This window comes from Adiantum capillus-veneris, chromosome 7 (genome assembly GCF_014529385.1).
Source record: "Adiantum capillus-veneris isolate H3 chromosome 7, ASM1452938v2, whole genome shotgun sequence".
Lineage (NCBI taxonomy): Eukaryota > Viridiplantae > Streptophyta > Polypodiopsida > Polypodiales > Pteridaceae > Adiantum > Adiantum capillus-veneris.
In genome coordinates, this window is record NC_140937.1 from 168,407,837 (window position 1) to 168,479,925 (window position 72,089).

Sequence of the window (72,089 nt, forward strand, 5' to 3'; positions counted from 1 at the left end):
GGGAAACCAAACTAGATGGGAGAGAACATGAAAAACAAGCAAAAAAATGCACATGCACCTGAATGCAATAGGGTATGAAAAACGAGCAACAAAATGCACATGCACTTGAATGCAATATGGTACCAATTGATGAGGATTCATCCATTATTAATAACCCCTATAATGAATATGCAGCAGGCATACATACAGAAAAATAAGCTAAATGAATAAGTAGAGAGAAAGGGATGGAATGCCAAATTAGTTTATTACCAGATGATCAAGAAATAGAAGAATGGAATAAGGGTCCGGAGTCAAATCTTGACATAATAAAGATCAATAAGCACTTGAAAATAGAGATCAAAGAAAATTCCAGGCAACTATTTCAAAAATATTGGGATGTCTTCGTATGGAACTTATGGATATGATATGTGTTGACCTCCCAAATGTGTGCCAACATTGGATACCACTGAAAATAAGGGCATGACTAGTATGACTCCAAAGGTATAGGATGAATCCAATGCAAGCCTATGAGGCAAGACTGAAAAGTAACCAAACATTAGAACAAATATGGCTGATGTATCCACATCCAAAATTTGAGGCAAAATGATTGGAAATGTGCAGATGGCTCATAGAGGTAACTCAAGCTCTAATTCAGCCAGAGATATTGAATATTCTCAAACAAGTAGTATCGATACCTAAAAAGGAGAATGAAGGCGGGCACACAATGGAAAAAAAATGGATGAAGCAACTAAACCTAGAAAGGAAACACCATTGGATACAAGGGTAGTGGAAAACACAACTGATGAGGCCAAGTCTCAAGAGATGCAACCAATTCCTGAAGTGGACAAGACATGGACACAATCCTTGTGGGAAACAATCAAAAATTGAAAAGATGGTAGTGCCACTTTGCAGTCATCAGTGATCCCAACTTGTCTATTTTCTCTTTGATCTTTTTGGCAAATGTTTCATTGTATGTATAGGGACGTTGTCTCCAAGGTTTGGCATCACGCTTAAGGGGTATCGTATGTTGGCAAATGCTTGGATTAACTCCCTTAAGGACCTTGTATGACCACGCAAACACATCTCTAAACTGCTTGAGAGTAGTTATTAATAGTTGCTCTTCCTCCTTAATGAGGTCTATGGCAATATATGTCGGCTTTGGATATTTTCTTGGTTTAGCTAGGTCATGCATTTAGCACTTTTAGGTCCATCATAAAATATTGTTGGCTCCTTAAGTTCCCTCATTGACTGTTGAACCACAATTTGTCTATCTTGTATCATGTACTTTTTATAGTAAGAGGGTGCGTCATATTTGTTGATGACAGACCCCTCTTCACTTTCCATGTACGTGGTCCAAACCTCTCAAGGTTTTCTTCAACTTTTGGTATTCACATTTTTCCCTTGGTTTTGGACATTTTTAATGATGTTTCAGCTGTGTTTTTGTGTTTCCCTTTGGTTTATTTCTTTGGATTAGTCTTTGTAGAAGATGGCTTCACTGGTTTTTGTGCGATCTTGTCCTTGGCATAGTCATTTGCTCCTACTATGAGCATCAAATACTATGTTTTTCTCAACAATTGAGACATATGTTTACCTTGCATGTTTCTTTGTTTCTGCATTTTTTTTATCTTTGCTATCTTCTCAATTTTTGGTTTGCAAAATCATAAAAGAATGCCTTGTGCGGATTTGGTTTAGTCTCGTTTTCACAGCTTGTGGGATGCATGTCTAACCTCACCATCCTATCTTATTGCAATATTAGCGAGAACCACGATTAATTTGTCAAACCATGGGACGAAGCTGACTCGACTAGTACATAGAGGCTACAAGAGGCTATCAATCTCTTGGAAAACAACTAACAACTCGCATCTAACTCAGGCTACACTCAAGTGACTGAAATCACCAAAAGCCAATCGCTCATCGGCAAGGAAATTACATCCGTTACAGCATCAAATGACATCCAAACGTAACGAAACTTCTAGGACAAGTTTATAAGACCTAAGCACACATGTCTATAGTCTCAAACCCCACTTTAGGTCAAGTTCCAAAATCGCGATTATTAACAGCAGTGGATTTTTGACCTAGTCGTTTTCGATCCAGAATGCATCTAAAGGCTTAGCAATGATGCCCCAATACCCTGCCTATGCTTAGTTTTGGATTCAAAAGTGTAAATTTCTAATTATGATGAAATTAGGCCGCGGGTTGGCGACGCCAAAAGCTACAAAATACTGTGAATGGCTTGCGTCAATGCGTAGAGCTCTTACTTGCGATTGCAATGCAACAACGCATTCGCAATGTGACAACTGGAGAGAGAGTAGGAAGCGCGAGAAGGAGAGAAGTGAGCGCCGTTAGCTCACGATGTGTATTTCTTATCCAAAAACTTATAAAAAACTTACAAAAATTGGCTTTTATATCTTAGCCAAGGTTTTTGGGTGGTCAAAAGTAATAATCTGGAGTTCTACCACAATTGGAAATTGACTGGTTGATACAATCTGGAAGCTTGTAGCCCCGGCTCATTAATTACAAAGTTTACCAAGAAAATAGGAGTTATAATATTCCCAATTTATCAAAAAGTAATAATTGTTTTACACGGAGAACTCCGAAAAATGGTGTCTGCGTTAGCTTGCTGCTAACATTTCCCCCCTCCTTGCGTGTGTTGTCCCTTGACACAGCTTTATGGGCTGAAGTAGTCTTTGGGTTGACGTCAGGCGAGGCGGTCTTTCAGTGCTTCCAGTGCCTTTTGGTATCTGATTTTGCATTCTTTTTCTGGCACTTGCAAAAATTGCATGGTAACTCTGTTCTTCAGTTGCACAGCCGAATATCCTACAAATCTTGATGTGAGGTTACTTATCACCGGCGCAAATATCTTTCTTCGCCAGGTGAAGAAGAAGCCAGTGTAGAATGCCTCCTCAAAAGTGAGCATATTATGCGAGGGCAGGAACATGCAGCGTGCATCAAATCCATAAAGAATTTCCTCTGAGGGTTGCCCACTTAGATCATAGCATAGGCCTTTGTTCCCTTCCAAGAATGAGAGCCAGGGGGCTCCTGTCTGCTCAGGCTCATTGAAAACCTTTATGCACGTGAGCAGCATCCTGCACATCTTATATAGCATTGCACAGGAGAGATCTGGTAGACTCTTGAAGAATTTCATGGCGCCTGTTAGGGTTTTCACCATGTATTCTTCTGATGCGTAACCTTTCTCTGGAGCTGGAAACCTAGGAAAATTAAGCCATGTTGGCCTTTTCTTCTACAGTGCTTCATGTGCTTGCCATGTCCTTACTCAAGGTACATGACAGAATGTTGGATCTTTCTGTAGGGCTGCAGGTGCTCTTGTGAACAGAATCAAGTATCTTCGATTCTTGTTCAGACAGCTTAACCTCCACTTCGGGTGGTCTTTATCTACGCCATTTTCTTGCATATCCTTCTATAATCTTTCCTTTACCTGTAAGAGTTCTACCTTGATGAGAGGGTATGGCAGGGATTGTTGGTGCCATTGAGCATTGATTTGATTGGGAGTGAGTTGAGTGACGTTGATAGAGTGTAAAACTCTCAACTCCTAATCCATTGTGGCCTTCCACTGCTCATCTTCCTCTAAGGTGATCTTCTCTTTCAGTGCGTCCTCTTCAACCTTTGACAGCTGTACCATTGGCATTGTATCTTCGTTTGTAATTTAGACCTGAAAGTCTTTATCACCACTCGGTTTTGTTGTAGACTGCGTCTCAAAGTCAGCAAGTGAGACCGAGGGGATGTCCATTTGGGATGGCTCTGAAGTACCTGCCTCTTCCTGTGTATCGGGCTTTCCATCTCTGAGTAGTTGATTTATTCTTTTAAGTTTTGCAATTTCCTTAAGGAGTTCCTCCTCTCTTTGAACCCGCATCAGTGCCAGGTCTCTACGTTGTGACTGTTCAAGCTTCAACTCCAGTTCTAAATCTCTGTTTTTCTTTTCAAGTGCCTTGTACACTTCATATGTTCCCTTGATCGAGGCCACGGCTGGATTTTCTCTTATTTGCCGCAAGAAAGTGGCCTCATCATTGATTCTTTGTTCGGAATATTGGAGAGAAGCGTTAGCGACATCTAATTGTACTTGAATTTTTTGAGTTGACAGAGAGGTGGTAAGAAGTTCGTTTGTCACTTCTATCAACTGCTCATCTTTCACTTTGCATGCATCAGCTAATTTAGTAAGGAGGTCACCCAACTCCTCCATTTCCTTCTCTTGTTTGTCCCTGGCTATCTGATGTTGTTTTACTTCACTCTTTAGCCCTTGTACTTGCCTTTGGAGATCAGTGATAGTAGCCATCCTGTCGTCGAGCTCTCCTTGAAGAGCATCGATGACCATTTCTAGTTCTTTGGCTTTTGTACTGCGATCGAAGGTTGCTGAGCGGAGTTTCTCCATCATGACTTGCATCTGCCTTGCATACTCATTTACTTGTAAAATCACTTCATCATTGGACTACCACTCCTCCTGTCTTGTGTTGTGATGTGTCGGCAGCCTCCTGTGTTGCTTCTTGCTGTGATGTAGGTGTTGATGGTTCTGTAGAGGTGGATGGTTGTTCTTCTCCTTGCCCATCCTGAGGCTTTGATACCTCGGCAGTTTCTGGTTGAGTGGAAATAACCTGTGTGGTCTCAACCCTTACCATTTCTTCGGTTGTATGCCCATTCTGTCTTCTCAGTCTCGGTTTCTTTCGCAAGTGTAGTGGTTTGCTCTTTTTCTGTATCTTCCTTTTGTTCAGTTTCATCTACCGTCTTGTGAGTTTCCTCGGCTGTCTGCTCGGGTTCTGGTTCAGCTGCCTTTTCCTCATGTTGTCCGGCGTGGTCAAATTGTTGTGTAGCTTCCGTTTGGTGGGTGAATTCCAAATCTTTTTCTTTGTCGGTCTCAGCTTCGTCATTGGTCTCTTGGCCTGGCGGCAATTGTGGTGGACTAGGCATGGGCTGGTCTTGCTGTTTTGGCGGCGGTGAGGTGGGTCGAGGAGATGCCTGGATTTGCTCTTGCATAGCTGCTTCCTCAGCTTTCTTGGCCGCTTCTTCTGCCTCTTTCAACTTTAAGGCTTCTGCCTCTTGGTACATTCTTTCTAAATAATCTTTGGGATCCTCGGCCTCTTTTCTTGAATGATGCTTCGTTCGAAGTCCTTTCAAGCCGGTGGGTACCCACTTTTCTGGGTCTTTTCCTTGTGCTTGCCTAGTGCGCTGATACACTTGTTTTTCTCTTTCAAATCTTGCTTGTTTCTGAGTTGGCTCCTCTTGGTGGGTAACCACAGCTTTCCTCTTCATCTCTTCCCTTCTAGCTCTTTTTTCTTCGTTGTCGGAGCTTTCACTGTTGTGCCACTCTGATGAGCTGTCATCTGATTCATCCCCTGATGTAAATAATCTTTTACATGATCTTGTAGCCCTTGGAGAGGGTTGAGCTGCCAAGATCCATGTATTCTGATCTGGGGCAGGTGGTAGGTTGTCGGCCATGCCGATGGCATGATAGACTATTCTTGTTAATACTTCTGGTGCACCCAAGTATGTTATTTTTCCTTCCTTCTTGGTGGCCTTCAATGTTGTCAAAACATACTACACGTGGTCCACAGGCTACCTTGTTGTTGACTTTAGAACTTGTGTAAAAGTGGTGGCCACGGCATGATTTGGTGTCGTGTACCTTGGTGGCCTTTTTGCTAGGAAATGGAAGTGTTGATGGTATAGACAGGCTAGCTCTTCCACCTGTTTATGGATGAGATCGACGAATGTAGCCGCAGCTGTTTCCTTGGTAAATGTGCCCGATGTCTTCCCGTCTCTTGCCCGCATGGTCATCCCTTTAGTGGGCAGTCTGAGTGGCTCTGCCACAATATCTTTTGTAATTACAACCTCGACCTTGTTTCCCTGGTTATTTGATATTTGGGCAGTTCCATCTTCTTTGATTGTGGACAGAAGCTCGTAAGCTTTCTGAAAGTCCACCCCGCAAGGTTTATGGCTTTGCTGCTACATCATAAACCTCTTTAGGCAAGAGCTGCAACTCTACTTGATGCCTTTCTTCACTCTTAAACCTGCCAGTGAAGACCATGGTGTGTCTTTAGAAAGGTAGGATGCTTTTGTCGCCTTTACTGACTCGGGGTCCAGTTGATACGGGGGCAGTTCTTGCAGTTTCTCCTTTTGGTTTAACTTCTTCTTGGCCTTCTCCGCGGCTTGCATTGCTCTTGTTCAGTGAATAGAGTGCAAAGTTAGCAGAGTTGTTGGATTTTTCTCTGGAACGTCCGTTTAGACTGAATTGTTGATAATCTGGTCCAAATTGCTTCAAATCAATTTTTGAACAAGCAAAGATGCATAAAATCATGCAAGGAACAAAATTGTATGGTCAAAACAAAAATTTGCAACCAAAGTAAATAATCGCGATTATTTACAACTGGGAAAATTTTTAACTTTTTTGCAAACTTGGCTTTATAGGCTTGAAGTTTATGCCAGGTACATGCTCTGAGGGAAATATGGGCTCATTTGGATGCACAGGATGGAAATGATACTAGATTTTGGGTTTAGGTCACTGAAATAGTAGATATAAAGGAAATTTGAGATTTTGAAATCCAAATTGACTCAAAATTGGCTAGTGGGCTTATCTCAACATGCTCTTTGGATGTATGATGACAAAATATCCAAATTCCCCAATTTTGAACAAAAAGTAAACAATCACTATTATTAACTTTTCTTCCAAAATTGACATTTTTTGGCATTCATTGGTTCTAGGCATGGTATAGAGCATTGGGTATGAATTATGAGGTGATTTGGATCAAGAAAAGTTGTTCATAACCCAGATTTTCGCTTACAAAGACTTCTTTGCGTTTTTTTGGCAATTTTGTAAGTATATGGGTGGTCATTTTGGCTCATACTTGATTTTGGGCATGTAATAGGTGTGTACACAAGATAGGTGAGGTGAATTGACAATTTCCAAGCAAAAATGTTGCAAAAGTAAATAATCGTGATTATTTACTACAGTGACAAAAACTTTGCAATTCTCACAAATTTTGACTTAGACATGTTTCATACACCTAATACAAGTCCTAAATTGAATTTGGTCAAGTTTGGTCATGCCAGCATCACTTTGTGCTCTGGCGACTCTGAAATCGCCGTTTTTTGTGATACTCTGTCTGTTGGGTTGGTTGGTCAACTTTGAGGCTTTGGACTTGTCCGTAACATCTTCATGAAGTTACATGTCCAATTTTGGCGCATTTGGAGTCAGTTTGGCCTCGTATGTCGAATTTGGCGCTTTGTAACCTTCGAGCTGTTTTTCGCTTTTCGAGGGCTTTACTTGATGGATTTCTCCAAACCAATCATATAAATTGTATATGAACCTCATTAACAAGCCATCTGTGGAGTCAGGTCGGAGTTCTGGCCTTTCCCAAAAATCCCTAATTTCTCTACTAGGGACCCTTGACCCCAGCCGAATGGTCATTTGGTGGTATGGAAAGGTTCTATTATGTTAGGGCATGCTATGGTTCAAATCCCATCCGATTTGGTCAAGCTGGCAGGTCGCTATGGTCAGTTTTAGGTCGTAAGTCTTCGTGCACTGTTCGGTTTCTAGGGTTTTTTCTAGGGCTTTAGACTAGCTACTACCGGCTGTACAAAATGGATCATTGATGAGTAAAGAACTTACCCCTTATGTCTCGTGTGAGACGGCACTGAAAAAGGTCAACTATGGGCTCCAGAAATGTCGCACGAAAGAGGCCGAAATGCTCTCTTTACAAAGGCTCCAAGTGAAAATGAGGTGGTTTTAGCCTACCCTGGATATCTATACCTAGACTTCCCGAATCAATTTTCCCCAGATTCCCCCATTAGTTCTATTAGGCTGTGAAATCTATGTTAGGCTCAAAAATTTCCAAAATCGGATTCCTGTAGCTCATTTTGCAAGAATTTTGCAGAAGTAGGTCTGGTCGCCCAATTTAGGCTTCCCGTTTCCATCTTCTGATTTTGTTGAAAATTTATGTGCTTGTCTGCCTTGTCTTTTTTATCGCCATCGAGTGTTCCGTTCTTCCATCAGAGCTTCCCTGCTATTTATTATTAGTTTTTGACCTTTTTATTTGAAAAAACCAAAGAAAATAGCAAAATGCTCTAAAAAAGTAAAGTGAAATCCAATAATTAGGAAAATCCTTTGAAAAACACAGCTTAATTGTTTTTTGTTGGATTTTTCCATTTTTAAGCCTCCTTATCAACAAAATGATGAAAAATACCCAAAAAATGACTATTTTTTATGATTTTTTGATAGTATATACACTATTTACACTCATCGAGAAGATATAATCAGTGAATTTTCCCTTGTTGATGAATTATAAGGGCATTATTAGGTAATTTCGCAAAAAATCACACATTAACATGGAACTTTTTCCTCCCTCTTCAAACATTGCCCTTAATTACTTAGTACTTAGTGCCCTTCCACCCCTCCTAGATGGCGTTCTTCGGGACGACTACGTGCATGGGTTGAACAATTGTGTCTATGCATAGCCGTGATTGGCTCTACCATGATATGAAGATCAATGCAATTCAACTCAATATGTTTTGCAAGAGTAGGGTCTTGAGTAAATAACTCAAGGGTTTCCAATGTCGAGGTTTGTTGTTGATATCTTCCAAAGAGCAAATCTTGTGGCCTTCCTGCTCTCTGTTTGATAGTACCATCAGGGTGTTTAAGCACATTGATTGCTTGAGCTGTTGGTAGTACGTTAGATGGTTGTCGAGCTTTTTCTCGCCATTGATAGCTCGGTCTGCTTGGCGCATGGTGTTTTAGAACCTGTTGCGACTTAACTTGCCATTGTTTGATCGATTGCATGGTGTGTGGAGAAGATAAGTGCTCCTTTTTCTTCCAAACCTTTTTCATGTTAGGTCCTTTGTTCACAGATGCTTGAATCCTTGGAACCGTCTTCTATTTCTCTGGTGAAATTTTAGGCACCCAGATCTGATTTGGTTTATCCACAAGTTGTGCTTTTGGTACCCAAATTTGCCTGACTCCTTGCATGCTACTTGTAGCATTTGTTTGTCAAGGGGATGGAGAAGATTTTCTTCATGGATTGATCTTCTGATAGCATCTTTTCCATTCCTCCTTGCTTGGTGCAATAGGAACAATGAGTTGTCCTCCTTTAAGTGATAGTTTTAGCTGATTCGTATCTCAATCTGGCATTGCTTTGTATGTACGCATCCAAGGAATGCCAAGAATCATCATTTCATTCATGTCTTCATCTGGCAAGCATACAAACTGATGCGGACATGAGCATCCATGTACTATCACGTTCAAGTTGACTACTCCCAATGTTGGAGTTGGATTCTTGTTGCATCCTTTGATTGTCGTTATTCCTGCGGTCAATGCTTGACTTGTTGCCTTTCTGTATATGGAATCAAAACCATAAACAAGGTTAAAGGGTGTGGCATTTAGAGCTATTTTGAATGAAACTCGATAAGCCCATAGAGCAGCATGGAGATTCATTTCCCAATCTGTCCTTCCTGAACTAACTACTTGGTCAGTACCGAGCTAAGAATTCATATTATCAGCTTGTCCGTATGCTTGTGGGTGATAGGGAGCTGATTTGTTATGGATAACCATAAACTCATTAAGCAGATACTCTATTACCTCATTGAGGAAATGAGTTCCCCGATCACTGACAATCTCTATTGGCAGTCCATACCTTGTGAATACATACTCATATAAGAATGCAGCAGTGGTTCTGGCATTGTTCTTTTGGGTTGCTTTAGCCTCGGCTCACTTGGTCAGATAGTCCGTAGCTACAATGATATATTGAGCTTGGGTCCTATAAGCAGGTGGTTGTATCAGTCCAATAAAATCTATACCCCATTTTGCGAAGGCTCTGGCCCCCATCATTGGTCTTAAGGGCATGTTGTCTACTCATGCTGGCATTTTTGCTCGTTGACAAGCATCACATCTTCGAACATATTCTTTGGTATCTGCAAAAAGTGTTGGCCACCGTATGCCTGCCATCAAGATTGCTCTTGCGGTGGTCTCACTAGAAAAGTGACCTCCAGCTAATCCAGCATGTGCTTGTTCTATAATCAGAATATACTCGTTCTCATTTGCACAAAGACGCAAATGTTGATCTTTACCTCTCCGATACAATTGGTTCCCAATAAGAGCGTAGTATCTTGCTTTAGTTTCAATTGCTCTTTGACGGCGTTTACTCATATCCTCAGGAAACATTCTGCTCGATAAGTAAGTAACCAGATAGTTACTCCACTTGGGAACATGTGACATTTGAAACAATGTTACATGAGGAATGGGTGGTTTTTTTTGGCACTGAGGGAAATCTTTTACAAAAGATCGAACATCTCTCCTCATAGTCAGCCAAAATATTCCAAGTCTTAAGATTCATTGCATAGTTTGGTCTTCCGCAAAGTGAAGTCCTACTATGGTAACATGTACTTGACTTAGGTATTGTTCCTTTTCTTTAGGGTTAATGCATAAAAGCAATATCCCGCCTCGATTTCTTTTATATAGCCTCCCAGCTAGTAATTGATACATAGCCGATTGCTCTATTAAATCAACTGTGATAGGAAGTGGTGAATCCACTTGAGCTATTGTAATCAATAACACAATTTTTTCCGACCATCTAGGTATCATTTCCACGGAGAACAAATAGGCATCTGGTATATCATCATCTACCCCTTTAGGTGATTTCCCTGAAACAATCCTTGACAAATGATCTGCTCGTTGATGTGTAGTGCCTTTTTTTACAACCATGGTGAAATCAAATTCGAGAAGAATGATGAACCATATCACTATTCTCCCTGTGTTGCATGGTTTGTTGACCAAATATAACAAGTCTTGGTGGTCCACAAAGAACACAAACTTGTTGGCTAATAGGTAATCCCTATACTTTTTAACGACATAGATCATTTCTAGTCCTTCTCTTTCAGTGGTGGTGTAATTCTTTTCTGTCATATTCAATTGTCGGGTAGCTAGGAAATAGGAAAGTCAATTTTCCCATCTCCTGGTTTGGGCTAGTATACAACCAATAGCAAAGTTTGAAGCAACTACATGTACTTTGAATACCTTATCCCAATCGGGTGCTTTCAATATTGGAGTTGAGGTGAGAGCTTGCTTAAGCTTCATGAAGGATTCTTCACATGCCTCGGTCCATTCAAAGTGCGTAATCAAACTATACATGGGTTTTGCAATTATAGCATACATGTAGATGAACCGTCGGTAATATCCACAATGTCCCATGAAGCCCCTTTGACTGTTGTTGGTCTAGGCAAATCAGCAATGACATGAATCTTTTCAATATCGGTAGCTATGACATTTTTAGACACTATATGTCCAAGAATTTTTCCTTGTCTTCCCATGAATGTGCACTTTTCAGGGTTTAAGCAAATCCTGTAAAGTCTACATTTCTCGAATACCTTTTTGAGGTGCTCAAAATGATCAACTCGGATTGACGAATGTACGCATAAATCATCCATGTATACTTTTAAGAATTTCCGAAGATACTCTTTGAAAGCATGGCTCATCAATCTCTGAAATGTGACTGGAGCATTAGTTGACCCAAATGGCATAACCCGATAGGCAAATATACCCCATTCTGTTGCAAAAGCAGTTTTATACTGATCTTTGGGGTCAACCAAAAGTTGATTGTATCCCAAAAATCCATCTAAGAAGCTGTAAGCTTATTTTTTTGCCACTCTTTCAAAAACATGCTCAGTTATCGAAAGAGGAAAGTTGTCTCTAATGGTAGCTGTATTGAGATTAACGCACACTCATAATTTCCCATTCTTCTTAGGTACTACCACAATTGGAGACACCCACTTAGTGTGTTCAATTTTGTAAATGAATTCGGCTTCCTTTAGTTTTTCAATCTCTTCTTTGATCTTTCTGGCAAATTTTTCGTTATAAGTGTATGGTCTCTGTCTACTTGGTTTCACATCATCTCTCATGGGTATAGTATATTGACAGATTTCTGGATCAACACCTTTGAGATCCTTGTAAGACCAAGCAAAGATATCCCGGTATTCCTTTAACAAGCTCAACAAAAGCTTTTCTTCTTCTTCTGTTAGGTCATTTGCAATGTAAGCCGGTCTAGGCTCTTCTCCTGGTTCAGCCAAGTCTACCCTTTTAGCGTTTTCAGGTCCTTCGTAAGACTCGCCTTGTTTTTGTAGTTCCCTAACAGGTTGTTCGATTATGATTTTCCGATCTTGGAGAGTATACTTTTTGTAATGGGATGGAACATGCATTACATCCTTACCATCCTCTTCCGTGGTTTCCATTTCGGTGGTGTATATCTCCTTTAGAGCTTTTTTCAACTCTTGATATTTCTTTTTCCGCTTGACTCTGGTCATGAGTGGTTTTTTATCCTAATGTTCTTCGTGAGTATCCTTCCTTATTTTTCTCGATGTCTGAGACATTTTTGAGTTTCTGTTTGAAGGATATCTGCCAGTTATTTTGTCCTTGACACAATCATTAGCATCTATCTGCATCAGGAATTTTGTTTTACTGGAGACTGGTGGTATAGGTCGTGCTTTCATAATTTTAGTGTCTCTCTTTCTTCTATACCATTTTTGTCTTCTTGATTTCTGGTTTGGAAAGTCAAAAAACATTTCCTCCCCTCCTTTTAAGAGTAGTTGAGCTCTCGTATTCCTTTTTCGGATCCCGAATCTTTTGAGGTAGCTGAGTGTTCATCTAACTCATCAGCTGTATCGTAATAGAGGTCAGAAAAGACTTGTTGAGCTTTCATCAAGTCCTTTGTTTCCTCATCCTTGATTTTAATGTTAAGGACTGACATCATTTGGATGGGAATTAACATTTCCTCCCCTCCCTTTAAGAGTAGTTGAGCTCTCGTATGTTCTTTTTCGGATCCCGAATCTTTTGAGGTAGCTGAGTGTTCATCTAACTCATCAGCTGCATCGTAATAGAGGTCAAAAAGGACTTGTTGAGCTTTCATCAAGTCCTTTGTTTCCTCATCCTTGATTTTAATGTTAAGGACTGACATCATTTGGATGGGAATTAACATTTCCTCCCCTCCCTTTAAGAGTAGTTGAGCTCTCGTATGTTCTTTTTCGGATCCCGAATCTTTTGAGGTAGCTGAGTGTTCATCTAACTCATCAGCTGCATCATAATAGAGGTCAAAAAGGACTTGTTGAGCTTTCATCAAGTCCTTTGTTTCCTCATCCTTGATTTTAATGTTAAGGACTGACATCATTTGGATGGGAATTATGTCGTAGCCATCCTCGTTGCAAAATTGAGTAGGCATAGACGTATTCACACATACATCCATTGTCGCTAAGATTTGAGTCCACTTGAATGGTTCAAATAAATGTTCTAGAAAGGGTTCTGGTATGTAGGCTTCGTCTGTACAGTCCCTTTCTAGGATACATTCCTCTCGTCTCAAGCTTCCATTTTCTGAAGCTCCGCACATCCAAACAGGCGTGTTTTTGTTTAGCCAAGATGGGAGTTTAGTTTTAGCCAAAGAGACTGAATCAAACTCTTGGATGGGTGTTTTCAAGACGTCTCTATAGGTGTGATCTTTTAGATTGACTCTTGTTATAGATCCCACCTGCTTCAAGTATAGATAGTCATTTTCCCAATCTTGGATAAGCTATACCTGTCGCATGAAAAATCTTCCCAGTATGATTTCATAATTGAGTTTTTTCCCAAAGTCTACTATGGCAAAAGTGTGTTGATATTCAATTCCACAGGAGTTGACTATCACTTTTTCTAGTAGCCCTAGTGGTCTTTCAATGTGTCCGTCACCCAACTGTAATTTCATTCGCGTTTGTCTAATGGTTGGTTGTCCCCAGGATTCCCATACTGCTTTAGTGGCTATGGTTATGCCAGCTCCACTATCCAATATTGCCATGGTTTCAATGTCATTAGGAGGGTAGTGTTTCCTTCTTCCCCTTCAAAATATTCTCCGACCTTGTTCATAGGAACTGATCGAATCTCTTTGTTTTCCGTTTTATTTTTCGAGTTTCTCAGATTCTTTGAGATTAACCCCGTTATCTCTAGGGTTTTTTGTAAATCATTCCATAAGTATGGCCTGAGTTTCAACAGTTCTCCCAGAGTAAGAGTGCATTGGATAGGTGTAGACATGATTGAATGAATGTTGTCTACTTCTAGGGTATGTTTGGCTCTTTTTACTTGAGTGATCTTGCAAATGATAGATTCATCTTCGTTATCTCCCAAGTAAGAAGTTAATGTTTTTAATGTCATTGGTTTAGATATCCCTGAAGCCTCCGATCCGCAATCCTCATATAAGGATTGTAAATCCATGTTCATATCAGGTGGTAGGTTATCCAACGAGACTTCCTCTATAGGAGCTGACTTTAAAGTTAGGCTCCCATCATTGATCTCTCTTACCTTTTTCCATAAGTGTCCTGGCCAGTCTTCCTCTACGAATGGAATTCCGTCTAAGGCATCTTCGTTGTCCGGCACTATAAGCTCTGGTTCATTTGTTTCAAGGTGAGGTTCTGCCACCACATCGGATTTTGCTTTCATTTCTTTTACCACAAGCTCTTCCGGTTTTGAAATACTTTTAAGCTTGGGTTTTTGTTTATCCAGCATTTTCTGCGTGATTCTTACCAAATTTTGATAAGCTTCCAGCTTAGCTACTTCCATGTCTGGAGATGGATAGTTTTTCCATTTGTTTTCCATGTTTTGGCCTGCTTTAAGTCCTGCTTGGTAGGCTTCCAAGGCGGCATTGATAGGCTCAAAAATTTTATCAACCAGAATGGATCCTCCAAATTTCACGATTGTTTCCTTGAATTCACTGCCAGTTTCTTTCAGCTTGTCCTGGGTTAACATTTTTGCTTTCTCTTTGTTTTCAACCCGTTGTTTTTGTTTTCTCATCTCATATCTTTTGCTTCTGCTCCTTTTTATTCTTTGAGAAGAAACTTTCGTATTCGCTGAATCATCAGAGGAATTGTGTTTCTTTTTCTTTGCTTGAGCTCGAGTGATTACCTTGATTGGAACAATCGATCCGCTCTCTGATGAGCTACTAGGCATCACTTGGACTACGTTGACTACAGTTTTTTCCTTATTCAAAGGATCCTTAGGACAATATTCCGGAAAGTGTCCTCCCTTTTTGCAACATTGTATGCAATAGGCTTCAATTGGTTTGAGGTTTTTGTCAGTCTCTGGACATTCATTCTTCCAATGGTCATCAGCACCACATTTATGATAGTTTCATGTTCTGGGCTTCATCATGGGTCTTCCCATGGGAGGTCTGACACCTTGATCAGCTACATAGTACATTGGTGCAAGCTCTGGTGGAGCATAAGTTATGGTTTCCTCCATTGGTGTTGGATATGGACTATACCAATCTCACTCTACCATTACTGTAGATGGACTAGGCTCTGCATAGGGTGTAACAGGCACTAATGCTTGTTCATCTATGACTCCTTCTGAGTGCATCTACTTTACAGGCACCGCATTATGTCCTGGATAAGGAGGTTGTTTTCCCAGCACACGTTGAGGTCTCTCCATACCCATTGGTGGTCTTTGAACTTGAGCCATATTAGGCTGATATCTGTACATGGGTTGTCCCTGGGGCCTCATGGGCAGTACTGAACATTCCCATCATACTTTGGTATGAAGTAGCACTCGTGGGTCTCGTGGTTGGTCCATTTACCCTCGATTGCACACCATTTTTGTGGCCTAATTGGTTGTACCTGTGGTGTTATCCCTTGTCCTGGTCCCCTCATAGGTGCTTTTTGCAGAGAGTATATGCTTATAGCACATTGTCGTTCCGATTTCCGAGTGAGTCAAGTAAGAAGACATTTCGGATGTTGAATCTGAAAAAGTATCGAGACTTCTTCAGGAATTGTGTGCAAGGAGTTGCCTTGATTCACGCTTTCTTCATTGAATACTCTACTGGTGTTTTCTCCGAATAGGCCTTGATTTCCTATTACACGACCCGATCTAAGGTTCATATAGACTTATGAAGCTCTGGATTGAGTACTCACCTTGGATTGATTTGTCGTCAATTTCCACTTGATTCAATTGAAACTTTCTGTCAAGCCACTGATTCCTCGTCTGCAACCTGATTTCTGTACAAAATTAATCAAATTAGCTATTTTTCTATTAGGACAGTAGAGCTCTTGAGAACTCCAGTGATTGGTCTCTGTATATCACTTCAATTCGTGCTATGGAAGTCAAAATTTTGACTTTCAGATTCAGCTTAACAAAATCAAAGGTTCAGCTTGACCTTGTGGTATACTCAAATTTGCAAAATCACCAAGTTTTGAAGCAGACATAAATAATCGCAATTATTTACTCCTGACAATTTTTTACAAATTTTTGTCCCAACTTTGACATTGTGAGATCCCCAACCCGCCAATACCAAGATCGGGTTGGGATCCTTGACAAGTCTCTAGGTCTGATAAAAAATCAGAGTCTCTAAACAAGAAAAATCCAAGGAATAGACCTTTACCATTGACAATGGCTTGGGTCTATAGCCTTAGAAGAAGACCTAGTCCTGTATCGCAGCGGAAACGGGACAACGTATTAAAAGTTCAAAAAACTATTTCGGCCCTATAACTGCCACAATAGGGCTAAGGTATCCTCAATCAACGCTTTTTTCCCCCTAACAGATGTGAGGGCACAACCGCTGGTGAACTCCTCTTCCAAGTGAAGAAGTTTTCTAAACGTTTTAGTGCATAGAGATGGATAGTTACCTGACTAATCAGGTCCACCCGTCCATGATTGACAACCATAGTCAATCCCCACTTACCACCAAGCACTCACACATGATTCTTTTGTTATTTAATTAATACCACATTCTTATCATAATTAAAATAATGATTCCTTTTATCCTTCATAACAGGATTTTATTAAAACAGCCCTTGAAAACAGTATTGAAAACAGTCTTTTAGCAAACAGACATCTTTAAACTTAAGGAAGGGTACTGTCAATCAAAGCATTGTCCATAATAACCATGACCAATACTCTTCTTGTCTCAAGATCACCTAAGGGTGAAAAAACAGCACCCACTTCTTATTCACAATCCGAAGTGGATAAACCCCCACCCAAGGTTTCGAGTGCGCATACACCAAACCAGTTGCCCATACAACTGGGCGGCTCCCATAGGAGAAAAAAACGGTATCCTAACTTATGTAGAAACATGAAGACATGACATGGAGTAGAAACTCAACGTTCATGGGGGTAACCGACTTATCCGTGGCTGGAAAGCCAATCATTATCATCAAAATATACCAAGGAGTCGGAGGTGTCTTGAGACAAGCTCTCTTAAGGATGATCAATCATTATCATAAAAATATACCAAGGAGTCGGAGGTGTTTTGAGACAAGCTGTCTTGAGGATGATCAATCATACCTTTCCTAATTCAACCAGTTTTAACCCAAACAGTTCTTTCCTACATTATAAACAAATGCACGTTAGAAGTTACCTTTCATTTTTGGTCAATTATTCCTTTCCTGATTCTTACGTATGCAATGCTAACTTATAAAAAAACTTAAACTATTTAAAAACTTAATTGAATAATGGGAAACCCACTTGAGATTGATCGGCCATCTGCTGTTGCACTGGCGCCTAAAGACTCTCCTCTGTAGGCTTACTACTAGGCCCGGCTTCGTCATCGTGCGACGCTCTAGTTCGCTTTGGAGCTATGTCCTCATCATCAGATGTAGGATTTGCTCGGGTCCTTTTAGGTGCCATAACTTATTATCCTTATAAAAGGACGTTTAATCATTAGGTAAATTATTTGAAATCTAGACTTAACCTTTGTATTCAACCGTAACCCATTCAAGGTTAAATTTATAGTCTTATTTGTCTATATAGGCATGATAACTTTTTCCACCACTTTTGTAAGGGTTTTCTAAGCTCTCCTAATTTTCTTATAATTGTCTATATCTTTTTCCTAATTTTCCCATCGACTTTTAAGCTTGGAATCTACTTATTTTGGGCTTAATATTTATTCTATTTGTTTTATCTTAAAGAATTCATTTTCTCAACTTGATATGATAAGTCTACACTTACTATAGTTTTTCTAAAAACTTTTGACCATAAAATCTATTTATTTTAATTAATCATTTGCTAAAAATAGGACTTTTGATCAATTATAATTTCCTAACCTCATTAAATAACTATGGTATAATTACCACAAGTAGATAAGGATATTTTTGACCTTTGGTAATTATCTTATTATTTTTCAACTTCATTATATAATTTTCATCTTTAAATTTTAGCTAAATTTAGGATAATTTGACTTAAATAAATATTTACACTACTTTTCTAACCTTGAAATAATTATCATGGCCTCTTTATTATGTAAGCTAATTGTGGTAAATAGAATATAATCATATAAGATGATTTACTAATTTCCCCCTTGAAATCTCAACCAGAATTAGTATATTTTGACTTGGATAAATATCTACACTAAGTTTCTAACCTTGACATAATTATCACCACTTTTCCATCATGTAATATAGCTCTAATAAATAGCATGTAATTATATAGCATGATTTACTAATTTCTCTCTTTAATTTTTAACTAGAATTAGTATAATTTCACTTAGATAAACATCTATACTACTTTTCTAACCTTAACATAATTATTATGACCTCTTTATCCTATAATCTAATTCTAATAAATATCATGTGCTCATAACACATAATTTACTAATTTCTTTCTTTAATTTACCCTCAATAATAGTGATTTTCTACTAGGATAATTATCTAAAATACTTATTTGTGGCTAACATAATTATTAGAGATTTTTTAAGATGTAATTAACATCTGATAATTATCCTAAAGCATTCTAAATCAATTTGCTATTTTCCCCTTTTTAATTTGTCATAAGAATAGCGTAATTCTTCTAAGATAATTAGGTAAACTAATTATCTGAGGTTAACATAATTATTACAAGTTCCTCCAATGTAATTAACCTCTCATTTATAGTTCAAAGCAATTTGAATCAATTTACTAATTTCCTCCTTTTAATTTGTCCTAAAAAAAGAGTATTTCTGGTAAAGTAATTAGATAAATTAATTATCTGGGCTTGACATAATTATCGTACGTTTCCTATTATATAATTAACCTTTGATAAATAACTCAAAGCAATTTAAATCAATTTACTAATTTTCTCCTTTTAATTTGTCCTAAAACCAGAGTATTTCTACTAAAGTAATTAGGTAAATTAATTATCTGAGCTTGTCATAATTATCATGGGTTTTCTAATATGTAATTAATCTCTAATAAATAAATCTATGTATTTTTAATCAATTTACTAATTTCCCCTTTTAATTTGTCCTAAAAATAGAGTAATTATGTTTAAGTAATTAGGTAAATTAATTATCTGAGCTTGATATAATTATCACGTGTTTTCTAACATGTAATTCACATCTTAAAAATAACGCAATGGATTTTGAATCAATTTACTAATTTCCCCCTATTTAATTTTTTCTAAAAATAGAATAATTGTGCTAAAGTAATTAAGTAAGTTAATTATCTGAGCTTTAAATAATTATCACGGATTTTCTTACATGTAATTAACCTCTGATAAATAACTCAAAGCAATTTGAATCAATTTATTAATTTTCCCCTTTTTATTTGTCCTAAAAACATAGTAATTCTGCTGAAGTAATTAGGTAAATTAATTTTCTGAGCTTGACATAATTATCACGGGTTTCCTAACATGTAATTAACCTCTTATTAATAACTCAATGTATTTTGAATCAATTTACTAATTTTTTTTTTTAATTTGTTCTAAAAATAGAGTATTTTTTCTAAAGTAATTAGTTAAATTAATTATCTGAGTTTGACGTAATTATCACGGGTTTCCTAACATGTAATTAACCTCTGATAAATAACTCAAGACATTTTGAATCAATTTGATTATTTTTCCCTTTAATTTTCTCTAAAAATTAGTGTAATTCTGCTTAATTAATTATGAAAATTACTCAAAAAATTATAAGATAATTTTTCTAGCTTAATGATTGTCTATGATTAATTTGGATAATTTCAGTCCTAATATGATAATTAATTAGCTTAATATTTCCAAGCTTTAATTACAACAATCAACAGAGAATATTTAATTAAGGGAGGATCTATGAGTATACATAGGCTTAATCTTTAATTTATTAAGAAAATAGATTAATATAGCCTTGCTAATTAAGAAGGATTAGGCTAATTATCGTTTAAGTTAATCAACTAGAGCTTAATCTCTAGTGATTTCTGGGTAGCGGTCTCTCTAGATGAGAGAGAGTGTGTCAAGGCTCCGAGTCTGTCTGAAATTGTGAAGCAAGGGTTATATTTATAGGTTTCTGGGCACTCACATGCTGGAAAATGGCAATAACTTGCATCCCAAGCAGCCCTACAGGTCAAAAAACGCCCCCTGCTGCTAAATCTAGTCTGGGAGAGTTCATCATTATCCCACACAGTCTCCCAGATACACAGAATCGATTTTTTACTCATTTCTCTTATTTTTAATGATGAAAATTAGAAATATTAGTAATTTCTAGAACCTTAGGATAAGAAAGTCTTTAGTGATAATAATTACTAAAACTATCTAATTTTACTTAACTAATTAAATTCCTAGTGTAATCTTTCAAAGCTAGTAACTTTTCTAGATTTTATCGGAATTTTGCTCTGAAAATTTCTAGCCCGGGGTTTGTTGTGCTTAAGATTCCAAAAATACCAATATTTGCCATGGTCGGACAGTTCTACAGTGCTTTTTCAATAATCATATCAGTTTGATTAAGCTTTATACAATCTTTAAGGTTTCAGAAACTGGAAGCCTTACAGACACAGATCTGTTAAGCACCTTAAGTTAAGGTCACTAGCCAATTTTCATCTAGTTTGGACAATTTTTGGTCAAATGGTCATCAATTATCTATCCGGAGACCAACTTTGCAATTTTAATCACAATTTTCAATCCAGTGATCCAAATCTTACCAAATTTGGTTTGTGGGCTTAGTACAACACGGTAAAGCTAGTGGTATGCCAACTTGGTCAAAAAAGTTCAAAAACAGGGCAGTTGTAAGTAATCGCGATTATTTACATTTGACAAAATTTTGCAAGTTTTTGGTCAACTGAGCATGTGCAAATGTTTAACACATCAATATAAGCCTATGAATCAAGTTTGGATAAATTTTTCCTCAATTCACACTCAAGATTCAAAAAGTGAGTACAAACTTTAGTTTTTACTTAGATTCTTGCCAATTTAGTGATCCAAATCTTTTGGGCCTTTACAAAAAGATTCTTGCCAGTTTAGTGATCCAAATCTTTTGGGCCTTTACAAAAATTGTTTGTACACATGCAATGAGTCAATGGTATGAGTCTTGGTCAATTTAGAGCACAAAGTTAATAACCGCGATTATTAACTTGAGACTTGAAATGAGCACTTTCTTGCAATTTTCTCAAAGACAGTCTTTTTATGATGTTTTTAAAGCCTATAAATCAAGTCAAAACTTAATTTGGCCTAAAATGTCAAGAAAAAGTAAATAATCTGAGTTTTGGTCAACTTCTTGAAATTTTTACCTCGAAGTGTCCTTGAGCTTACCCACTGGTTCGGACAACTCTTAGGCTTACTCCCCATTTGGATTGAGTGAATTCGAGTCTTTTCGTGCTATTTCTAGCCGTAGACCTGAAATTCTGCAACTTTACATAACAACTCACACTTGATTCTTTCAAAGAGAGCAATACTATGAAATCCACCTCGGATCCTACTTACCCTACTCCTAGTTTCTCATGCAATGGGGTTATGGAAAGTGTCCACAAACACTCGTTTTCTTGTGTTTTTTATGTTTTTCAGAGTCTTGATCTTAAGACTTGTCTCGTCTACCAATCATTCTCCAAATCCTAACTTAAATCTACAATCCTACAGTCCTAAAGGTACTCAGCAACTACGACTACCTCCAAGCTACCTCTACACAACAAAAGACAACAATCTTAAGCTATGCGGTTTCTAAAAGAGAGTTTTGAACTTTAGGCGAACCTAGAGGGAGTTAAAGAACATTTACACAAGACGTTCGTGTTTTTCCCTAGTTTAGGTCTCTTCGATCCCCGACAACGGCGCCAAATGTGGGACGCATGTCTAACCTCACCATCCTATCTTATTGCAGTATTAGCGAGAACCATGATTAATTTGTCAAACCATGGGACGAAGCTGACTCGACTAGTGCATAGAGGCTACAATAGGTTGTCAATCTCTTGGAAAAAAACTAACAACTCGCATCTAACTCAGGCTACACTCAAGTGACCGAAATCACCAAAAGCCAATCGCTCATTGGCAAGCAAATCACATCCGTTATAGCATCAAATGACATCCAAACGTAACGAAACTTCTAGGACACGTTTATAAGACCTAAGCACACATGCCTATGGTCTCAAATCCCACTTTAGGTCAAGTTTCAAAATCGCGATTATTAATAGCAATGGATTTTTGACCTAGTCGTTTTCGACCCAGAATGCATCTAAAGGCTTAGCAATGATGCCCCAATACCCGGTCTATGCTTAGTTTTTGATTTAAATGTGTAAATTCCTAATGATGATGAAATTAGGCCGGCAATGCCAAAAGCTACGAAATACTATGAATGGCTTACGTCAATGCATAGAGCTCTTACCTGCAGTTGCAATGCAACAAATGCATTTGCAATGTGACAACCGGAGAGAGAGTAGGAAGCGCGAGAAGGAGAGAAGTGAGCGCCGTTAGCTCACGCTGTGTATTTCTTATCCAAAAACTTATAAAAACTTACAAAAATTGGCTTTTATACCTTAGCCAAGGTTTTTGGGTGGTCAAAAGCAATAATCTGGAGTTTTACCATAGATGGGAATTGACTGGTTGATACAATCTGGAAGTTTGTAGCCCCGGCTCATTAATTACAAAGTTACCAAGAAAATAGGAGTTACAATATTTTTGATTTTTCAAAAAATAATAATTGTTTTACAAGGAGAACTCCGAAAAATGGTGTCTGCTACTCGATTATCTCTCGAGTCTTAGGACTCTTTGTCACTTTTATTGCTTACATCTTGGATGTACACATCATCCACTATGTGTCTGCAATCATTCACTCCTAGAGTTTCTGTCTCCTCAGTTTTCAACCCAGATTCCAAGATCACATTTACTATCTGGAAGGGCATTATGTTGAAACCCTCATCATCATAGAATTTTGTTGAGGTTAACTTATTTACACATGCATCTAGAGTAGCCAAAATTTGACCCCATCCACCAAAGGGTTCAAACAATTCTTTAAGAAATGGCTCTCGAACGGAGCTCTTATCCTCTACTAGCCTCTCTAGGATGAAATCTTCTTTTCTCAGGCTTCCACATTCAGATGCTCCGCACATCCAAATATGTGTTTGGTTTGGAAACCATGTAAATATTTTTTTCCATGGACCGTGGTTGAGTCAAAGTCTTCCACAAGGTCTCTATTGACATCTATATAACTATGGTCCTTGATGTTGACCCTTGTGGTAACATCTTTATGCCACAAGTAGAGGTGGTTGTAGCCCCAATCTTGCACCATTTTGAGTTGCTGCATGAATTTTTGCCCCACATGACAGCAAAGTTGCTTCCACTATGGCAAAAGCATGCTCATAGTCTATTCCACATGAGGATATGATTATCGGCTCCAACATACCCAAAGGTCTTTCTACAAATCCGCCTGCAAGTTGTAACTTCATTTGTGTTTTTTGAAGAGCTAGTCTTCCCCACTTTTCCCAAATTTCTTTTTTAGCTATGGCTACTCTAGCCCCGCTCTCAAGTATAGCTATGGTTTTCACTCCTTGGTGCTCTATTGGCAAGGTGGTATTTTCCTCTTCTCCTTTGCAGTAGTTGCCCACCTTGTTTACAAGCAATATGTTTTGCTTATGGTTTCTCTTGCGGAGTTTTACCCATGTTTTTATCTACATAAATATCCTAAGGTGGGATTTTCAGCCCCATCCTTTCCAAAATTTTAACCATCTGGCTCCATAGATGCAGTTTAATTTGCAAAAGTTGAGAGAGTGACGGTACACTATAGAGGAGGTGACATCAATTCATGGAGGCTCTTTGTTCCATCATCTTGGGAACTGGCTTCCATTGAGAGGGAAAAACCTTGACCTTAGATTTTGTTTTGTGTTCTTTGATAAAAGACAGTAAAGTATCTAAAGTTTGAGTGTATTTTTTTAATGAGTTTTTATTTTCGTGCTTTTTAAACAATGCACAATTTTCATGCTTTTTAGAGTCATTTCCTAGAGCAAATATACATGTTCTAAACAATGTCCAAACCACCCGGTAAGTTTATACACAAAAGAACAACGGATTATCAACACAATAAGTGTCACACATAAGTTGTTGCATCATTAAACAAAATAAACATTACCATGCCAACAGTGTGTGATAAAAAACCTGAGAGAGTACTACTTCACTAAATAGAGGGAGGGGCAAAATGGGGTTGCCTATTTTTGATGTAGAAAGTAAAGGGTTCATAGCACGGGGATTGAAATACGTGGTTGACTAAGTATGAAGGCAACATCGACCATCGCAGGCAGTGTGGGTTGATGTATTACCATGTGCTCCTTAGGTTGCAGACCCAAGACATACACATACAAATAATACATGTGCTTACAAGCAATGAATGACTTTTGATGTGTCACCCTTTCTGGGAAATTTGGACATGTACAGCTTAGCTCGCCTTTGATATGAACATCATAACAGCTTTCAGTAAGTATACGAAACACAACATGTTTCTTTTGAATTATAGAGACTTCCTCTAAGAAGGTTCCAGCCATCACTGCAGCTGCTTCAACCCTTTTTTGTGCTTCTTTTGAAATACCATGCCTCCACTTTCGTCGCCTACTACTGGAACCTCCTTCTCCACATAATGAAGAAACCCTATTTTCCTTGTACTTTGGTGTGCTAGTACCATCCACTTGAAAACCTGCCATTGTAAGACTAGCGAGCTCTTCTCCTGAGACTTTTGTCCCCCTTGCAATGGGCTAGATCATAGGGGCTATTGGTACCTCCTTCACCTGATTTTTAACTGACTTTGTGTGCTCCACATCATGATTGCAAAACCATAGCCATTGCTCTATGGTTTTGTCTTTGTAGCATCTTTATGACCAAAAGCATGGCGCGACCAAACCTGTACCATTACTATTAAGAGTGTTACCACAATTTTTCCTACCCACAAAACCAAAACACTTCCTATTACAATAAATGGGCATTATGTGCAAGGCCCATTGTTCACGTGGAACATCATGTTCCTCTACATAGATTGACTGCTCTGTGTTGCATGTCAAATGTTCATTTTCAGGCATGTAGTCTTTTTCAATCTCTTCTTCTTCACTATTGCTTGACTCCATGGTTTCAAATCTGATATGACATGGACGACCACGAACTTTGCGTTGTTTTGACTCCATTGCATATTCTGGACGATGAGAACTAATAGCTTTTCTCGTCTCTCTCTTCTTTCGTTGCACGGTTTCCTTGTCACCATACAGTGTGGGCTCTTCATACATTGAGGTGCCTGCGACAACTCCTTGCACCACCCTTGCAATGACAGCTGGACTTGGAGTTTGTTGTCTCTCGACTCTTGAGAGCATAGATCCAAGTGTGGGACCCGTGCCCATATAATGACCTATCAAGAACCGCAAACGCTTTGCACATTGTATATACGAGTTTAAGACATCGCTAACACACGCATCATATAATGAAATCTTTCTTCTTCCCCCTTCAAAAGTCAACCAGCTAGCATGAATGCTCTCAGACAAGTTTATACTTGGAATTTGTGCCTGCTCCCATGGACTTTTATTAGCCTATCCACAAGATTGTAGTTCAGTAATTAAACATGGTTTTTCTTGGATCACAAAGAAATAAAATATAAACTCACATTCTTGTTGATGTTCCCCCAATGCTCAATTCGTTGTTCCCATCATTTAAACCATCATTGAAGCGCCTCTAAGTTCTCTTTTGTAACATGAATCAACCACCAATCTTTGGTATGCCTTGCGTTAATTGTAGCCTCTTCTACAGTTTCTGAGAGTCTCCATGCTTCACACATTCCTATGTGCTCATTTTTCTTTGGTGCAGGCACATATTTTCTTGTGTACTTTTGCAAGCTCTACTCCCAATGGAAAAGGCAAGAGCGCTCTCTACCTTCCATAATACTATGCGGGCCTCCATTGTACACTGTCCTTATTGCCAACGAGTTTGCCCCTGCCTCATCTGACATGAACCTTGCAAAATCAGGCAGTTCTTGCCCTCATTGAGTCATGGTAGCATTCAAACTTTCCCAAAACAATCCTTGAGACTCCTCATCCTCCTCTTTTGCTTCACAAATTGCAATAACCTACAACGCTTGCATTCTGGACAAATATGATGCAAATGTTAGGACAAACCTTTTGAAGGATAAATATTTCATACTTCCAAATAGAAACAAACTTACCCCAGATCATACACGGAACACGACATTGTTGCCCATCCATCTATCCTATGTGTATGATAAAAGTGAACCCAAGCATTCCTCAAGTCCCCTTGCCCAGTTCGTCTCATTTGGTTTACTAGGTCCACACCTGATGCAAGACCTTTTGTAGACATCTTGAAAAGGTAACATTTTTCTCTTCCATTGCCAAGGTCCTGGGAATCTACTACCATGGAAAAAGGAAAACATGCAATGTCGGTGTAGTTGCAAAATATTGTCATATCCTTCACCCATCTGAACAGATTTCTTCGCCTTTTCTTTGGTTATTAAACCTTTAAATCTACATGCAATATCCATATTAATGTGTTAAGCCTAGGAATTTTTGGATGTTTTACCTTAGTGGAATTTGGAATGTTAACTTTTGTACTTTTGGGATTCCAAGGGGTGTTCTTGGGGAAGGGCGTTGCCCATTAGTATTCTCAAACTATGTAACTGTCGATCAGTGTCTTCTTGGGAATGTGAAAGCGAAAGTTATGGCGGATTTAGTCTGTTGTCAGTTTCTGTGTTCTGTTCCAGCTCCAGCTCCATTCTTATTTCTGTGTTTGTTTATTCTGAATGTCTACGCCTTAAACACTTGGCGATCACGGTGTAAGTGTGATGTAGCATGGATGGATTCAAGTTTCTCTTATAGGAGCGAGTGCTGTGGTAGTGGAAGGTTTAGTTGAATGGAGGGAGGATGTTCAAAATAGTGTGAGTTGGTATGGGTAGTTGGCTGCACTCTGGAGGAAGCAGAAGAGGATACATTCCTGTATTGGACAAGGTCAGTTGCTAGGCGGTTTCGAAAGTTTTATGGGTGAGATGGTCAGCGTTTGGAACTGCAGGAAATTTTGGATTATACTGGGATGCACCGAGTTTCTATAAGGGAAGATTCAGATGATACTGTGGAGGATTTGGATGGCACAGAGGATTATTTAAGTGATCGGTGGGAAGAAGAAGTAGAGAATGAAGAACATGGCAGTTGCAGTTGTTCAGCATGCATTATTGGCGAGAAGGAGATTGATTTTTGATCCATTGGGAGGTACCAGTGCAAAAAATCTTGTACAACCAGGTGGACCTACAAATATGGCGGTGGCTAGGCAAGATATGCGTGTCAAATTCCGGACCTTTTTGGAAAAGTCGAAAGAAGACCCCGATTGCCACATATCTCAATACGAGACAAGATGGTAGGCCAGAGGATTTGCCAGAGTGTACAATGCCCAGGCTAAGGTGCGCCAGTTTGAGGCTACATTGGATAGGAAGGCTATGCAGTGGTTCAGTAATCTTTCAGCAGGTCATTTTGCTGATTATGATGGTTTGAAAGCAGCATTTTTGAATAGGTTCAGAAGGGAAAAGACTCCACATGATGTGTTGACCAAGATTAAGGAAGTGAAACAAAGGAAAATGTTTGTTGAGGATTATGCACAAAAGTTTAACCAATATGTGAGAAGGTTGACTGCTCAAGAAAGGCCAACTGATGAAATGCTTGCTGGATATTTTTTGAATGGATTAAGGAAGGAATTGAAGAATGTTGTTGCTGGAGTTGATGCTGTAGGTGGATTACAAGCATTAGTGGAAAAATCTCAAAGACCAGAGAAAAGGTTTGGGGTCTCTCATGGGAAAGCAGCCAAGAGGTCATCTAATGAAAAGAAGAAAAGTAGGTTGAAGAAAAAGAAGAGGTCAGATAATTCGGATTCGGACAGCGATTTGGATTCGGAAACTGATACTGATTCAAATACGGAAACGGATTCTGATAGTGAAGAAGATTCCAGTGACGATTCGGATTTAGAAGCAGATGAGGATAAGAAGAAGAAAAACAAGAAGAAGTGGAAGAAAAAGTCTAAAGAGAAAGAGGATAGAGTGGAAAAATTGGTGGCAAAGAAATTGAAGAAGTTGGGAGTGCAGAAAGTTGTGGAATCAAAAACCCCTCATTGTGAAATTTGTGTTAAGGATGGGCATTGGACAAAGGAATGTTGGTTTAATCCGAATTTCAGGGGTGTTGTACCAGAAAGGATTCAACAAAAGATACAGCAACAAGGACCTCAAACTCATGGGGTGTTTCCAGAGACAGTAAGAAGGCAGAGGATGTTCAATAATCAAGGTTGGCAAAGGCAACAACCGTATTCTGGGTGGAGACCACAGTTTAATCAAGGGGGACCATCATTTAGAGGAAATTTCAATTCGGGAGGAGGACCGAGATATGGAGGATGGCAAAATTCAAGACCCCCGTGGGGGGGAAATTGGGATCAGCAGCAGCGTTGATAGAATTGGCAGCCACAACCACAAGAATGGAATCAACCGCTTTGGAATTATCAAGGGGGGAATCAGCAATAGCCAAGGGGGCAAGTGCCGCAGTTGCCAGCACCACCAGCACAGTCAGCTGAAGCAAACAAAGAGCCGGGAAGTAGTTTGATAGTAGTAGAATCGTTTCAGGATCAAGGGGTGAATGAAGTCGCTATGGATTGTCAGTCAGAATGTGATTGTTCTAAATATTTGCAAGAGGAAGTAAATGTATTAGTGACAACAAGGTCAAAAGCAAGGTTGAAACCTCCACTGGACTAGGAGGAGCAGAAGGAGATTCGAGATGAGGTAGCTGAAGATTTGATAGAAAAGGATCAACAGTAGAGCAAGCTTAAATCGAAGGAGAAAGGTGTAAAAAAGGAGGAGAAGGAAAGAGAAAGGACGGATGCCTTATTTGAAGAGTTAACTAATTCCTCTATACATTTTACTTTGGATCAGTTGTTGTCATTAGTTCCAATTTTCAGAGATAAATTATATACAGTGATGCGAAGGTCAAAGACTGTTCTGAGTATGAAGGAGGTGCAGCAGATAGTTCAGAGTTGCCAGATTAGCCCGGAGGATGTGGATTTTTCAGTACCAACAGTCGTTGGAATTTAATAAGCGCAAATTTTTTGATGTTCTATTGGATGGTGGATCAGGGGTCAACATACTTTTGGAATTGGAATTTCTAAGGATGCAAGATGTCAGGTTGGAACCAGCTCCATTTCAAGTGCGTATGGCTGATCAGAGCAGAGTTCAACCAGTGGAGATGTTAAGGAGGCAAGGAATTATCATTCATGGATTGCAGTTTATGGTAAACTTTGTAGTCATCAGGATGAAGGATTCAAAAAATACATATTCTATGTTAATGGGGAGGCCATGGTTTTGCACAGCTAAGCTAAAAAAGAGTGGGGAAAAAACAAAGTGACGGTTAAGAAAGGAAGGAGAGAAGTTACATTACCAATGGGGCCGAAGAAGGAATTGTCAGAAGAGACAAAGCCAATGTTGGCACAAGCAATTAACATGTCTGAAGGATTGGAGGATAATGAAGAAGCATATTTCCTAGCAACAAATCCAACAATTATTCCGGTATTTGAGGTAGATGTGGAGCGGATCATTGACAAATATGCAAAAAAAGAGAACAGTTTGGGAATTAATCAATTACAGAGGAATACAGATGGTGTGGAACAGGAAAATTTAGAAGAGAAGAGAATCCAGGAGGAAACTGTGGTGGAGGATTCGGAATTGGAACCAAAGGAGGCCATTCAGAGAGCGGAGGCTCTGTATGATAAGATGATAAAGAAAGTTTCTTGAGTTAAGGAGGATGATTTACAGGATCTGAATTTGAGAATGGAGGATCATCCAAAGATGGTAAGAGTTAGTGTTCATTTGGAAGATGGCTTCAAGAAGGACTTGAAGGAATTCCTGTTGGAGTATATTGATGTCTTTGCATGGGATTATTCTGATTTGAAAGGCATGGATCCTCAAGTGTACAAGCATCATATAAATTTGAAAATGGATGTTGTTCCAGTGATTCAACAAAGATATAGGATGAATCCAAATTATGCCAAGCAGGTGAAAGAGGAATTGGACAAATTGCTGAATGCAGGATTCATAGTACCAATGGATCAGGCGGAATGGTTGTCACCAATTGTAGTGGTACCCAAGAAGTCGGGGAAGTTAAGGGTTTGTGTGGATTATAGAAAATTGAATGCAGCAACAGTTGCAGATCCATTTCCATTGCCTTTTATTGATTTAGTTCTAGATGATGTAGCGGGACATGAGATGTACACTTTTCTTGATGGATTTTCAGGGTACAATCAAATACCAATGGCTAAGGAGGATATTGAAAAAACTTCTTTTACAATAGAGTGGGGAGCTTTTTCATATACAGTGATGAGCTTTGGATTGAAGAATGGACCACCATCGTTTTCGAAGGCAGCTTTTAAAACCTTTGAGCCACATTTGACAGATTTTATGAGGATTTTTATGGATGATTTTTCAGTTTTTGGGAAAAAAGTCAGGCATCTAGAATATTTGAGGAAGTGTTTTGAAAGATGTAGGATGTTTCGGATGTCACTTAATCCCCAGAAGTGTGCAATAGCAGTATAGAAGGGAAAATTGTTGGGACATATCATCTCTCAAGAAGGAATGTCGATTGATGGGGACAAGATTAGTGCAATTCAGAAAGCTGTAGCTCTAGAAAATTTGAAGGCAGTGATGCGGTTTGTTGGACAGATCAAATGGCATGGTAGGTATTTAAGGTATTTGGCGGATGTGAGCGCACCACTTAGTTATTTGACCAAGAAGGAAGTGGAATTTGTTTGGGGAGAAGCTCAAGAAAAGGTTTTTCATATTATCAAAAAGATGTTGGTGGTTTCACCTATACTTCAACCACCAAATTGGGAATTGCCATTTCATGTGTATGTTGATGCTTCTGACATGGCAGTAGGAGCTGTTTTAATGCAGGAGAAGATTAAGGGATGGTTTAGACCGATTTATTATGCTAGTAGAATGTTGAGAGCACCGGAGAAGAATTACACAGTTACGGAAAGAAAAGCTTTGGGAATGATTTTTGCTTTGGAAAAATTCCGACATTATCTGCTAGGGAATAAAGTGGTTTTTCATGTGGATCATCGGGCTTTATTGTTTCTTGTAAAGAAGCCAAAACTGGAAGGTAGATTAGCAAGGTGGATGCTCATGTTGCAAGAATATTATTACATAGTTGTTCATACTCCAGGAACTCAGCATGCAGTGGCGGATTACCTCAGCAGGTTGGAACATAAGGAGGAATTACCAGGAGTATTGGATAAATTGCGTGATGCGGATTTGTTCCATGCCGAAGGACAATTTTTTGATAATTGGTATGATCAGATGGTTTAGTTTCTGACAGATGGCGTTTTACCTTCGACAATGTCTTCGGATCAAAGGAAGAAGTTTGCATTGAGGAGCAGATCATTTCTAATTATAGCTGGAGTATTATATAGAAGAGGAGCAGATCAGATTATACGACGATGTGTTCCGGATGAAGAGCAGAAAGCAGTGTTGCAGGAGGCACATTGGGGATCAGTTGGACATTTCTCAGAGGAAATTACAAGTCGAAAAATGTTACAAGCTGGACTTTGGTGGCCTTTGTTATTGAAGGATGCACATAGTTTTGCCAAGGAATGTGTTCAATGTCAGAAGATGGGGCAGCCTACACAAGGGGATAGGATGCAGGATCATCTAGTCTTGCCATTAGAACCATTTCAGAAGTGGGGAATGGATTTTGTAAGCCCAATAAAACCACGGGCAAAGAGGACAGGTTCCAGATATATTCTTGTTGCAATAGATTATGCTACCAAATGGGTGGAAGCGGTGGCTTTGAGAGATAATAAAGCAGCAAGTGTGGTACGATTTCTATATAAAAACATTATGACAAGATTTGGATGTCCTATTGAGTTAGTGTCGGATCAGGGAACACACTTTTTGAATTCTGTGATTCAGTAGTTGACATCCAAACATATGATTTTGCATAAGAAATCTACTCCATATCATCCGCAAGCAAATGGGCAGGCAGAAAGCTCTAATAAAGTGCTGGTGAGAATTTTGAAGAAGATTGTGTCGGAAAACAAATCGGATTGAGATGACAAGCTGGATTCAGCACTATGGGCTTTTCGGACGGCTTTTAAGGTGGCGACTGGAATGACACCTTTCAAATTGGTATTTGGGATTGAAGTTGTGGTGCCAATGGAATATGTAATTTCAAGATTGAGGTTGTTAGTTCAACATAAATTAAGTCCGGAGGAATCAATTTCTCATAGACAGAAGGAACTGCGTAAATTGGAAGAGGATAGAATTCAAAGTGCCTATTTGGTGGAAGTTGGGCAGAAGAGGAGACAAGCATGGATGTCTAGGCAGGTGAAATTCAAAATTTTTCAGAAAGGGGATTGGGTGATGTTATATAATTCTAAATTGGGACCACATCCGGGTAAGTTGAAGCTAAGATATTTGGGACCTTATCAGATTGAATCAGAACAGGGCCAAGGAACATTTTTGTTGAAAGATGTCTTCGGAACAAAGATTTTGAAACCTGTGAATGGATTCAGATTGAAGAAATTTTATGGAAAGGTGCCTGAGGTTCCCAAGTGGATGGTCAATAAGGCTGAGGATATTGGCAGTAAATTGTTAACAGTTGGTATTTTGGGAGTTGCAGTGGAATATTCAGAGGCAGAACTGGCAATTTGTTCTAGCAATTCAAAACTTGTAAAGGGATCTGGAATTCGGAATTCGGATTGCGGATTGGAAGTCGGAATTCGGACTGTCGGATTTGAAGTCTCGAAAGTGAAAAGTCGGAGAAATGGAATTGGGCAAAAGGGTATAGAGGTACTCATAAGTGGGGGTACTCATTTTAAGGCAAAAAATTCGCTTAGTGCTGATGTGACTCACTTAAGGACGAATATTTTTTGGGCGAATCCTGCATGGCGTGCCCGAATCGAGGAGAAAATTCATCATCATAAGAGTAAGGTGGTGAGAGGAGTTGGGGATCACATCCAAGTGTGTGAATGTCGCAGTCCAGTGACTGTTAAGTCGGGGAAGAAGGGCAAAATGTTTTCTGAGAATATTAAGGGAAAGTTGATGGCGGGTATGCAAGATGATGCGTCAGAAGCGATGCCGAACACGAGGTCGATGAAGATGGCGATGGAGGAGCTGTTCAAGGCGTGGCAACAGGAAGAGCACATCGAGGTGGAGAGTGATGAGGCTGAGTCTCTGAGTGATCAGGGCAGTGTGGAGATGGTGGTGGCAACGTTTGACCCAAATGAGGCAGAAACCCAGGTATGGCTCAAGCGCATAGGCCTTTATGAATTTGCATGTCTACCTTGGGATACATGGGCAAAGAATGAATTCGTTGAGCGGCAGTGGAATATGATTAAGGAGAGTGATGGAATGATTACAGCGGATGTTCTCTTGACAACAAAGTTTGTGTCCAAAGTCTTCAAAGTTCCCTGTCTAACTGTGCCGACTAAGACGAGGAAGCTGACTGATTCCCAGATGAAGGGGGAATTTGGAAATCCGGTAGGGACGAAGGCATACTATATGGTGAAGAATGTGGGTGGAAACAGAGCCTCAAATTTGTTTTGGTATTTGGAAAAGGTGTGCATTCTCCAGAAGACTGCCTACATGTCTAAGGAGGCTTTTTCACCATTGTTTCAGGCTGAGAGAGGCATTAAAGTTGATTGGGCATCAGTTTTGTATGATCGGATGCAGCTAACTGGAAAAAGAAACCGGCGTCCAGACATCAGCAGTGGGCAGAGTAGCACCTGATTTGGCTGCAATTTTTGAGTATGTTCTGAAGGTTCCATCAGTAGCAACAAGTTTGAAGACACTAGTGGCAGATGTGGCAAAAGAGGAGGGAATAGTATGTCGAAGTAAGAGAAGGAAGTTGTTGTTGAGCTCTCCAACAGTTGAAAAAGGTAAATCACCTTTCAAAGTTTCTTGGAAGGGTTTGGAAGAGTCGGAATTAAAACCAAACAGTTTCACAATGGAATCAGAATCAAAGAAGTCGGAGTCCAAAGGCAAGAAGGTAACGCTGTTTATGAAAGGAATGGGTGGAGCTGTAGAAAAGACTGCTTTGGAAAGTTTGAAAGTTAAAGCAGGGAGCAGTGGTAGTTATGAGAATAGGGGGATTTTTTATGTGGAAGAGACAGCTAACAGTTTGACTCAACTGAATGAGTTCCTGCAGAATCAAGATGCAACGCTTAGGGTGATGGAAGCTGAGAAGATGGAACATAAATGTAGTGCTATTCCGGAATGGGAAATGCAGAAAGTTAGGATGCAGTTATTTCAGCAGAGGTCGGATAAAGAAAGATTGCAGGAGGAGGTTAAAAGGATTATAGCTGAGGCTATGGCAAGAACTGCTGAAGTTCTGAGTATAGCTGAGGATTTTACTAGGTGGGCAGACGGACTGAAGACTGCAGTGGATGTGCAATTTAAAGAACTGGGGGACAAGGTGGTTGAGTTGACCACTGAGAATATTTTCCTGATTAATAGGTTAACTCCGTTGCTGGATATGGAGAAGGCCGCATTGCAGAACTAGGGAATGACAGGTATCTTGGTAGTAGATTTGGATGCGGATATCTTGAAGCAGGAAGTACTGGAATATACACAAGAGATGTGGAATAAGGAAACTAGGCTTTGGAGGGAGCACATGGAAGTGTCGACGGACAGATTCAAGAATTGGTTTTAGCTAGCTGGAAAGGAGAGCATTAGGAGGGAGAATGAGGCATTGAAGGTGGAGAATGAGAAATTAGTTGCAGAGATGGAGGAGTTGAAGAACAAAAGCAAGGAGATTGAAGTGAATGCAGGGGGTCTGAGTAAGTGGACGACGGAGCTGAGCAGTGATGTTTTGGGACCAGATCGGATTGTAGCAGGAGGAGTGGAAAAGCAAGTGGAAGCAGAGGTGGAAAAGCAAGAGGATTCGGATGTTGCAGTAGAAAAGGCAGATGCCGAAGGGGATGCTCGGGAGCATATTGTTTGATCAAGGGATTGTGGGTCCAGGTTAGCCTATGGCTCTAGCCACCGGGCTGTGCCAGGTGTTAAGCCTAGGAATTTTTGGATGTTTTACCTTAGTGGAATTTGGAATGTTAAGTTTTGTACTTTTGGGATTCCAAGGGGTGTTCTTGGGAAAGGGCGTTGCCCATTAGTATTCTCGAACTATGTAACTGTCGATCAGTGTCTTCTTGGGAATGTGAAAGCAAAAGTTATGGTGGATTTAGTATGCTGTCAGTTTCTGTGTTCTGTTCCAATTCCAGTTCCATTCTGATTTCTGTGTTTGTTTATTCTGAATGTCTATGCCTTAAACATAATGTGAATGACATAACATACCAAAAAAAGAAACATAAGACACTTGAATCCATGCATACCTGTTGTTTTGCACTAGTGGCATCATCTCCTCTAAAAAACCAAGTAAATCTCGATCAGTTGTGACTTATTCACCCTCTCTTGTTAAAGATTCAAACAACATTTGTCGAGCTACTAGCATTTGTATTTTTTGTGGTCCACCTTTCTCTATTTTAAGAACTGTGCTAACCAAGTTCTGCACTTTTGCTATATTGGCTCTTGATGTGCCTGGTTGAACACTATGCTCATGATTGCCAATATGAAGTACCATTTGAGTCATACTCTCATCCAAAGGTAGAACATAATAGATCATAGCCTTGCATACATCAATGCATGTCACAGTTTTTTGGCAATAGTGACAATAAATTTTTGATTTACCCTCACCGGTAGAATTTGAGCTAGTTATGTAGGGTTTGGAAATGAATTGTTTCATTATTGTTAGACATGATTGTCTTTTTCGGGAGGTGATTTGTGACAAATTACATTCTAAGCATTCAAACACGGATCTCACTTGTCAAAAAGGAATAAAGATTAGAAAATCTTGAATAATCCAACCAAAATAGATAAAGGGCATTTTGGGAATTTCCTCAAATTAGAGGAAACCTGTAGTTCGTGGAAACCTCTGCCCATGGAAACCTCCGTCTACTTCCTTCTCCCACAGAGGCAAGCTTGCTACTCGTCCGCGCGAGCTTGAGCTCGTGGGCAGGTTGTCAAGTCGTCCTTAGGCTCAGGTCGTAAGCAGTGTCAGGCTCAGGTCATTCGCATCCGCAGGCTCAGGTCGTCAAGTTGACTCAGATTCGCAGGTAGACTTCTGTCCATTAAGGCAAATGCCGTCACCTCTTGTTGTAGGCGAAGTTGACAATCTGCACAACTGAACGTATTCTGCACAGATGAACGCATTTATTTTTGAGGCTTTCCAAGCCCAGAGGCTCATCCATGTAATTACGACTCTCAAATTGTTGTTGGTGGCGCGCAATGTTTTACATTTATCCTAATGCTTCATCACAACTTTATTGTTCTGGAAAGTCCACACAGCAGATGGCCGTATACAGTCCATTGTGCACTCAAGAAGCCTTCTTGCTGGGTTATTTCAAAAAATGCAGTGTGGTTTGTAAGATTCCTTTCTTGGGGTAATCAATGATACCTTTATGAGAAAGCTTGAAATTTTCTTGCCTTGGTCTTTCTGCACCAACCTTGGAAGTCCTCGTAAGTTTTGGAGGATTGGGTAGAGAAATGTAGGATATGAAGGTGCAAACCTCCATGGCTAGGATGAACAAATAACAAGATGGGGTAGGAAGTGGGGCTGCATGAGTAGGGAGAGCAGATCGGTGCCAGAAACCAAGTGTGTCAATATGAGCTGCAACGGGCTTTTGGATGCAATAAAAACAACATCAGATCATTACAATTTAACCTTACATTGATGTGGTTGCTCATTTGTTACTAGTGCTAAACCCTGACAAATACACGGTGACCAGTCCACCAAGACAATATTTGTAGACCATTGGTTATGCCCGTTTGTCATCATTGCCAGGGCCAAGACTTTGGAGGTTGCTTGTGTTCACTTCAAATGGTGAGATTAGCAACATTCATGTTGTTGCAAATCTAATGGTTTCAAATTGTTACATAGTCTCCCTTTCTATGGTACATGACGGCATAGCTGATGCCAACTCTAACTACATCTTTGGAATTGTCCTTCCTTTTGAGCCTTCTGAAGCTGAAGCTTCATCTTCTTGTAAATCACCGCATCTGTCTCATGATCTTGTTCAATTCTGGATGGAATCTTAGGGATGATGATATTTTGTGTCGAATAAGCCCCAGTACTTGTATGAATGAGTTATAAGCTGGAAGCCATCGGCCCCGATCTAACCACTTTGTTGGCAGGCAGGAAATCATTTACTATACAGTTTGTTACATTATGCAAGTCGTGACTACATTATATGTAATCAAAGGGCTTCATCTCTGCCCATTGACTCTGAGTAGAATGGATTGGTCATCTACGTGTAGTACATTCATTTTAGTACAACCGATTTGTTTGGGGCACAACATTTACAGGCCCTTCAACATGGGATTATGAGTGCATTTTTTCCTTTTTTCTGAATGAGTGCAGTTTTTCATCGCATCTAGCATCTGTTTTGGTTTTCCCTCTCCATGATAGGTTCTCAATTACCATTGGAGGAATGCACATCAGGACACTCTCATTTCACATACATGCGCATAATTTTGTAAGATCTTTGGTTCTGAACTTTGTGAGATGTGAGATCAGATTTTGGAGTTTTCTTTTGCTCCGTCCTGATCATTGACAGGTTGCATAATGTTGAGATGTTTACCTTGATTGCTTGCATGCCATGGGAAGAAGAATCATCACTGTCTTTGTCATTGTCATCATCGTCGTAAAATTCCTCATTGTGGCTGCACTACTTGGTGCGTCTTTGCTTTGCCTTGCCATGGGCGAAGCAGGGCAATTGCATAGACAGGCCAATAGGGGATCATCTACTTTGTGGTGGTAAGTGAGGTGATATACAATGATGTAAATGAATTGGATATCAAGCAAGCAGTATTATTCGTGTTTCATGTTTTTTCTATCACAGAGTGAGGTAGAGAGGGAGTGTTTTTACTAAGGTTGAACTTCATAATTATTATATAGTTTTTTAAGTGGGTCCCAAAAAGGACATCAAGTTTTCCTCTTTTGATTTAGATATTAGTGGTGTATGAAATGTTCTCTATGCATTGATATCGTGTTTTAGGATAAAGCTCAAGAGTCTAGAAGGTTAAAAGAGGACATCAGGTTAAATTAACTCTCTTGATATCACACGGTTTTTGCAGGTAGTCGCTTAGCTTTTTGCGCGTATCCATCACCCGGTATAAGGAAGGTATGTCTTCTAACTTTAATGACTTTACTTTTAGGTTCTCTTGGATTTGTAATATTAGAGATTTTGAGCTCTTTGATCATCCGCTTGTACGCGGATGATCAAAGAGCTTTTATATGTACATTGAATTATATTTTTGATTTTGATAAAGATCTGAGTCTCGAATATTTTTAAAATATAATTTTTATATTGTATTTATTTGCACCTTCAAAAATAGATTAGTTTTGTTGCTAATTTTTAGTTATTGAATCAAAATTACAAAAAACATATGGCTTGTTAAGCTCTCCAATTATCCGCTTGCAAGCGGATGATTAGAGAGCTGAAACACCTACTACGGTTTTTAGAGAGCTGAAACACCTTCTACGATTTAAAGCGTACTGTTATCTTGAGAAAGAGGTTAGTTTTAATGGCTATTTTAAACTATTGCATCAAAATAACAAAAAATATAGAAGTTGTTGAGTTCTCTGATCATCCGCTTGCACAAGCGGACGTGCAAGCGGATGATCATATAACTCAAACACCTACTACGGTTTAAATACTTATAGGAAATAGTGTCTTGAAATTGTGATTTGAAGTCTATTGTTATCTTGAGAAAGAGGATAGTTTTGGTGTAATTTTGTCCTCAATCTCTCGTGGCGGCCTTTATGATAAAGGTGGAAAGTTTATTTTGAAATTTGATGAAAAAATAAAGGAGACTGTCAAATTTTTTTTGTTTCTTATACTTAGAATAATTTTTTGCTTTTGATAAATCTTTAAAGTTTTGAATATTTTATTACTTTGAGTGTAGTTATTGAGTCAAAATTACAAAAAACATAGGGCTTGTTAAGCTCTCCAATCATCCGCTTGCAAGTGGATGATTAGAGAGCTCAAACACTTACTACGGTTTAAGTAGTGATAAGAAATCGTGATTTAAAGCGTACTATTATCTTGAGAAAGAGGTTAGTTTTAACGGCTGTTTCAAAATATTACATCAAAATTACAAAAAATATAGGAGTTGTTGAGCTCTCTGATCATCCGCTTGCAAGCGAATGATTAGAGAGCTCAAACACTTACTACGGTTTAACTACTTATAGAAAATAGTGTTTTGAAATTGTGATTTGAAGTCTATTGTTATCTTGAGAAAGAGGTTAGTTTTGGTATGATGTTGTCCTTAATCTCTTGTGAAGGTCTTTATAATAAAGGTGGAGAATTTTATTTTAAAATTTTATGAAAAACCAAAGGAGATTTTGTCAAAAAAATTTGTTTCTTAAAACTTACAATAATTTTTTGCTTTTGATAAATCTTTAAGTTTTAAATAATTTAACTTTGAATGTAGTTATTGAGTCAAAATCATATAAAACATAGGACTTGTTAAGCTCTCCAATCATCCGCTTACAAGCGGATGATTAGAGAGCTGAAACACCTACTATGTTTAAGTACTTATAGAAAATAGTGCCTTGAAATTAGATAAATCATAAAAGTTTTTGAGCTCTCTGATTATTCGCTTGCAAGCGAATGATATGAGAGCTGAAACACTTACTCTACACTAAGCTTTCAATTTCATTGTTGTGTAGAAATTTTGTGTAGAAACAAAATAGACTCTTTTTAAATTTTTAGTTTTTTATATTTCAAATATTTTTTTTGGTTTTGCCAAACATCTAACTTTTCAATATTGTATGATTTTTATAGTGTATTTAATGACGCTAATAAGTATGGAGCCTGATTTATCCCTTGTAAATTTCTGTGGTAAAAACGTACATTTGTAATGTCCCCATTATGAGAAGAAGCCATCGTGCGTGAAAGAAAATCGCTCGTCGGAAACCAAAATTTTCTCGACCAAAATTCAGGGGCAACTTTAGGGGCCTCGGGGCAACTTTTTTTTCCCTTCGTCGAAATATTCCTTTTTGTCGGAATATTATGGCCGGCCGACTGCTGGAAAGTGATCGAAAAACGATCGGTCGGTTGGTCGGTAGTCAATGGTTGGTGGCCGGTGGTCGAAGTCAATGGCCGGTGGTCGAATTCAAAAGCGGACTTGTCTTCTTAAGGGCGGTCACACATAGGCGGATTGGAGAGTCCGATTTGGACGTATCTACACAAGGGCGGCTACTCATGGCTACCTCTCATGAGAGAGGGCAGCCCTTTTGGCCTATAAAAGGAGACCATTTTTACACACATTTCATAGTGTGAAATTGATGTAATAAGGTGGATGTGAGGTGGTGAGAGTGAAGCAAGGTGGGAGCTCTATTAAGGGTATAATCCCTTTGTAAACTACTTCTTGTTTTGAAGTACTAAAGCCATTGAGTGACTGCTTTCCCGTGGACGTAGCCCACATTGGGTGAACCACGTATATCGTGTGTACTCTCTCTCTTTACTCTATAATATCTTGTGTGTGAAATCTATCTCTCTCCATTAAGTAATCTACTCAAATATCTATTTAGCTACGTCATATTTCTTAACAACTTGTATCAGAGCAAGGTTTGTTCGTAGCTAAATTATCTCAAGGAAAGGATTCCTTGAAGTGAGTTGGAGTTACGGTGGAGGAAGGGAAGCTCAAGATTGAGAAGTTCAACGGTAAAAACTACCAACATTGGAAGATGCAGATTGAAGACTATCTCTACCAGAAGGATCTCTATTTGCCACTAGGCGGTCTTGCAAAGAAGCCCGTAACGATGGCAGATGAAGCATGGATTGTCCTTGATCGAAAGACACTGGGAACAATCCGGTTAAGCTTGGCGTCAACGGTGGCCTTCAACGTTTTGGAGATGAAGACCACAAAGGACTTGATGAAATCACTTGATGACTTCTACGAGATATCATCGGCATCCAATAAGGTATTTCTCATGAAGCACTTATTCAATCTAAAGATGACAGAGAATGGTTCAGTTGCAGAACATCTACATGACTTTAACACAAACATAAGTCAACTTCAATCGGTGAAAATCAATTTCGATGACGAAGTGCGAGCTCTTCTTATACTATCATTTCTACCGGATAGTTGGGACAACCTTGTGATGATTGTAAGTAATTCTATCTCTGGCACAAATACTCTTAAGTTTGATGATGTTGTGGGTGTTCCGAAGAAGAAGCATAGGAGAATCATCAAGTGCTGCACTATCAGTGGAAACAAGAGGAAGGTCTAAAGAGAGGTTCAAAGCCCAAAAGCTTCGTGATCGCTCAAGGCGGAGCAAGTCCTGCACAAAGTCAGCTCTTAAATGTTGGAACTACGGCAAGAAGGGCCATGTCAAGAAGGATTGTTGGTCCAAGAAGAAGAAGGAGACAGAGTCTCAAGACAACAAGCCAACATCGGAAGCTAATGTGGTAGGTAAAGTAGAGCAAGATGCTCTATTTCTCTCATTAGACAATGTGTCTAATTCTTGGATAGTAGATTCCGGGGCTTCATTCCATGCGACACCACACAAGCAACATTTTCAAGATTACACCAAAGGTAATTTTGGGTATGTATACTTGGGGGATGATGAAGCTTGTGAGATTGTCAGCAAAGGTACAATTTCTGTCAAAACTGCTAACAAAATGAATGGAAGCATAAAGATGTTAGGCATGTTCTTTGTCTTCGCAAAAATTTGATCTCTACAGGACAATTGGACGATGAAGGTCATAACATTGCATTTAGAAACAAATAGTGGAAGATCTCAAAGGGATCTTTGATGGTTGCCAAGGGAGAAAAGGTCGGTACACTTGTGTACTATGAGCGCGCAACCTTCAGCTTGTGCAGCAACTACAGAAGTTGACAGTGCGGTGTGGAACTACCGGCTTGGGCATATGAGTACCAAAGGAATGCAAATCCTTCAAACAAAGAAGCTTCTGCCAGGTTTGAAAGAACTGGATTTAGAGTTCTGTGAAGATTGTGTTTATGGTAAACAAAAGAGGGTAAAATTTCAAAAATCAGGAAATGAAAAGAAAAATAAAAAACTTGAGTTGGTTCATTCTGATGTTTAAGGTCCTGCAAGTACACCATCACTTGGTGGCTCATTGTATTATGTAACATTCATAGACGATGCGACTAGAAAAATATGGGTTTATGTCATGAAAAATAAGTCCGATGTATTTTTCATATTTCAAAGGTGGAAAGCCTTTGTGGAGAATGAAACAGGTACCAAGGTTAAATGCCTCAGATCCGACAATGGAAGTGAATATTGCAGCCAAGCTTTTGAAAGCTTGTGTGCTAGCAATGGCATTCAGAGGCAAAGGACAACCCCAAGGACACCTCAACAAAATGGTATTTCGGAAAGGATGAACAGGACAATCATGGAGTGAGCACAAAGCATGCAGCTACATGCAGGCCTACCATTTGAGCTTAGGGCAGAAGCTGTAAGTACGTCTGTGTACTTAATCAACCGGTCACCCTCAACGGCATTGGATGGGGGAGTTCCAGAAGAGGCATGGACAGGTAAACTGGTGAATTATGCATTTCTCAAAGTGTTTGGGTGTGAGGCTTTTATGCACATAGATAGAAGCCTAAGAACAAAGCTAGATGCAAAATCCAAAAGTGTTTCTTCATTGGCTATGGAAAAAGTGACTTTGGGTATCGCCTATGGAATCTTGAAGATGGTAAAATGTTAAGGAGTAGGGATGTAATTTTTAACGAACAAAATATGTACAAAGATTACTTGGAAAGAAAAAAAACAAAAGAAACAGGTAATGAGTACATGGAGCTTGAGGACGATGAAGACTCAAGGATTGCAAACGGTGACAATGTGCAACAATGTCAACCAAATGAGAAGCCTCAACCTATTTCTCGAAGATCTATAAGAGCAAGTAGACCTCCATAAAGGTTTGTTCCTTCCTTCAACCATCTCTTGATCTCAAATTCTGGAGAGCCGGAATCATACGAAGAAGCTATGCAACACGAATCCAAAGAAGAATGGACGAAGAGCATACAAGTGGAGATGGACTCACTACATTGCAACCAAACATGGGAGTTGGTTGAGTGGCCTGAAGGTAAGCGGACACTTCAAAACAAATGGGTGTACAAGCTAAAGGAAGAAGAAGGTGGGAAGAAAATGTACAAGTCTAAGCTTGTGGTAAAAGGGTTTTCTCAAAAGAAAAGTATTGACTTCAATGAAATATTTTCTCCTGTTGTAAAACTGAACTCAATTAGGCTTGTTTTAAGCCTTGTGGTTGCTCATGATTTAAATCTCGAGCAAATGGATGTAAATATGGCATTCCCTCACGGTGACTTAGAGAAGGAAATTTACATGCTTCAACCAAAGGGGTATGAAGTAAAAGGTAAGGAGAAAATGGTTTGCAGATTAAAGAAGAGCTTATATGGTTTAAAGCAAGCATCAAGACAATGGTACGTGAAGTTGATCGATGGATGTTGGATCATGGATTCACAAGATGCAACTCGGATCACTACGTCTACACGAAGAATTTGGGAGATGGGAAATTCATCATCCTAATGTTGTATGTTGATGACCTATTGATTGCAAGTGCTAACATGCAGGACATCAAATACCTAAAATAGAAGCTGTCTAAATCTTTTTCAATGAAAGATTTAGGTGCTGCAAAGAGGATACTTGGTATGAAAATATCAAGGGACAGGACGAAGAAGACATTAAAGCTATCTCAAGAGGATTATATCAAGAAGGTACTAGAAAGGTTTGCAGCGCAAAATGCAAAACTAGTTTCTACACCTTTGGCTGGTCACTTTAAAACAAAGGATATGTGTCCAAAGACACAAGAGGAGATAGCCTATATGTCTAAAGTTCCATATGCTGCAGCGGTAGGTTCTCTAATGTATCCAATGGTCTGGACAAGGCCAGACATTGCACATGCAGTGGGAGTTGTGAGTAGGTTCATGGACAACCTAGGTAAAAAGCATTTACAAGCTGTGAAGTGGATACTTAGGTATCTAAAAGGGACAACAACAAATGCTTTGTATTTTGGAGGAACTGATATTTTTCTAGAGGGGTATGCTGATGCAGATATGGAAGGTGACAAAGATACTCGAACGAGCACTACTGGCTATGTGTTCACGGTTGGAAGCACAGCAGTAAGCTGGGCTTCAAAGCTACAGAAAGTGGTCTCACTTTCTACCACGGAAGTAGAGTATGTAGCAATGATGGAGGCAAGCAAAGAAATTATGTGGCTTCACAGATTTAGAAGAGCTTGGATTTAAACAAGACAATTGTGTCTTGTACAGTGATAGCCAAAGCGCTATCCATCTTGCGAAGAACTTAGCCTTTCATTCAAGGACAAAGTACATTGAGATGAGATATCACTTAATACGCACTCTTTTGGAAGAGCGACAGCTAAAGCTAGGAAAGGTGCATACAAGTGAAAATCCTGCAGACATGTTTACAAAGGTGGTCAGCAAGGAGAAGTTAAGCTTTTGCTCATCTTCAATCGGCATTCAATGATAAGAAGCCAGGATGAAAAGCACAGGTTTGGTTTGGAGATCAGTCTCCAAGTGGGAGATTGTTAAGTATGGAGCATGATTTATCCCTTGTAAATTTTTGTGGTAAAAATACACATTTGTGAGGCCCCATTATGAGGAGAAGCCATCGTGCGTGAAGGAAAATCACTCGCTGGAAACCAAAATTTTCTTGACCAAAATTCAGGGGCAACTTTAAGGGCCTCGGGGGTAACTTTTTTTCCTTCGTCGGAATATTCCTTTTTGTCGGAATATTATCGCTAATCGGCGGTCGGAAAGTGGTTGGAAAACGATCGATCGGTTGGCCGATGGCCGGTAGTCAATGGCTGGTGGTCGGTGGTCGAAAGTCAATGGCCGGTGGCCGGTGGCCGAATTCAAAAGCGGATTTGTCTTCTCAAGGGCGGTCACACATGGACGGATTGGAGGGTCCGATTTGGACTTATCTACACAAGGGCGCTACATATGGGTGCTCTCATGAGAGAGGGAAGCCCTTTTGGCCTATAAAAAGAGGCCATTTCTACACACATTTCATAGTGTGAAGTTGATGCAACAAGGTGGGTGTGAGGTGGTGAGAGTGAAGCAAGGCGGGAGCTCTATTAAGGGTATAATCCCTTTGTAAACTACTTCTTGTTTTGAAGTACTAAAGCCATTAGGTGGTTCCTTTCCCGTGGACGTAGCCCACATTGGGTGAACCATGTATATCGTGTTTACTCTCTCTCTCTCTCTCTACTCTATAATCTCTTGTGTGTGAAATCTATCTCTCTCCATTAAGTAATCTACTCAAATATCTATTTAACTACATCATATTTCCTAACAGGTGCCCAAGAGAAAGAACACAAAAAGAAAGATCCTTGTCTCTCAACATAATAGCCGTGATGTGAACATGAAGTTGCGTTCAAGATGTATTTCTAAAAGAATGATACAACAAGAAGCATCATCACGTGTACGTCTTTTATACACTATCCCTAAAAAGAAAAAACACATACATGACAAAAAATGTGTTTTCATTGATGATGAAGCCGAATTGGATGAGGATTCTAATCATATAGAAGGTATGTATAACCCATTGCCATGGTTTATAGTATTAACTCCTTTTACTTTTGTTATTTTTATGATTTAGATTTTTTTTGTTTCTTTTTGTAGAGACTAATTTGGATGAAGAAGGTCTTGATGAAAATGAAGAGTTGAGTAATGACAGTGATCATGAGAGAGAGTATGATGGTAAGGAGAAGAAACATTCAAAACAATTGGGCAAACAAGTTTCTCTTGGCTTGATGAACGATGTGTTGAGTCAGTTTTATGAGAAGAAAAGGACTACGTCTCCTCCTATTCCTCTATGTAGATTGGTGGCTCATGAAGCTGTTAGCTTTGCCATCGATGATGCACAATGGTTGATATCTTCTTTTGACTCATTTGCTTATCTTGAAACTATGGGTCATTTTCTTGTTTCCATGGAGGGTGCTAGAGGAGAGGTAATGCCAGTGACAACAAGCAACCTTTAAGAGTGGGGACATGTATGGTGTCAAAAGAATGATGAGTTTGAGAGAGCTCTTGGAAAAGAGTGGAATGACCTAAGGGGTAAGAAATTTCTGGTTTGGGATAGTAACCACAAGTTGAAAACATGGTGGAGACATATCAAAGAAAGTATGTCATTTTCTTACATTTTTTAATTTCTTTGTTGTGAATGATGCTTCTATATGAATCTTATAGTTGTTGTTTTAATATACAGAGTACTATGATAATGCGAAATACCATGTGAGTGTGAGGTGTCAATTTATACAAGTACCAAAGGCAAAGGAGGCAGAGCTTCTACTCGCCCTAGATACAGCCAATGCGTAAGTGACTTAACATCGCTTTACTCCATGAGAAGGAAACGTTATGCCTAACTATTCACTTCACATAGTTTATTGTTGTAAATATGATTTCTAGAGCTCATGTGACTCCAAACATTGCTCATGAGGTGTACATGTTTCAAAAGTTTGGTATTGTCAACAAAGAATCTATTCTAGATAGATTGACACCCGAAATGAGGAAGTGGGCAGAAGTTGAGATGAGTGTAGAGGCCCGATATTATCATGGTGTTCCTCCTTGGTATAACTCTCCTTGTGGATTGATTTCACAACTTGGTTGGAAGGTGACTACTCTCTTTTTTCTTCCTTCCATTTATAGTTTTGTGTATTGCTTGATGGTTACATAATTAATTTATGATGTAAGGATGAATTTCAACCATTTCTCTCTAAAGAAAAGGCAAAGATTGAAGCATTTGATTTAGATGAGGCCGAGAGGAAGAAACGTTTAGATAAAAAGAGACCCATAGTAAGAAAGAATTGGACGCACTTACTACACCCTTTTCTATGGAGCATCAAGTCAAGGACGTGACGAGATTGAAGCTAGTAAGAATGCCACAAAAGTTGTCCAAGGTACACAGTCCAATGTGAGGGCTACTCAAACAACCACATGAGCTACTTCTTCTGCTTTTGTTGGCATTTTGGACAAGAAAGGTAAAGGGCTTATGGAACCTCCTAGCACCTCAAGTGATCCAAAGTTGATGAATGCGGTTGAGGTCTCTTTAGCGTCTACTACCTCCTTTGTTGCAGAGTCCTCTCTAGGTCGAGAGAGTTGGGAGAGACGACCTATGACACGTTCTGTTGGTAAGTTGTCTCAAATGAATTTGAATCTAAAGTTACTTACATGTAAAGATTGTTAGAAAGTTACCACTATAAATAACGGTTGTAGGATTCCAGTACCAAACTTTTGTTGATGCTCTATTTGTTGATGTGACCCAGATTGATAGATTTGCTCTAATTAGGTAAATGCAACGTCCAGGAAACATTAAATTTAGTATGTTTTTCAATATATGACTATAATTTTTTTTTAATAGCATCAAAAAGTTTTTTTCCTGCATCTTTATAGCAAAGAAGAGTGCCATGTCGAGAGGTAGCTCGATTGATATTCATAAATTTTTCTACGGGTTTATTGGTGGATACTCTTGGTCCAATCCCTTGGGATAAGTAAAATTTTATTATTTTAAAGGGTAACAAGAAAGTAACTTATCTTATTAACATTTTGATTTTTTAGAGGGCATGACTATTCTCAAGTGAAATACTTTCTCGTCGGGTTTGGTAAGGGGTTGCATGGATCTTGCTTGCAAGTATTTGGCCGACGAAGGTTTCTTGGTCACCATGTGCTTAGCTGAGCACATAGGAGAGTTACTTGTGGATGCATCAAGAGTGGGGCTTGTGCTTCATCGTACTTGGATGCTTGTGTGTGACTCCAAGGCATATCGACATCCCGTTACTAGAGAGGCGGTAAGATCATTGATGTTTTAGTGTATCTTGTTTTTATTTAGTTTATGGTAAGCTTCTTAATTTGATAATATCATATTTACAATTTGTATATTCAAATATATGCTTGATCTTATAATGTGTCTTTGGCATCGTGTTTATCAAGCTGTGCTAAGCTACGACAGAGAGAGTGGGGAGAATATTTCGGAGAGGTTATTTTTAGCATACCGTAGCTATGTATTAGATGATTGTGTTTTCTCCACAGAAGTTAGTGGTGAAATTGCTATAGGTGGTGCGGAGAGAAGTAGTGTATTTTTTTGATAAGTCACTTATCTTGTATGATGTTGATTGGAATGGTCCTTGTATTAATTAAGTTTGACACATTGTTTCCACCACTTGCAAGAGTAATGGTGTTTATTTCTATGTTGGTGACATGGTAAGGTGGTTGCTGACAACATTCACAGAGTGTTGCGACTACGTTTTGGATGTGTTAGCAGGGTGGTGGTTTGGGGAAGGCGAGTGCAAAAGACCTGAGACATTGCATGTATTTAGATTTAGATGATGTACTCTATGAGCATTGTCTTTCTCCCATAGTGTGTGGACCCGTGCCAAGCTAAGAGGGAAGAGATTGTTGTGAGAAGATCCATACATTTGATTTTGTTACTACTATGATCTCCGGATTATGTACTTCTTTTACATTTTTTGGGGTGGTAACAATGTGTAACTACATGATTGATGTCACTATGTTTGGAATGTCTCTATGTTTGGCATGTCTCTATGTTGGTTTGAGAAAGATTTAAGATCACCTTGTGAGACTATCTGTCATACTTTCAATTCCTTTTTAAAGAGCATACTTTTTCTCTACGTGGTAGCTAACAAAGGTTTTATTCGAAGGATTTTTTGTTAGTCTTTTCATTGTTTTGAACGTCCTTAATCTCTTGTAGAGGTCTTTGTGATAAAGGTGGAGAGATACTTTTTGAAATTCTTAGGCTAAAATGAAGGAAACTCTTGCAAAAAAAAATTCTACACTTGAAAAATTTAGTTTGGGATTCATATTGTTTATTTTTTGCCTATAGTTTCTGTGTATTTTTTTTCTTCGACAAGCTCATTGAGGCCATGTCGCACCGCAAAAGAACAGAAAAGTAGTACAAACTTATATGAAGGGTTTCTTGTTAGTCTTACGTGTGTGTGAACATTCCTAATCTCTTGCAAAGGCCTTTGTGATGAAGGTGAAGCGGTACTTTTTAAATTTTTTAAAGTTAAAATGAAGGAAACTCTAGCAATTTTTTTTTTGAATTTGTACTTCAAACTTTGGTTTTAAATTTATATTTGTTTACTTTTAGCCAATAGTTGTACGTAAATTTTGTCTTGGACAAGCTCATTTAAGCCATGTTGCATTGCAAAAGAACGAAAAAAAAGTACTAATTGCAAAAGCACGAAACACGAAGCTCGCAAAAAATAAATCCCCCTAAAGTTTCAGGTTTGCTCTTTGCAGATATTTTCATCCCTGCATGAGCATATAATGATTGTATATCCTCTATATAAAACCCATGATCCATGTTGATTTCTATGATAGGTGCAAACTTAAAGGGTTGTACAATCATCTTTGTGGTTTTTGGTTGTTTTCCACAATGCTCGTGGCATGGCTATCCTATCCTAGGAGGATATCTTCTAGTTTTGTAATTCTAATTCGTTATAAACATGAGCATATTTTCATTTATCGTGTAATGATTTTTCTTTGGATGTGCAATGTATGAAGGTTCTACCTCTTTATCTGAGCTCACCCAGGAAGGATAACCCTTGTTGGCATATGTAGTTATTTCCAGCTCTCTTTTGTAGGTTTTGAATGACTCTTCATAATAAGAAGTTTGTGGTGGTATTTCTCTGACTCGTGATTGTTTCCACAGGTTGTGTATAACAAAAAATTGCTCATTTGTCTTGTGGTAAAGGAGGTTGTTGGCCCAACATAGGTTGTGGCTTATCTCTCCCTATGTTGGCCTAACATAGGTTGTGGCTTATCTCTCTCTTAGGTTGCGTCATTTGGGCCTATTTGGTACCTCAGTAGTGGTGGTAAAGTTGCACCCTCAGAGTCTTAAGCAAGCCTTAAGAGCCGAACAAAAAGTGGATTTCCACACTCAGTATGAGGGATTTGGGCTAACTTTGGAAGGAACAACATTAACATGGTTTCGGCTATTAAAAGTAGAAATTTTTCAAATATCAAGAAAATCTTGTGAGATTCTAGAGAGGAATTCTCAAAAAGGGGATCAAACATAACATAGCTTCCCAAATCTATGTCCTTAAGCAAAAAGAGAACAAAAAGGTGAAGGAATCTTTGCTTTGTTTCAAGCGATACATCGAGAGATGTCCTATTAGAGAGTTACCACAAGATGAGAGATTATCACTTCTCTTTATGGAGGGCTTGAGAAACAAAACTCTTAAGAAGGATCTGCACTTGAAGGCATGCACCACCTTTGAATTGGTCACTAGAGAAGCATTCTATCTAGTTGACAATTGTAAAATTTATGGAGAGGTATCAAAAGATGTGAACGCTACTGCCGACAATGCCTCTTTGACCACAAGTGAACTATCAACAAAATGTAGTGCTCCTACTTCAATCACACCAAATGTTGATCAAATGGTTGAGGAAGTGATTAGAAGAATAAACCAGAGCTGGCATTAAAATATGAATCTATGCCAACAACCGCCACAAGCAAGAAATGTACCTAGAGATTTGAAGTGGTGTATAATCAAGCAAAAAAAACACCAATCACAAGAAAATTGAGTGTTTTAACAAGCAAATTATGTGGGGGAAAGGCCATACGACCTCCTAGGGTGCAACCTTTGCCACCACCACTAAGGTACTAGATAGACCCAAATAATGCAACCCAAGGGACAAATAAGTCACAACCTATGTTGAGCCAAGAACCTCCTTTACCACAAGACAAATGAGCAATTTTTTGTTATACACAGCATATGGAAACAATCACGAGTCAGAGAAATACCACCACAAACTTCTTATTATGAAGAGCCATTCAGAACCTACAAAAGAGAGTTGGATCCCCTGACCCATTGTACTTCTTGGCAAAACACTTTGTTACTTGATATGGTCACGTTTGTTGTGTTTTAGCTACTCCAGGTTCTCCTAAAACAACATCTCTAGCTTCATGTCCCTCGCTAGGAATTCTAGTTAAAGTTCTCTACATAACTCTCTCGTCAGGCTACACATCCCTAGCTTCATTCCAAGTGTCTAGAACTCTTATTGTATGGATAGTCTTAGAGCATCACTTCCTCAATGTGTGGTCATTGGAACCCTTGAACTCAAAGATCCCATTGGTCTTGACACAAAAAAATGGTCCACTGAATGAATCTTCCACCCTGGTTCTAACAGGACTCGCTCTTCTTGTTTTTGGCCTTGTCTCTAAGATAATCGATCTAAACGTGCTCTGAGTGACGTAATACTAATGGAGTGATCCTCCAAGTTACATATTTATATCCAGCTCCTTGCAGTCTATAGAAAAGAATCTTTGCCCATACTTATCAAGCATGATCACATGGGTTTCTCTGCCTTTAGTCTATGTAAACATATAAGCTTTTGCACTCTGACAACTCTCCAATGTAGGGTTTGTCGCACTTATAATAGAGCATCTTCTCTTTGTTATCGTACTTATACAACTCCACATGAGTGTTAGTCGTGTTGGCTTGATTTGCCTCATTCACTCATCGTAGCTTCACGTTAGGGATGTCTAGCTTTGGTGACTTGTCTTCAGGCTCAACATCAACTTTATCCTTGGTGCCTATCAATCCCCTTTTGTCCACAATGTAGGGATTTTGCAAAATTAAATACATGGTATCTTGTCATCAAAGTACCACTCACCATTGTAGTCCACAAGCACTATGTCCTTGAACTCACTACGCCTTTCTTTTAATTTTACACAATAGCAAACTGATATTTCAAGTGCATAGTTTCATGGTTGGTGCGGGTTGGGATGGTCCGGCCCCCATGTTGATTCCCTCTTTGAAACTCACACTCTTGAACCCTTCATCCATGTAGGTGTAAGATCTCTCTGAAGAAGTATAAAAAAAAAATTCTTCTAGAATTGGCTCTAAGGTTAGCAACGGTCCCTAGTTAACACTCTCCTCAGTGAGAATGTGACTAACTTGGTCTCCTACAACAGAGTTTCTACTCTGATATAGTCTGCTTGATTGCAAATACATCAAGAAAAATACTATTTTGAACCCTGACATGTTACCTCTTTGTTTGCTTCAATCCCCAACTTTAAGTCACTTTGAGCCATGCACTCTAGCCCTTGAAATTTGTATAAAAAACACTAGGTGTCTATGAGTTTACAGTTGCTCTATTTTTCAAAATCTGAACTCGACAGAATGTTATCGCACTTTTGGCAAAAAATTATATTTTACTTTGCAAAATCCACAATTTAAACCCAAATTCAATTTTGAAAAGACCATTGGGCTCCTTGTGACTAGTTCTAGCTATGGTGCAAGTTTGGTCAGAATTAGATGAAACTTGACACATAGCTTTCCATTGGTATATTGATCCCAGATATATATATTCTTTGTGTGATTTGGACTAGTTTAAGTCACCCAAAAGCCAAAACCTATGTCTGTTTGGTGGGTTTTTGGTCTTGAAGTGTTTTTGCCCCTTTTGATCCACTTTTTGGACTTTTTTGGCTACCTTGCTTTTGGAAGTATTGCTCACAATGATATTTGTTACAGGCTGGTATAGTCTTTGTCCAAAAACTCAAAAAAGGTACATGGATCACGATCCATGTTCCATCAAATTTGAACTTGAAATTTGGTGTGTTGGTTACTTATAATACCAATAGTCTACTCCCAACACGTTTTTGGATTTGGATCACTTTTTCCAATCAAAAGTGGAATTTTGTGTCTGATCTGCAATTATTGACTAGTTTTTTATGTTTGGCACTTTCGACTGACTTTTTTCTTTTTTTTTTTGTTGATGTGCTTGTTGGGAAAGATGTTCCAAATGGTCTCAGCTACTTGCTACTCAAATCTCATCCCAAAATCATAAAAAGCTACATGGATCACGATCTATGTTTGATAGCATTTTGACATGAAATTTGGTCAGCTTGTTTTTTATGCCCTGTAGAGGCTAATGCTCAACCTTTTTTGAATTTGGATCACTAAAAGCTGGAAAACCTTAAATTTTGGTCAATTTTTCAAGATTTTGTAGGTTTTGTCAAATTTCTTGGTTTTAAGTGTGTTTTTGGTGTCAAATTCACTTCAAGCTTTGGATTCTATTGCCTAGAAGCACCCTCTATCAAATGGTTTTAATTTTTTGTCAAATTGCCTCTAAGGTACATAGATCGTGATCCATGTTCCTCCACAAAATTGGTTGAAAATTTTCAATTTGCTTCTTGTGACGTTGGTGACTCCCTTTTGCACCAATTTTTTGGGTTTTGATCAGCTTTTATGCTCTGACCATCTAATTTTTTAATTTTTAGAGTTATGTTCTCTTTTACCAAAATATGGCTTTTGACAGTTTTTGGCTCGAACTTTTAGCCCAAATTTGATGGTAGTAGTTGCTACTTACCCTACTCCTAGGTACTAAAATGAATCTATGAACAAAAACAAATAAAACAATGCAAATTGAAGGTGAAATGAGTTGTGGAGTAGTACTTTCAAAGCATCAAGAAAATTGAAATGCTTTTTTTATCTCACTCACGACTCTCTTTGCCTCAACAGTAGATCTAGCACGTCCTTGACTTACTTAGCACCAGACCACGAGTCTCGTTGCTTCAATGCTAAGGTGTAAATGGAATGGATAAAAAAATATTTGGAAAAGAAGGCTACAAATACGACTAGGTCACTCACTACCTAAGGATCATTTCTTCGGCAATGGCACCAATGTTAGCAGATTGCCATGATCGGATGCCTGTAGCATCACTGTCTGACACTAATATAAATTCAGTACTCAGGGAAGTGACTTGGATGGGGCATAGAGACTCTTTGAGGGTGTCAACTGATGAAGCAGGATCTGTGAAGGAGAAGCTGTGGGCAGGGAGAAAGAGCACACAGACACACGTATGGAAGGGGTTGAACCAAAGATTAAGGCCCCCAATTATAATGTACACATATATTGAAGAGTGGCTCAAGTGTACTATACACTTGGGTTAGTAGCAGTTAGATGGGCGACCGGACATGGCGAGCATAAACCCAACAATCTCCCACTTGATGGCCAATGTGAGAGGCCAAAAGAGAGAATGAATGAGTAAGTCTCTATCTTACCCAATGCCCATAAACTCACGACAATGTTGAAACTGATGGTTGGAGAGACTCTTGGTGAGTGCATCCGCTGTGTTTTCTGACGTAGGAATTTTCACTAAGTCAAGGCTTTTGTTTGCCAGGCATTCACGACTGAAGTGATAACGCACATCAATGTGTTTCGTTCTGGAATGAAACACTGGATTTTTAGCCAAGGCAATAGCACTTTGACTATCACAGTGAAGAACTGGTAAGCACTGCTTCAATCCAAGATCGTGCACTAGGCGAGCAAGCCAAATAGCTTCTTTGCATGCTTCACTCAATGCAACATACTCTACCTCTGTAGTGGAAATGGATGTACAATCTTGAAGAACTGATCTCCAAGAAATGGCAGAACCAGCAAATGTGTAAATCCAACCTGTAGTTGATTTACGACTGCCAACACAGCCTGCATAATCACTGTCTACATATCCCTTAATGGATAACTCTCCATGACCATAGCATAACTGTCTATCTGTAGTGCCACTCAAGTATTTGCGAATCGACTTGACAGCATCCCAATGCTTTTTACCAGGGTTAGACATAAATCTGCTGACAACTCCCACTGCATGTGCAATGTCAGGTCTTGTAGCCATCATGGCATATATAAGACTACTACAAGCTAAAGCATAAGGAACCTTATCCATTGCAGCTTTTTCCTCAGCAGATTTGGGACAGTCTTTCTTGCTAAGTTTCAAGTATGCAGGCAATGGAGTACTCAAAGCCTTCCCCTTCTGCATGTTGAAACGATCAAGAACCTTGTGCACATACTCTTTTTGAGAAAGGTACAACAACCTCTTCTTACGATCACGAGTAATGCGCATACCCAAAATGTGATTGGCTTCACCCAAATCTTTCATGTCGAATTGACTTTTCAGCTTGGTTTTCAAGTCAGCAATGTCTTTCTTAGAATGACCAGCAATAAGCATGTCATCTACATAAAGGATAAGCATAATAAGCTTTCCATTTGGTTGTCTTTTCACGTAAAGACATGGATCCTCATTACTGCGCTTATAGCCTAGGGAACGCACAAATGCATCAAACTTTTGATACCATTGTCTGGATGATTGCTTCAAGCCATAGAGACTTTTCAAAAGCTTACAGACCAAATGTTCCTTGCCCTTTAGCACAAACCCTTCAGGTTGCTGCATATAAATCTCTTCCTCGAGATCACCATGTAAGAAAGCTGTAATGACATCCATTGGATCAAGCTCCATATCTTTAGTGGCAACCAAAGTAAGCAACATTCTTAGTGTCGTCATCTTGACCACTGGAGAAAAGATTTCCTGGAAATCTACACCATATTCTTGCTTGAAACCTTTGGCCACTAAACGAGCTTTGTAATTCTCAACATTGGATGCAATCTTCTTCTTGTAAACCCATTCACAAGGCAAAGCTTTCCTACCTTTTGGCAATGGAACAAGTTCCCATGTTTTGTTCTTTGCAATACTGGATAGCTCTCTCTTCATAGCATGTTCCCACTGAACCTTATCATTGGCTAGCATGGCCTCTTTGTAATAAGAAGGCTCACCACTATCTGTCAGCAACACAAAGTCCACGCCTGGAACAAACTGTTCTGGCGGATGTGAGACTCTTTGAGATCTCCTCGGCTGATCAGAGCTTGTACTAGCCTGTGTAGTAATTGGCTCTGGAGCTATCTGTACAGGAGGTGATACATCGGAAAACGTCACTTTCCGGAATTCAACCTCTTTCATTGGCTGCCTATGCATCTTGGTCTCATTGAAGACAACATCACTGCTACGGATTAGTGATCGACTTTCCGGATCCCATAAACGATAGCCAAATTGATCATCTACACCATAGCCAATAAAAATGCATTTCCTGGACTTAGGGTCAAGCTTAGCACGCAACTCCTTGGGTACATGTGCATAAGCTTCGTAGCCAAATGCACGGAGTTTTTCATATGACAACTTATGTCCTGACCATAACTCCAAAGGTACACAAAACGGTAATGAAGCATGTGGTGATCTATTGATCAAATACACAGCAGTGTATAATGCTTCAGCCCAAAACGCTTGCGGTAAATTAGCCTGTGATAGCATAGACATAATCCTCTCTTGGATGGTCCTATTCATTCGTTCGGCAACACCATTTTGTGCAGGGGTATAAGGAGTTGTAAACTCGCGCTTAATTCCCCTACTTGAACAGAAGTCTGCAAACTCTTTGGAGACATATTCTCCACCATTGTCTGAGCGTAAAGCTTTCAACTTATGTTCAGACTGAGTTTCCACACTAGATAAGAACTTTTTGAAACAAGAAAAAGTCTCATCTTTAGACTTCATGGCATAAACCCAAACATTTCGTGTTGCATCGTCAATGAATGTAACATAATAAGACGCACCACCATGGGATTTAGAAGGCATAGGCCCACATAAATCACTATGCACAAGCTCTAAGGGCTTTCTTTCTTTGTCAAAAGACTGTGTACGATGCGCTTGTGTTTGCTTATCATATTGACAGTGTTCACAAAAGGGAAAATCAAAAAATGATAAAGACGGTAAGTAGCCCAAACGAGAAAGAGTTTCCATTCCCTTCTTTGACATATGACCTAACCGGCTATGCCACAAAGCAACAGTTGGCAACTCGGTTACAAAAAGAACATTGTTCTTGTCGGATACATAAAGAGGATAAAGTGTACCAACTTTAGAACCATGGGCTAAAATAACATGACCTTTTGCAATACGCCAAGATTGCTGATGAAAAGTGACTTTGTAACCCAAGTCATCAAGACGTCCAACCGAAATCAAATTTCGTGTCAAAGCTGGAACATGACGCACATTATGTATGGTAAACCTCACCCTATTTGCCATAACCATAGCAATATCACCTATGCCCACAATGTCACAAGAGTAGCTGTCCCCTAGCGTAACAGTGCCAATGGTTTCCTCATATGTAGTAAACCAATGCCTATGAGGTGTGACATGCAACGAAGCGCCCGAATCAAGAATCCATGTATTGGACACTTTACCACTAACAAGTAGCTCTGCTGGCATAGAACTCTACAAAGATAGAGTTTCTTGTGCATAATAAAATACATCATTATTTTCAGTCAACATATTGATGTCTTGTGCATCACAATCATCTTGCACTATGTTTAGTTCTTCAATCTTAACCGAACTCTTTGGTTTCTCCTCTTTATCATCATTGTCTTTGCCTTTGCCTTTACCTTTGTCATGCTTCCAAGCATAACAATCCTTCTTTATGTGACCAAACTTATCACAATAGTGGCATTGAACGTTGCGACGACCAGGAGACTTTGATCTACCCTTTGAAGCATCTCTATTGCCCTCTTTCTTGGATTCAGGATTCCAAGAACGACCTTTACGTTGTTTTCCATCCTTTTGCACATAATGAGCTTCGCCATGATGTGAGCTATTCATAGCCTTGCGGCGCATTTCCTCTGACAAAAGAGAACTAGTGACATCAATGTACACTAGCGTACCATTAGGAGCAGAGTTACTAACAGCTGTGCAAAAGATATCCCATGAGGGTGGCAACAAACAAAGTAAGAAGATTGCTTTCATCTCATCATCAATATTGATCCGTTGTGCACGAATCTGGGTAAATAGAGAATCAAAGTCATTAATGTGACTGGCAACATTGGCTGACTCCTTCATGCGAAGGTTAAACAATTTTCGCATCATGAAAACCTTATTACTTGCCGTATCCTTTTCATAAGTGTTGCATAACTTTTTCCATAAAGCATAGGCAGATTCACATTCTAGCACTGAAAAGTACACTAACTCAGCAAGGTGCGATCTAATAGTAGATCTGCATAGCTCATCAAGCTCCTCCCACTGCAAATTCATCTCTTCAGTCCGTGTCGCATAAATAATAGGCAATTTTTGTTTCTTTTGGACAAGCACATCTTGCATCTGATTCTTCCAAAGCTGAAAATTAGTGCCATCAAACTTCTTTATGTCATAAATGTCACGGTCTTTGCTAGTAGACATGGTGACAAAACTACCAAAAGATTCTGGAAAAATTTCGGCAGAGTCTCCTTTGTATTTAGGACTATGTCAACCAAAATACGAGACAAAATGACTAAGTATGTCACTCACAAAGCATAGAAGAGAGCAATGCCTCTCAAAAGCACAATGTATAGAGACCAACTGAGGCGCATAAACAGTCAAACTGACCATAGACCGCCAACTCGGCGTCAAAAGCACCTATACCACTCTATACATATCCTATGGCGAGGCCTCGTAAGGGATGCTCTAGCTACCTGTATCACTGAAGGTATCTCCACATTTGAGAATACCCCAGCTTAATGAAAACCTCACGCTATTCACCCTCAACAACGTAGGTTATGCAGCAAAAAACGTATAGCCAAGTCTCAGAAATGGCAGGGACTGCCATACTAGCCAAAAGATGGCTCCACAAAAGACGTACATTGGCAGTATCCACAAAGACGTACAAGGCTGTCACTGCGCACAAACATGCGCCAAAAGCATATGCATGCCAATAAGTATCCCTGCAGGGAGGCAAATTGCTCTCAAAAGAGCTCAAACACTGTAAAAAGTGTCAAAAATATGCATGTACGCATATAAATTGCTCCCACTAGAACCAAAACTGACATAAATGCTGCAACCTGTACTTTGTTGTCGATGCCGTTGTCAAAACGCAATCCGATGCCGGAAACCTGTGTAGAGTAGGGATCTAGGAGCTGAAATGAAAGAGTTATGGAAGCCCTCACACAAGAGGCAAAACACCTGTAGAATGCAAATATGCAAGAAACATGCTGTTGTCTGCATACAATCTCCCGATCAAACGTATCTTCCAAACGGTGAGGAATTAGCAGATGCGCGTGAGTGGCAAAAAGTTGCGAAACGCTCTTTTCGGTAGCTTCGGCGGACATAATTTTGAAAAACGGCTTCTGTCAGAAATTCTCTTAATGAACACTAACGGGCTGAAAATTGCAGCACACACACACTCCAGTACACAACCATCTGCAAGCACATTACTCTCTTTCAATGTCTCAGATCTGATGTGCAGCCCTCTCTCTTTTCCTCCTCTAAGCTTGAGCTTCAACTCCGCTCAAGCTCCGAGCTCAAGCTATGGTTGAACTCTCTGCTCCCACCTGTCGCTCTGATACCAATTGATGAAGTAGGATCTGTGAAGGAGAAGCTGTGGGCAGGGAGAAAGAGCACACAGACACACGTATGGAAGGGGTTGAGCCAAAGATTAAGGCCCCCAATTATAATGTACACATATATTGAAGAGTGGCTCAAGTGTACTATACACTAGGGTCAGTAGCAGTTAGATGGGCGGCCGGACATGGCCGGCATAAACCCAACATCAACTTCAAGAAGTGAACCTAGTGAACTAATCCATCATCACCACTAGCAAAATATCACTCTCTAATCTAGGAAATGTGCATATATCATGTCTCATATCTCTAAGTCATCATGCCATTTCATTGACCAAATGAACTTGGAATACAATGAAACTTTAGGAAAAGCTATAATAGGCCTAGTGGCACTATCCCACAAAGTTTGCAACAAGGTACCAAAATCCCTATATATCATGGTCTAGGTCCTGAAAACTATAGGTCGCCTTGTGGTCTAGGAACACTCTCCTATGGTCAAAAAGTCAAAAATTGTAGATTTAGCTCATATACAGGTAGTCACAAACCACACAAAAAATTGAGAATGATTATACTTAAATGAAACAGCAAGAGACGAGGAACACAATGCACTTCTTGAAAGTGAATTCTCATTACTAGAGGAAGAGAAAAATTAGTTACAAAGTGATGTTGAGTAGCCACTCATAGTCGTACGTCCAAAGCTCTTCAAAAATCTTGGATAATGTTACAATGATGTGTTCAAACTAAAGATTTTGAACTTTATACCTTGGGCTTCTGATATGGCCAGTGGCTGGCTTACAAGGATCTTTAGGCTTGGGACAAAAGAAATGCATCTCTAAGTGTATTGCAGCTCAAAAATCATAATATTTCTTTTAAACGAATATTTTTGGTTAAAAAATATGATATGCACCAAAAGCATTTCTAAAATCAATGAAGGTTAGATTATTATGAGGCTCTACTTTGCTTGAGTTGTAAGAGTCAACATCTTGAACAAGAAAAGCCTTGGGACTTGCAATGACTTTGGGAAGAGGCCTTCCACTCTACAATCACTTGAATTACTTGAGTGCTCAAACTCGACCACTTCATGGCAATCCCTACATTCACTCATGTTCTTTTAAATGTATATTTTTGTCCCTTGTGTAGTGTTGATCACACAAGCAATGACCAATGTCTCTTTGCATCTGCTTTACTTAGCCATAAAGTCATGGCTAGGATATGAACAACAAGTGCTGCCTTATCTAAACTATTTTGTTGAATGCAACAAAGGGGACCCTTCTCAATAGCAATCACTTATGGTCTACTGGATGTCATGGGCTTTTTGTACAAAATTTCATTTCTAGGACACATTAATTGGAGAACATGTACCATGAAGTACACCCACATATAGTTGGTGTAAGAAATTTGCAGGTACGACACTATATTTTGTTGATGACCCAGTTAGAAAATTCAAGAGATGCCATTTGGGATAGGAAACACTCATCAAGAACTTTTTTTAAGAGTTGCATTTGGCATATAATTGACCAAAGCATTGCCAAAATAAGACAAGTTTTGCAACAGCCCTTGACTAGCAATCTCATCATGGATTCTCTCACCTATGTCGTATAGTGCAATTCCACTGGCCTTCAAGGTGCAAGCATAGGTGATTGCATCTGAAGATTGACCTTAACTTTGCATCTACTAAAGACATCCTAGACCTTGTTTGCCAGAGTCAGGTTGAGAATATCCTGCACTTAGTTCATTTCAAGAGCTAGAGCCAAACAAAAAATTTATCAAGACTTTTCATGCTTTTGTTGAGGATGCCACATTGGCATACATGTCAATTTTCCATCTACTGAAACCAACTCATAATCACATTAGGCATATTCTACAATCAATATGCTCCAAGAGAAGACATCATGTACAGGAGGCTTTGAAGACCATTTTGTGCTTTTGTTTTGTGCTTTTTTCAAGACATAGAAACCAAAACTCTACCAACAAGCAAGACATGTTTCTACAAAAGCCCTTGACTAGAAATGTCATCGTGAATAGTCTCATCCATGTCCATGTGTTGTATAGGCCTTCAAGGTGCATGCATAGGTGATTGTACTCAGATTGAGTAGTACCTTGCAATCAATCCGTTCCAAGAGATGAAATTCTATACAAAAATCTCATGGCATCTAGTAGGCCTAATTGGATACATGCATTGTAAACAACATTACAAGTGATTGTTGTTGAGGGGCCCTCTTGTTGTATACAACAAAAATATTCTAGCATGGCTAGGCCTTCTTGTGCATATCTTCCTATAAGTGCATTCCAAGAGGAGACTTTTTTTTGGCAAAAACCCTCAGTTAGCATCTTCTGGAAACAACCCAAAAATTCCTTGCCACAACAATGTTAGGCTTATCTTGCAATCAACACACTCCAAGAGAGGATGTTCTAGATAGGAGGCTCAAAAACTTTTTGTGCCACCGCATTTGGCATACAAGTTGACCAAAGTACTACCAGCATGAGACATGTTTCTACAACAGTTCCTTACTAGCAATGTCATAATGAATTCTCTCAACTATATTGATGTCTTATGCAATCCCACAGGTCTTCAAGGTGCAAGCATAGGTGATTGCATTTGAAATTTTGCCTTCACTTTGCATCTATTGAAGACAACCCATCTTCTTCATCAAAGTCATGCTAAGAATATTCTACAATGAGTGTGTTTCAAGAGCTGGTGTTAGACAATAATCTCATTGGTTGGGAGTTTTCATGCTTTTGTGAGGATTCTACATTTGCCAAATATGCCAATGAAAGAACTACTAAGCAAGCCGTATTTTTGCAAAGGCCCAACTAGTAATCTCTTCGTGAATTCTCTAATTGATGTTCAAAGTCTTCAGCAATTCCACAAGCCTTCAAGATGCAAAGCATAGTTGATTGCACCTGGAAACAAGCCTTTACTTTGCATTTGCTGAATCTAGCCTAGAGCATTTGCTAACTCTAGCCTGATGTTCAAAGTCTTCAGCAAGGCCATAGGCCTTCAAGATGCAAAGAATAGTTGATTGCACATGGAAACATTTACTGACTCTAGCTTGGAGCATCTTATCCACAATCCTATTGGGAATATCCTTCTATCGATGCATGCAAAACCATGATTTTCTATCCAGGAAGCTCATGAAGGACTTTTTATACATTTACAACATTTGGGATAAGGAACTGAAGAAGAACTTTTTGTGTGTACAAGAGCACAATGCATTTGGCACACATGTCCATTGGAGCACTGCCAAATCAAGATATGTTTTTGCAACAACCCGTAGCTCGCTATCCCAAAGAAAATCTCAAACTTCTTTTACCTAGTGATGTAGCACCATCCCACATATGGAGAGTAGAAGCTTCACAATAGTTCTACTTTAAAGGTACCTTACAAGGTGTGTAGGGTGCCCAACACCACTATTCAATTGCCTCAACACATGTTTTTGTAGCGACCCCTGACTAGCAATATCCTCTTGCAAGCCTAGATGATTTAACCTCCTTTTCCTTCAATTTGATAACATTACCAAGTGCCCAACAATCATATTTATCTATAGCAAAGTGGCTGTATAGTACAATTAAGGAATTTGTCAATCCCTTCGTAGATGCCACAAAAAATCTAAAAGTATGTTAGTGTGATAACCAAAGGTGGATCCGCCACACACAATCAAGGATTAAGAAAAACATCAATTCACTACTCAATAATGGTTGGCTAGTGGATTATGAAAAATTTCATTCCACTACTCAATAATGGTTGATGCATAAGCAAAAAATCCCTCTCTATATTGGCACATATTATTGCAACGTGGGACTTTTATCCATTCTTCTTAGTATCCATTGAGAGTGCAAATCGATTGTAGCTAATGCCTCTTTACAAAAAGGCTATCTTAGAGAAAAACTATTGCAACTACTAACAATGGACTTGCTAATCTATTGCTCATAAAGCAGCCCCACTGATCAATTGCTACCTCAAAGGGCAACAACATTTACAAAATAATTTATTGCTACATACCATTCGTTATAAAATAGAGAAAACTAGTGAACGCATCCATTCTTTCAACACCAGATCATGTACATAGAAGCAACATGTTGTCAGTGTCTTGCATCTTCTCATTCATTGAAATCCATGGCTTTGCAGGATGACACAAGTCTGTCAATCTATTGGGGATGGGGGGGGGGGGGGGGGGGGGGGGGGGGGGGGGGGGGGGGGGGGGGGGGGGGGGGGAGGAGAGGTTGAGATAGCTCTATTTTGGTTAGAGAGAGAGAGAGAGAAGCCACAACACTTTCTCGTAACTAGGCTACATTTGCATTAGTAAAATGCACAAGTAACGAGCTAGATGATCTAGTAAATTTTGGGCTTAGCCTACACTTTCTCTCTCAAGATACTATTAAAAAAAACTTACAAAAGACTATGCTGAGGTGGAAGCTCACAAGTCCCAAAAGAGACCCCAAAAATCCCCTATTGCTTATGAAATCCCACTACAAGACTCTTACAGTGCGAAAAGACACATGATTTGGCTGAATATTTTGAGTCAGAAGGTATCCCATGAGCTTAGAAATTTGCCTAATTTTTTCATAATTTTTTGAGCACATGATTCTCATATATAATTTTTTACTGGACCCCAATCTGCCCACACTCTCACACAAGGAGCCATCCTAATCTTTTTTACCCCTTACACACTTCCACATATACACACCTACTCATCCTCTCCATCCCTCACTCAAATCTAAAAATTCCATTCTTTCTTTCACTAAACACTCCCATTTCTCCCTACAATAACTTCCATCTTACCAGTCCCTCTTCATCCTTCCCAAAATCATTTAAAGTCACCAAAAAATCTCAAGGTTAATCTCTGCAAATGGGAGATTTTCAGCTTCACAATTGTCCATTGTTTCTACTTCAACGCAACTTCGCCACGAACAACAACAAGCTAGGAGGAGGGCCAGCTTTACTAACCGCTTCGTCCATGGCATGTACATAGGTCAAATTTCCCTTTTTTCATAGCTTTCACACACCTCGATTTCTCATACCTCTCAAACAATTTGACCGGTGTACACTTCCAAGTGATGCACTTCATGTGTATACCTTAATAATTTTCTTTTTCCAAGTTACTAACCTAATAACACTAATAACCATTGACCTAATCATAAAAGGCACCTCAAAACATGAAGATAGTGAAAAATCGCTCTCTCGCTCTCTCTCTCTCTCTCTCTCTCTCTCTCTCTCTCTCTCTCTCTCTCTCTCTCTCTCTCTCTCTCTCTCTCTCTCTCTCTCTCTCTCTCTCTCGCCACCCACAGGCCTTCAAGGTGCAAGCATAGGTGATTACATCTGAAGATCGACCTTCATTTTGCATCTACTGAAGACAACCTAGAGCTTGTTTTCTAGAGCTAGGTTGAGAATATCCTGCACTTAGTGCATTTCAAGAGTTAGTGCCACACAAAGTTCATCAAGACTTTTCATACTTTTGTGAGGATGCCACATTGACATACATATCAATTTTTCATCTACTGAAACCAACTCATAATCACATTAGGCATATCCTACAATCAATATGTTCCAAGAGAAGACATCATGTACAAGAGGCTTTGAAGACCATTTTGTGCTTTTTTGAGGACATAGCAACCAAAAGTGTGCCAACAAGCAAGACATGTTTCTACAAAAGCCCTTGACTAGCATTATCATTGTGAATAGTCTTATCCATGTCCATGTGTTGCATAGGCCTTCAAAGAGGAGGCATAGGCGATCGTACTCAGATTGAGCAGTACCATGCAATCAATCCATTCCAAGAGATGAAATTCTATACAAAAATCTCATGGCATCTAGTAGGCCTAATTGGATACATGCATTGTAAACAACATCACAAGTGATTGTTGTTGAGGGGCCCTCTTGTTGCATCCAACAAAAATAGTCTAGCATGGCTAGGACTTGTTGTGCATATCCTCCTATAAATGCATTCCAAGAGGAGGCTTTTCCTGGCAAAAACCCTCAGTTAGCATCTTTTGGAAACAACCCAAAAATTCCTTGCCACAACAATGTAAGGCTTATATATTGCAATCAACACACTCAAAGAGAGGACGTTCCAAACAGGAGGCACAACTTCTTCACCAAAGTCATGCTAAGAATATTCTAAAATCAGCATATTTCAAGAGCTGGTGTTACACAAGAAGCTAATTGGGAGTTTTCATGCTTTTGTGAGGATGCCACATTTGCCAAATATGCCAATGAAATTACTACTAAGCAAGCCATATATTTGCAAAGGCCCAACTAGTAATCTCATCATGAATTCTCTAATTGATGTTCAAAGTCTTCAGCAATGACACAAGCCTTCAAGATGCAAAGAATAGCTGATTGCACTTGGAAACAAGCCTTTACTTTGCATTTTCTCACACTAGCCTAGAGCATTTGCTAACTATAGCCTGATTTTCAAAGTCTTCAGCAAAGCCATAGGCCTTCAAGATGCAAAGCATAGCTGATTGAACCTGGAAACAAGTCTTTACTTACTCTAGCTTGGAGCATCTTTTCCACAATCCTATTGGGCATATCCTTGTATCGATACATGCAAAAACATGACTTTCCATCTAGGAAGCTCATGGACTTTTTATAACTTTACAACATTTGGGATAAGAAACTAAAGAAGAACTTTTTGTGTGTACAAGAGCACAATGCATTTGGCACACATGTCCATTGGAGCTCTGCCAAATCAAGACATGTTTTTTCAACAACCATTAACTGGCTATCCCAAAGAAAATCCCAAACTTCTTTTACCTAGTGATGTAGCACCATCCCACATATGGAGAATAAAAGCTTCACAATAGTTCTACATTAAAGATACCACTTTTATTTCCCTCCCTGCAACATTGCTCTTTGCTTTACAAGGTGTGTCTGGTGCCCAACACCACTATGCAATTACTTCAGCACATGTTTTTGTAGCGATCCCTGACTAGCAATCTCCTCTTGCAAGCATAGATTATTTTACCTCCTTTTGCTTCAATTTGATAACATTAGCAAGTGCCCAAACAAACATATTTATCTATAGCAAAGTGGTTGTACAATACAATTAAGGCATTTGTAAATTCCTTTGTAGAAATTGCAAAAAATCCAAAGTATGTTAGTGTGATAACCACAGTGGATCCACCACACACAATCAAGGATCAAGAAAAACATCAATCCACTACTCAATAATGGTTGGCACATAAGCAAAATATTGAAGCAAAAAATCCCTCTTTATATTGGCAAATATTGTTGCAACGTGGGACTTTTATCCGTTCTTCTTGGTATCCATTAAGAGTGCAAATTGATCGTAGCTAATGCCTCTTTACAAAAAGGCTATCTTAGAGAAAAACTATTGCAACTACTAACGATGGACTTGCTAATCTATTGCTCATAAAGCAGCCCCATAGATCAATTGCTACCTCAAAGGGCAACACCATTTACAAAATATTTTAGTGCTACATACCATTTGTTATAAAATAGAGAAAACTAGTGAACGCATCCATTGTTTCAACACCAAATCATATACATAGAAGCAACATGTTGTGTGAGGATGCCACATTGGCATACATGACAATTTTGCATCTGTTGAAACCAACTCATAATCACATTAGGCATATCCTAAAATCAATATTCCAAGGGAAAACATCATGAAAAAGAGGCTTTGAAGACCATTTTGTGCTTTTTTTTGTGAGTTTTTCAAGACATAGCAACCAAAACTCTGCCAACAAGCAAGACATGTTTCTACAAAATCCCTTGACTAGCAATGTCATTGTGAATAGTCTCATCCATGTCCATGTGTTGCATAGGCCTTCAAGGTGCAGGCATAGGCGATCGTACTCAGATTGAGCAATACCATGCAATCAATCCATTCCAAGAGATGAAATTCTATACAAAGATCTCATGGCATCTAGTAGGCCTAACTGGATTCATGCATTGTAAACAACATCACAAGTGATTGTTGTTGAGGGGCCCTCTTGTTGCATCCAATAGAAATAGTCTAGCATGGCTAGGCCTTGTTGTGCATATCCTCCTATAAGTGCATTCCAAGAGGAGGTTTTTTTTTGGCAAAAACCCTCAGTTAGCATCTTCTGGAAACAACCCAAAAATTCCTTGCCAGAACAATGTTAGGCTTATCTTGCAATCAACACACTCGAAGAGAGGACGTTCCAGATAGGAGGCTCAAAAACTTTTTGTGGCATGACATTTGGCATACAAGTTGACCAAAGTACTACCAACATGAGACATGTTTCTATAATAGTCCCTGACTACCAATCTCATAATGAATTCTCTCAACTATATTGATGTCTTATGCAATGCCACATGCCTTCAAGGTGCAAGCATAGGTGATTGCATTTAAAATTTGGCCTTCACTTTGCATCTGTTGAAGACAAGCTAGATTCTTCACCGAAGTCTTGCTAAGCATATTCTACAATCAGTGTGTTTCAAGAGCTATGGTGTTAGACATGAAGCTAATTCTGAGTTTTCATGTTTTTGTGAGGATGCCACATTTTCCAAATATGCCAATGAAAACACTACTAAGCAAGCCATATTTTTGCAAAGGCCCAACTAGTAATATCGTTGTGAATTCTCTAATTGATGCTCAAAGTCTAATGTCAATTTTGAACATAGAAGCAACATGTTGTGTGAGGATGCCACATTGGCATACATGTCACTTTTGCATCTGTTGAAACCAACTTATAATCACATTAGGCATATGCTACAATCAATATGTTCCAATAGAAGACATTATGTACAATAGGCTTTGAAGAACATTTTGTGTTTTTGTTTTGTGCTTTTTTCAAGACATAGCAACCAAAACTCTGCCAATAAGCAAGACATGTTTCTACAAAAGCCCTTGACTAGCAATCTCAAGGGAGTTTTCATGCATTTGTGAGGATGCCACATTTGCCAAATATGCCAATGGAAGCGTTGCTAAAGCAAGCCATATTTTTGCAAAGGCCCAACTAGTAATCTTGTCGTGAATTCTCTAATTGATGTTCAAAATCTTCAGCAATGCCTCAAGCCTTCAAGATGCAAAGCATAGTTGATTGCACCTGGAAATGAGCCTTTACTTTGCATTTACTGACTCTAGCCTAGAGCATTTGGTTACACTAGCCTTATGTTCAAAGTCTTCATCAAGGCCATAAGCCTTCAAGATGCAAAGCATCGTTGATTGCACCTGTAAACAAGTCTTTACTCTTCATTTGCTAACTCTAGCTTGGAGCATCTTTTCCACAATTTTATTGGGCATATCCTTCTCTATCGATGCATGCAAAAACATGACTTTCTTTCCATGAAGCTCATGAAGGACTTTTTATACATTTACAACAATTGGGATAAGGAACTGAAGAAGAAATTTTTGTGTGTACGAGAGCACAAGGCATTTGGCACACATGTCCGTTGGAGCACTGCCAAATCAAGACTTTTTTTCAGCAACAACCCCTAATGGGCTAACCCAAAGAAAATCCCAAACTTCTTTTACCTAGTGGTGTAGCACCATCGCACATATGGAGAATAGCAGCTTCACAATAGTGCTACTTTAAAGATACAACTTTTCTTGCCCCTACAACATTGCTCTTTGCTTTACAAGATATGTAGGGTGCTCAATACCACTATGCAATTGCTTCAACGCATTTTTTTGTAGCGATTCCTCACTAGCAATCTCCTCTTGAAAGCCTAGATGATTTTATATCCTTTTTCTTCAATTTCATAACATTAGCAGGTGCCCAACAAACATATGTATCTATAGGAAAGTGGTTCTATTGTACAATTAAGGCCTTTGTCAATCCCTTTGTAGATGCTGCAAAAAATCTAAAGTATGTTAGTGTGATAACCAAAGGTGGATCCACCACACACAATCACAGATCAAGAAAAACATCAATCCACTACTCAATAATGGTTGACACATAAGCAAAAGATTGAAGCAAAAAATCCCTCTCCATAGTGGCAAATATTGTTGCAATGTGGGACTTTTATCCGTTCTTCTTGGTATCCATTGAGAGTGCAAATTGATCGTAGTTGATGCCTCTTTACAAAAAGGGTATCTTAGAGAAAAACTATTGCAACTACTAACGATGGACTTGCTAATCTATTGCTCATAAAGCAGCCTCACTAATCAATTGCTACCTCAAAGGGCAACAACATTTACAAAATATTTAGTGCTACATACCATTCGTTATGAAATAAAGAAAACTAGTGAGCACATCCATTCTTTCAACACCAGATTATGGACATATAAGCAACATGTTGTTAGTGTCTTGCATCTTCTCATTCATTAAAATCCATGGCTTTGCAGGATGACACAACTATGTCAATCTGTTGGGGTGGGGGGAGAGAGAGAGAGGTTGAGATGGCTCTATTTTGGTGAGAGAGAGAGAGAGAGAGAGAGAGAGAGAGAGAGAGAGAGAGAGAGAGAGAGAGAGAGAGAGAGAGAGAGAGAGAGAGAGAGGAGAGAAGCCACATCACTTTCTCATAACTAGGCTATATTTGCATCAATAAAATGCACAAGTAATGAGCTAGAAGATCTAGTAAATTTTGGGTTTAGCCTACACTCTCTCTCTCAAGATACTATTAAAAAAATTATACAAAAGACTATGTTGAGGTGGAAACTCACATGGCCCAAAAGAGACCCCAAAAATCCCCTGATGCTTATGAAAGCCCACTACAAGACTTTTGCAGTGGGAAAAGACACATGATTTTGATGAATATTTTGAGTCCACCTCTACTCCAAATTTGAAAAAGTGGTCAACATGGAAAAGGTGTCCCACGAGCTTAGAAATTTGCCTAAATTTTTTCATAATTTTAAGAGCACATGATTCTCATATATGATTTTTCTAGTTGACCCCAATCTGCCCACACTCTCACACAAGGAGTCTTTTTTACTCCTTACACACTTCCACATATAGACACCTACTCATCCTCTCCATCCCTCACTCAAATCTAAAAATTCCATTATTGCTCTCACTAAGCACTCCCATTTCTCTCTACAATCACTTCCATCTTACCACTCCCTCTTTATCCTTTCCAAAATCATTTGAAGTCACCAAAAAATCCCAAGGCTAATCTCTACAAATGAGAGATTTTCAGCATCACAATTGTCCAATGTTTCAACTTCAACATGACTTCACTGCCGACAACAACAAGTTACAAGGAGGACTAGCTTTACTAACCACTTCATCCACCATGTACATAAGTCAAATTTCCCATTTTTCAAAGCTTTCACACACTTCATGGATTGCTCATACGTCTGAAATAATTTGACTAGTGTATACTTCCATGTGATGCACTTTGTGTGCATACCTTAATAATTTTCTTTTTCCAAGTTACTAACCTACTAACACGAATAACCATTGACCTAATCATAAAAGGCACCTAGCCTCAAAACATGGATATAGTGAAAAATCAATCACTCTCTCTCTCTCTCTCTCTCTCTCTCTCTCTCTCTCTCTCTCTCTCTCTCTCTCTCTCTCTCTCTCTCTCTCTCCACTTGCCTTCAAGGTAAAGGCCTAGGTGATTGCATCTGCAAATTGACCTTCACTTTGCATCTACTCAAGACAACCTAGAGCTTTTTGCCAGAGTCAGGTTGAGAATATCCTGCACTTAGTGCATTTCAAGAGATAGTGCCGGATAAAAAGTTCATCAAGACTTTTCATGCTTTTGTGAGGATGCCACATTGGCATACATGTCAATTTTGCATATGTTGAAACCAACTCATAATCACATTAGGCATATCCCACAATCAATATGTTCCAAGAGAAGACATCATGTACAGGAGGCTTTGAAGAACATTTTGTGCTTTTGTTTTGTGCTTTTTCCAAGGCATAGCAACCAAACCTCTGCCAATAAGCAAAACATGTTTCTACAAAAGCCCTTGACTAGCAATCTCATCGTGATTAGTCTCATCCATATCCATGTTTTGCATAGGCCTTCACAGTGCAGGCATAGGTTATTGTACTCAGATTGAGTAGTACCCTGCAATCAATCCGTTCCAAGAGATGAAATTCTATACAAAAATCTCATGGCATCTAGTAGGCCTAATTGGATACATGCATTGTAAACAACATCACAAGTGATTGTTATTGAGGGGCCCTTTGTTGTATACAACAAAAATATTCTAGCATGGCTAGGCCTTGTTGTGCATATCTTCCTATAGGTGCATTCCAAGAGGAAGGTTTTTTTGGCAAAAACCCTCAGCTGCATCTTCTGGAAACAACCCAAAAATTCCTTGCCACAACAATGTTAGGCTTATCTTGCAATCAGCACACTCCAAGAGAGGACGTTCCAGACAGGAGGCTTAAAAACTTTTTGTGGCACCGCATTTGGCATACAAGTTGACCAAAGTACTACCAGCATGAGACATGTTTCTACAACAGTTCCTTACTAGCAATGTCATAATGAATTCTCTCAACTATATTGATGTCTTATGCAATTCCACAGGTCTTCAAGGTGCAAGCATAGGTGATTGCATTTGAAATTTGTCCTTCACTTTGCATATATTGCAGCAACCCATCTTCTTCACCAAAGTCATGCTAAGAATATTCTACATTGAGTGTGTTTCAAGAGTTGGTGTTAGACAAGAATCTAATTGGATGGGAATTTTCATGCTTTTGTAAGGATGCCACATTTGCCAAATATGCCAATGAAAGCACTACTAAGCAAGCCATATTTTTGCAAAGGGCCAACTAGTAATCTCGTCATGAATT

The 72,089-nt window shown here is 39.1% G+C and overlaps 1 protein-coding gene across 8 annotated transcripts; it reads left to right on the forward strand.

Moving 5' to 3' along the window:
- The first annotated feature begins 36,070 nt into the window (after positions 1–36,070).
- On the forward strand, positions 36,071–48,835 carry LOC147455017 (uncharacterized). Of its 8 annotated transcripts, XM_086516872.1 has the most exons (7): positions 36,071–36,289; positions 38,310–38,356; positions 45,544–45,778; positions 45,870–46,370; positions 46,456–46,561; positions 47,805–48,034; positions 48,452–48,835. In XM_086516872.1, exons 3-4 carry the CDS (start codon positions 45,610–45,612, stop codon positions 46,226–46,228), a joined length of 528 nt encoding a protein of 175 aa, XP_086372998.1. In that variant the 5' UTR covers positions 36,071–36,289; positions 38,310–38,356; positions 45,544–45,609; the 3' UTR covers positions 46,229–46,370; positions 46,456–46,561; positions 47,805–48,034; positions 48,452–48,835. The 8 variants fall into 8 exon arrangements, 7 of the variants coding, with proteins under 7 accessions (XP_086372998.1, XP_086372999.1, XP_086372995.1 ...); XM_086516873.1 differs by lacking the exon at positions 47,805–48,034; XM_086516869.1 differs by lacking the exon at positions 47,805–48,034 and having other exon boundaries at positions 46,456–47,377; positions 48,452–48,767.
- The last annotated feature ends 23,254 nt before the right edge of the window (positions 48,836–72,089 follow it).

What these genes read in the sequence shown, in the direction of transcription:
- LOC147455017 (XM_086516872.1), top strand. Translation starts at nt 45,610, where the DNA reads ATGAAGTTGCGTTCAAGATGTATTTCTAAAAGAATGATACAACAAGAA. An exon ending in GGATTCTAATCATATAGAAG is followed by an intron (nt 45,779 to 45,869) that starts GTATGTATAACC and finishes TTCTTTTTGTAG; the next exon opens with AGACTAATTTGGATGAAGAA.